Below are 72089 nucleotides of genomic sequence, written 5' to 3' on the forward strand. Positions count from 1 at the left end.
AGTTTTACAATTACTAGATCTGAACCGTTCTTTTTAACTTGGCATGAATCTCAAAGCTCAAAAATACTACCCCCTATTGTGGTCCAAATATCTAACCGGTTGAAATTTAATCTCAAACCATAAAGTGAGGGTGATCCTCTGCAATACCGGAGAGGATACGGATTCATGGTTTGGGGGGGGGGGGGAGGCAAGGACATAATTTCTATAAGAAAAATTGTAAGGACATGTTTTGTCCATGTATTCATTTTTATTATATTTGTCCTTATAAATACAAGATTAAATCTTTGACACAATTTTCTTTTAAAGAAATTATATTCATGAGAAAACAATTATTGCTATAACAAAAAAAAATTATTCAAAATTTCAAAAATGACAAATATGTACAAATATGTAGAAATTTAGAAATGTTGTATCAGTTTAAAAAACAATGGTGTTAATGTCACCGTCCCTTTTTATCCTGCAATAGAATGGTAAAAAAGCTTCATCTGCTTATTCAATTCAGAACTAAAAAAGCTTTAACACCAAAAGAGAAAGAAAAAAAAAATTCACAAAAAAGTAATAATAAATTTTTCATAAAAATAAAAGATAACATTTTAATAAAGAAGGAATTTCAGAAAAGAAGAAAACAAGTGGAGTGCCGATTTTTTTAAAAATACCCATTAAAAAAATTAATTTAATAAAAATAACCAGATCTGAACCGAAATTTTAAAACTACCCAAATCGCGGATTTTTTCCGCGACCAAGAATTTTTATTCCGGGCCGCGGAAAAAATTCGCGTCCCGAAATTATTAATTTTTTTTATTCCGAGCGCGGATTTTTTTTTTTTTTTTTTTTGTAGAGTTTGGAGAAAAAAAATATTGTTTTTTTGGCCCAACTTTGCACCTCTGGTTAACATACCAAAACACCTTCAAAAATTATGAAAATTTACCGACATGCATTCTTGACTTCATAGAATAAGACTGTGAAGTTTCATACAAAATCTCAAAACAGATCGTGAGATATCGACTCTCAAAAATTGCCCGAACTGCTGAAGGAGTGCTTCTGAGCCCAAATTTGCACCTCTGATTAACATAAGAAAATACCTTCAAAAATCATGAAAATTTACCGACATGCATTCTTGACTTCATAAAACAAGACTGTGAAGTTTCATACAAAATCTTAAAACAGATCGTGAGATATCGGCTCTCAAAAATTGCTCGAAAAAAAAAAATCCGTGCTCAGAATAAAAAAAAAATTAAAAAAAAAAAATTCGAGGCGTGAATTTTTTTCGCGGCCCGGAATAAAAATTCTGGGTCGCGAAAAAAATCCGCGATTTGAGTAATTTTAAAATTTTAGTTCAGATCTGGTTATTTTATTAAATTAATTTTTTTAGTGGGTATTTTTAAAAAAATCGGAGTGGAGTGGGTGAGAAAGGGGAATAGAGACGTGTCAATAATGCCACTTATGTCAAATCAAAAAAAGAAAAAGAAACCAGTACAGGGACCCTTTTCATAGGGACCAATTTGCAAAGGGTTTTGGAATCTTGTGCTGGAGCCATAGAGCGCGTGAGTCTGCCACGCGCATCAGACAGTGACCAATACCAGATCTGCACGTGTCAATTGGTACATACCTTATCTCCTTGACCTGTTCATCTACAGTGGTTGCTTCGTGCCGAAATTTTTATTAATATGAAATTATTTAAATAAATATTGATAGAACTAATTTGAGTTTTTTCGTGATATAGAAAAAACGTGATAGCGTATAACGTTCTCTGAACGTTATAGACCATTACGGCTAGAAACAGTCTATTTCGGTCTCTGTTTTTGTCATAAACAGACTCTGTTTTGACAAGAACTGTGACTGTTTTGGTCAGGAATTGGCACTGTTTTGGTAGGAATTGATACTGTTCTAGGCCGTAATAGTGTATAATGTCTAGAGGATGTTATAAATTATTACGTTTTCCCTATATCTAAAAAAAAACTCAGATTCGTTCTCTATTATCGATATTTAATTAATTAATTTTTTATTAATAAAAAATTTCGGATTATTTTGAATTAAACCCAGCTGATAAATTTGTACTATTAAACTTAAAATTTGAGTTTTGATCAAATTTGGATTATTTTGAATCAATTTAGAACTTACGGACGAATTATAGAAGAACGACAATTTTGAAATTCATAATGGACGGCTAGAATTCTTCCCTAATAAATAAATTAAAAAATTATTACTTAAGAGATATGAATTATCTTTTTATGAGGGATTGTTAAATTGCGCCTAATTGCAGTCAACAATATAATTATTTGTTCTGAATACATTTTTTTTTAAAACAACATTTTCTTTGAAGCCTCAAAATAATATTTTTCTTCGTGGGAAATCTTAGATCCTTTCATCCTTGCTTTCCCCTTTATTCACCACTAAGTTTACTTTTAACTTTAAATATCATATCACACTAACTTTCCAAGTCATTCAAAAAAAAATTATTATATTACATTCCATGGTAACTCTAAAATTATAATTTTTACAATTAACTAAAGCAGCTGATAAATTAAAATAATTGTAAGATTTTAATAGAAAATTAAAATTTAATAAATACATAATAACCATTCTATTTTAGCAAGAGAAAAAGAGAGATATTGAGGAAATATACAGAAAATGATAATACAAGTGTCTGTGAGGCAAATTTTATTTAGGAGTAAAATTTAAATTTTTTCCATGAGAATAATAGACCTTAATTTGAACTTTGAATTTGTGTTTACGGGTAATTTATGTGCGTATTCCTCAGGTGTATTAGTAAAAAAAAAAAAAGTGTATTATCCAAATTCATAGCAGTTTTTTTTGTCAAATTAGTTGCAAAGAAAAAAAAATACACCCAATAAAATGTGTGTTAATTAAAGTTCTGATAAGGATAATTAGAAAAATGTTACCAGATTATAATTAGACCAAATAATAGGTCGGTTCAACCAATTTAACATCCACGTCAGCGGGAGAAATTATTGTCCTTGCTGCTCTACCTCACAACATGAAACAAATTGCTAGAAAACAACACAGTCCACAAAATATCCTTTAAAATTAAAAAATGCATAAAATCATAAATGTGAGCAGTGTAAAAGGAATCTGATCCACAAAAGAAGCGTTCCTGCCACACGCCAGCTCTGCAAATTGCTTCACACAATCACATGTTGTTATCATCTAATTAAAATTGTAATGAATTTGCTTTTTTAGAAAATTGTTAATAGCATCTTTTTTCTTCTGAAATTGGTATTGAAGATTCCCTAATATTTTGAAAACACCAAAATTCAGATGAGAGATCTGGTGGTGGTGGTGGTGAAAATTATGGAGCAATTTTTGTCAGAAGGATAAAATAAACGGTTATTAACATAAATGCAACAGTTGATTATTGAAAAAAAATAATTGTTATAAAATTTATTCACCAGAGTGGGCAATGGTACTGTCATACTAAGTGCACCTCTAATTGAACAAAAACTGAAATTAAATTGCAATTGAAAGTAAATAGATGATTTTAGAGAAATTTGACACGCGGGATGTTAACGGAGTTCGGCAAAACTCAAAGAGATGAGAACAAGGTCTCTTAGTTCAAGCTACTCAAGAGAAACACTCAATAGATTACTCTAACATAATCTAATTTGAGATTAGTGAAGTGTTTTTGAAGTTGTTTGAGGGATTTTGAAGTTTTAAGCTCTCACAACAATGGAATAGGCTAAGCTCTCAAAAAATCATTTTTTAGAAGATTAGGGTCGGCTCTGGTCAATTGGGAAGAAAGCCCAATCACCTATTTATAGAGTCAGGTCAAAAATGAGTTGTTTGACATAAAACATTACCAACGTTTTATAAAACATTACTAACGTTTTATAAAACATTACAACGTTTTAGTCTAAAGTGCGATTTTAGGGTTTAAATTTTCTGACAGCTCAGCAAAACGTTATGTAACGTTTTCGCCTGTAAAAACTTGATCAAAATAGATGCTCTTTGAAGCTCAAATTTAATTAAAACGTTACAACGTTTTGTATAAACGTTGCAACGTTTAAATTTGAATTTTAATCTTTGGTACAGCTGTACTTAACATTCTGACATACATAAAACGTTATAACGTTTGTAAACCGTTACAACGTTTCAAATTGATACTGTACAGCTGTGCTTCAGCAGTTCTGTAACTATTAAAACGTTACAACGCTTATATAACATTACGACGTTTTTAAATCGTCACAACGTTTATAAAACGTTATAACGTTGTAATTAACTTGTTTCTGATTTTGATCAGCTTGTTACTTCTGACAAGTATAAAACGTTATAACGTTTGTAAAACGTTACCAACGTTTTATCCCTGTTTAGACAGCCTCAAACATACTTTACCAAAAATCCTGATTTTACAATTTGTATTCTTGATAAGTGTCTTCATGTCTTCTTCAGTCCAAGTATTTCATAATGCAATTTCATTCGACTTGAACCTACATATCTTTCAAAAAATAGAACATATCGTAAAATTCAATAATTGTATGTTTTTGCAAATTAGTCAAATAGATGAAAAAAATTATTGCTCAACCAACAAGTACAACATTTTTTTTTTGAAACCTTGGCAGTGGCTGCCAATGGTACAACATTCTCAATTTCGCACAAGTAAAGCTTGTATAATTTAATTGGATTTCATACCAGGTTCAGATTAAAACTGACTTATGATAATATAGAGAAGAAAATTAGTCATGCCTTACTAATTTTGTCATGTCACGGCATGTTACGTCACGTGTGTCGATTACGTAACGTGACTGTCATCTATAATTTTAGTCACGTCACGTGACACGTTATGGTATAAATTTTTTCAACATTATTTCTTAATTATAATTTATTTTGTAATAGTTTCTTGTTAATATAATTTGTTGTTTTTTTTATGAACTAACTTAAAACTTGAAACAATCATTAAACGTAATCAGTTGTGTCATGTACGTAAAAATAAATTTTATTATTAATTACTTCACGTCAAGTTACAATTATTTTTCTTCACTATCACCAGTGTATAAGTTCATTATCTTTTGTGCAATGCTAATTTTTTTTTTTAATAAGTCTACAATTAAAAAAATATACAGATTTGGTCTCTCCAATAGTAGCTTTGCTATTGATTACATATTGACTTTGTAATCATGGCACCTCATTTAACTGCACGCGTTTTATTTTTTTTAGTTGAACGAATAGCTTGAAATGATAAAAGGTAGAGAACAATTTAAAAAAGAAAATTATGAAATGGTAGGATTTGATTTGATTAGGAGTAAAAAAAATTAAAAAAATTGAAATACTCTAGACTAGGAGAATAAAAGTTAATTTATAAGTGTCCTCTATTCTGGAGTGAGTTTATGTTGTTAATCTAATATTTTTAGGTTTACAGAGACAGAGCTAGGCAATCTGTCCGAAATTTTTATTACTATTCAAAATTAATAAATAATTTACAAATCTATAACTTGGTGTGCTGGATTTTGAAATTTGTCCAAATCAGAGATTAAATTTTCGGTTTTGTACAAACTTTCTGCAAACAAAGTTTTATGATTTTAGGCAGTCCGAAACCGGAGATTAAATTCCAAAAATTAAATCTCTCATTCTAATTTTTTTTTCTTAATTAAACAGAATAGAGGCATTTGAATCAAATAGAAGAATCCAAAACGGTTCTAAGTTTTTTAACTCAAAATTGTCGTAGTTTTTTTTTTGTATTTTCAAAAATAGAAGAATTCAAATATTTTTTGTATTTACTTATGAATGACTTTTGAACTGAGATCAATAATTCATATTCAAAACATTTTTATTTTTTTTAATAAAGCACAAAGAAATATTTTAATTTGTCTTACAGTCACAAAAAATCTGGCCTTAAGTTGATCCGGGTTATTTGTCGCGGTTTTTTAATAAATCAAATTATATAGTATTCAATCTATTTTCAAAGAAATATATAAAATATTTCTAATATTTCAATACAAAAAAACAAATAAATTATAAACATTTTTGTTTAACTAAAAAAAAACTTAGAATTGGTAATTCTCCGGTTCTTAAAACCGGGAATTTAATCTTCGGTTCGGACTGTCTAGAACCAGAATTTTTTTTGGCGGAAAGTTTGTATGAAACCGGAAATTTAATCTCCGGCTTGGACAGATTTTGAAATTCCTAAGCATGGGGTGTATATTTTGAAATTTAATATGTTTTTGGATATTAATAAAAATTTCGGCAATCTGTCAAGGGTGTACAAAAAAAAAATTTACAGTGAAATATTTATATATCATATTGGCTTTAAACGACGAACTCATATCGTAGAAACCGAACTACTTCACGAGTGTTGTGTACATGCAAAATTTGAAATTCATTTAGTACAAAGTTAAGTAATCAAAAAATGATGAAAAATGAATGCATTTTAATTAAAATAACGTATGAACCTTTATTTTTTAACCACTTAACTTTGTACTAAATAAATTCTAATTTTTTTTTTCAATACACAAGCATTACTCGTGGAGTGAAATAGTGGTCAGGTTTCAGCAGTTAGAATTTGTCATTTAAATCACTCAATCTGCCTTATTAAATAGTTTCATGGTATCTATCCAAATACATGTGCCCAATATGACATATGAAAATAAAATGTATAGTTCATAACATTTTGAATATGACATATGAAAATAAATATATAGTTCATAACATTTCAAAAGAGAGGGATTGGTGTCAAATATTAAAAAAATCAGGATAGGAAAAAAAAACTCTTTCAGACCTTGAGTAATTGGAGGATCTAATGGTTATTTCACAAAAAAAGAAGGTATTATCCTAATTTATAGCAGCTTTTGTCAACTTAATTGCAAAGTAAATTTGCATTCAAGTTCTGATAAGGATAATTAGGTTTTTTTTTTTTTTTACCAAATTAGACCAAATAAATGAGTCAGTAGGAAATCTTGACTTGTCTTACTCCTTACAAATTGTAATAAAACAACAGAGTCTACAAAATATTTTTCTGCATTAAATCCATAAAATCATAAATGTTTGCTAGATGTGATGTGAGCAGTGTAAAAGGAATCAAAGGACATGATCCACAAAAGAAGCGTTCCTTCCACACGCCAACTATTCAAGTTGTTTCACATGTTGCTATCATTTTTATTTGTGATGAAATTTCTATTTTAGAATATATAATAATATAAAGTTTTTCCAAAATTAGAAGTCAAAATCTTACAATTTCTCATACCCAAAATTCAGATGGGGGATATGGTGGTGTTGTAGGGATGAAAACGGATCGGATATTAAGACGGATTTAGATTAGACCGGATATTTATTAAAATTATATTAATATTATTAAAAAATAACAAAGTTCATAATTATAGTGATGAATAACATAATTTTTCATAATATATATTAAACTATATGGTATATATGTACTATTAGGATACATATAATTAAAATGTAAAATCGTATCAGTATCTGTATCCACATGAAAGTATTTTTTGTCGATTTCAGTTATTCTTACAAATATGGCGGTAATAAGTTATCTGAAAATATCATTAAAAAATTGCCCATCTAATGATCACAGTGTGCAATGGTAAATCATTTCCAATTTCTCACAAATAATGGTTAGAGAATTTTACAACCGTTGTTTTGAAAAGAAATCGGAGGAGCTGATCCACAAGAGAAGCGAGGCTAATTTGAGTGTTTTTCTTTAAATCTTTGGAGAGGTTGTAAAGTTATGAGCAGAGCTCAAATTCTCGATCTTTTGGTGGCACTGTCTTAGGGAAATTTTTCTAGTCAACTGTACTACCGCCAACCGATTCAAGTGTTGTTATCCTTATAAATTGTGATGAATTTTATATAAAAGAAAATTAATAATAGCAACTTTTTTTTTGTGGTCTAAAATTGGTATTGAAGATTCTACTGTTTCAAAACCCATAATTCAGAAGAGGGATCTGGTGATGTTGTTGAAAATTATGGAACGATTTTTATCAAAGGATCCTGGAAAAAACAGTTATTCTTACAAATGCAACAATAAATTACTGGGAAAAATAACGGTTATATAATTTTATTAACCACAGTGGGCAGTGGTACAACATTCCCAATTTCCCACAAATAAAGGTTATAGAATTTTATCCACCGTTGATTTGAAGTTTATACCATTTAAATTGGATTTTCGAAAAATATTCACATTAAAAATTGCCTCAGTATAACATTGTGATGTGAATCCAATTTATAAATCTTACATCGGCCAAACATGATTTGGATAACAAGGTTTTACGTTTTTCACTCAGTAATCATTACTAAGTTTCTAAAAAAAAAAAAAAAAAAGTTTTACGTTTTTCACTTAGTAGTCATTACTAAGTTTCTCAAAAAAAAAAAAAGTTTTACATTTTTCGCTCAGTAGTCATTACTAAGTTTCTCAAAAAAAAAAGTTTTACGTTTTTCACTTAGTAGTCATTAGTCATTACTAAGTTTCTAAAAAAAAAAAGATTTTACGTTTTCGAAAGTTAATATATTTTTGTTCAATATATATATTTTTCTAAATAAGTCCGCAATATTACGGAATCGTTGGTACATAATATTCTTCAAGTAAGGTCCACAAAATAATTATTTTATTACGAGAAGGTCTAATGAAAATTAGCTGCAATATAGTAAAAAATATAAAAAAAAATGTACAAATTTGGTCTTTACATTGATTGCATACAATTTCGTTTAATTTAGGACTGCACGCTTGTGATCTTTTAAGTTGAAGGAATGGCTTGAAATGATAAAAGGAAAACCACAATTAAAAAAAAAAATGGAAATGGTAGGATTTGTTGTGGTTAAGAGTAAAAAGTTGAAAATAATTCTAGACGAGGAGGATAAAAGTTAATTTTTTTATGTGGTCAATCGAAGATTTTTAGCTTTCATAGGAGAGAGAAGAAGAGAGAGAAAGAGAAGGATCTAAGTGTGATTTCACAAAAAAAAAAAAAAAATACTATTCAAATTTGTAGCAGCTTTTTTGTCAACTTATTTGCTAAGAAAATACACACAAAATAAAATTGTGTTCAAAGTTCTGATAAGGATAACTAGAAAAAAAAAACCGTCAAATACTAAAATTAGACCAAATAAGTCGGTCGGTTCACCCAATTATACATCCACGTCAGCGCCAGATCTTGATTTGTCCTTACTCTTTACTGTTCTACCTCACAATTAATATAAAACAAATTGCAATAAAACAACACAGTCTACAAAATATCTTTTTGAATTTATACCTATTTTGTGGGAAAGGAATAAGAGAGAAGTGAGGCTGCCACACGCCAGCTCTTCTCATTTTCCTTCACATGTTGTTATCATCTAATTAAATTTATGTTGAATTTTCTATTTTAGAATTTGAATAATATCAAGTTTTTTTTAAATTGGAATTCAAACTCCTACAATTTGGAAACCCCAAACTTTTAGATAAGGGATAGTCTAAACCGAATTAAAAATAATAATTTAATTTTGTTTGGTTTTAAAAAAATCTAATTGAACTGGACTGAACCGAACAAATTGAAGTAAATTTTAGTTTGTATGATTAAACCAAAATAAGATATTAATCATAAAAATAAATAATTTTTTTGAAAAAAATTTAGGAATAGATTTTTTTTCAATAACTGATTTTAAATCAAGCTGAGCAATACATATTATGTCATAATTTTTACATTTTTTAAATGTTTGGTTCAAATGGGGAATGGGTTTAAAATTTCAGTTGGTTCTGTCTAACCGATTTTAAATTTCTGAATCAATCTGACTCGAACCATTAAATCAGTTTTTAAAAAAATGAACTGAACCCATCTATTTAACCGAAAAAACCAATCCCTTTAAATCAAACTCTCTCGGTGATTTAAAACCGATTAAACCAGTCCGATGAACACCCCTAATGTGGTGATAAGTTCTCAGAAAAAAATCATTAAAAAAAAATCAATCACCACAGTTTGAAGTGGTAAAATATTCTCAATTTCTCACAAATAGTGGTTATAGAGATTTTATTGACCGTTGATTTGGAAAAATTCAGAGGAGCTGATCCCCCAAACACGCAAGTTCTTCAAGTTGCTTGAAATGTTGTTATCATCTTAAAATATGATGATTTTTTTTTATAGAAAATGAGTAATAGTGATATTTTCTGAAATTGGAATTGAACATTTTAATAATTTCAAAAACCATAAATTTATATGAGAGATCTGATGGTGGTGTTAAAAATTATGGACAAATTTTTTCAGAAGGATACCAGTAAAACAATTATTCTTCAAGTTCGGCGGTAAATTACCAAAAAAAAGCATAATTTTTCTTTTGGTTGGATGATTATCAGTGTGCGGTAGTAAAACAATTTCAATTTCCCACAAATGACAACTTAATTAAAATTTTATTGACCGTTAATTTTGTAAAACACTCAGATCAAATATCGCCATATTATTACATTGCAATTTGAATTCAATTTATAAGGTGTAAATCGGACGGACAAGATTTAGATAACAATGTTTTACTATGTGAAAACTTCATATTTTTTGTTTAATATTTATTTATTTTTATATAAGTCCATGATAATACATAATGGTTGGTACATAATATGTTTCAAGTAAGGTCCCAAAAATAATTATTTTATTACGAAGGTCTCATTAAAATTAGCTACAATACACCATAATTGGTGATAAAATTTACATAATGATGGAATCAGAATCTTGTCCAATATACAATAGACAATAGTTGTTGAATCAATTTTATGATCTCTCAATCCAATATTACATATTCAAAATTTGTAAAATTTTGGTCTCTCCATAAATTAGGATAACTATTGATTACATAATTGACTTTGAGAGCATGCTACCTAATTTTATTTAGGAACCGAATCGTCTGTCCCCTTGGCTGCAGGAAATTCCTGCTCCCAGAGTCACTGCAGAGTGGGTCCCCATATAACCCTAAATCCAAAACCACTTTAATCCAAAACCCTTTAACAGTAACCGGGCCCACCCCGCAGTGACTCTGGGAGCAGAAATTTCCTGCACCCCACGGGGTAGGAGATATGGTTCCTTTTATTTAGGATTGCATGCGTGTTTTCTTCAAATTGAAGGAATGGCTTGAAATGGTAAAAGGTAAAACACAATTTTTGAAAAAAATTATGAACGGTATGATTTGATTTTATTAAAGAGTTAAAAATTGAAAATAACTCTAGACTAGGAGAATAAAAGTTGTTTTAAAAGTTGAAATGATTGAATTTACGTTGTCTATTCCATATTTTTTTTAGCTTTGATGCGACTATCTAAATTTTCGAAAATTTGATAAAAATATATGTTTAATTTCTAAATACATTGTTGTAATAATTTTGACAAAAATATATGTTTCATAGTTTTTGTAGTATTTATCATTATATATACAGTTGATAAACATTTAAAAAAAAAAGAGGTACTGGTGTTAAATATTTAAAAAGCAGGACAATAAAGAAACATTCAAACCTTGAATAATCGAAAGATCTAAAATCTAATGATGTCTCATGTCTCACAAAATTTCTTCAAGTCAAATATCAACACTTTTTTTTTTGTCTATATTCCTTGGGAACTTGTTGTTCTTAATTTTGTAACGTAATTCACACCAGAGGCCGCCAGACAAGCTGTGAGCTGTGCACAGTGCATACACTGGATGCTCTAATCATCTCCAGTCTAAACACAAGCTGTACACGTCCATTATTCTTAAACTAACCCAGTCAAATACAAGAACAAAAAACAAAAAAACAAAAAACTCTGAATAAGAGGCCTCACTGCTAGGGGTGTAAACAAATACGGATAATCCGCTCCGTATTCGTTATGTATTCGGAGATTATCTGAATTCGGATTAAACAGATACAGATATGGATAATTTTTGCATATGGTGAAAAAATGACAGATACGGATACAAATAATTTCATGAAGGTGAATATCTGTGTTCGTATCCGCAATTATCCGGATCCAAAAATACTCCCAACCAGTTTTAACTTTACTGCTTCGGATATAAGTTATTATATATTATCCAATATTCATTTCGGTCTTAGTTGTGGTATAAATGATAATATGACATGATTTTCAATTTAATCTTTTTTTTTGCTGGTGATGGTGCTACAATAACGCAATTTCTTTTCCTTTTTACCTCCATTTCTTCATTCTTTTCCATTCAAGACTTTTGTTTGTTAATATAGTATGCTTTTAGTCTCTGCTAAATTGCTTTTAGTCATTGTTTCAAGAGAACAACAAATCACTTTTTTGTATCTTAAAATGAATAACTCAATTATCCAACAATTATTCGTTTCGTATTCGTATTCGAATCCGTATCCATTGATTATCTGCTCCGTATCCATATCGTTTAAGGCAGATATGGTTTTAAATTTTAATATCTGTTTATTATCCGTATCTGTATCCGTATCCGCTCATTGAAAAACGGATATAGATATGGTATTAGCATTATCCGCTCCGAATCCATCTGTTTACACCCGTACTCATTGCTCCATAAGTATTTGAATTCTTTTAAAAAATAAATTCTAGTTTTTTTTTTTTAATTCTGAAAATAATCTTTCCATTGTCCATTTTTTTTAAAAAAATATGAACAAAAATTAATATTTACTCTTTAGGAAATAATAGGCTACTTTGTTTGAGAAACCCAAAAGGAATTAATAAAAAGTCCGTTCCAACTATTTTCCTGTGATGCTAACGACAAAATAATTATCTAGTTAATTAGAACAATTTCCGTTTAGTACCAGTTAAATATCATATAAATTCCTTGTTAAATGGTTTAGAGCGAACTAATATTGTTTTCGACCTTTCCATTTTTCAAAATCTTCTTAATATATGAGGAGGGTTTAAACTATTTTTCAAAATCTTAATATATTTTTCTCATGATTTTCTTACCTTATCATGTCTCACATTTTATATCATCATTTTTAATGTTCAAACTATTGATCTGAATCATTTAACATGATATCTATACTAAAATATGTTTGGAGATCAATTTTAATAATTTTTGAAAACTTTTTATCATTTCTTAAATAGTTACAAATCATTGTTTTTGAACCATCTATAAACAATAATTTTGTAGTAAAATAGTTTCAAAAGTTATAAAATTTGAAGTTTATGAATATTATGTTGAACAGTTTGGATCAATATTTTAGATAAAAATAAAATATAAAATATGAGACATAAAGTATTAAAATTTAGAACTCTTCAATTAATATATTTAAATATAAATTTTAAAATATTAACTTTTTTGCAAAATCAGTTCCATCGTGTGGCGGCCACATCGAGGAAACTGGATACTTCCAGTTATGGCTCGATTAGGTCAAAAATATCTTGCTTCTTTACCTTATCGTGATTCGCGAATCGCGATCACCACACGCCCAAACCCACCAATTGTTGCTTCTCAAACTCCCGTTCTACCAGAACTCCATTCTTTGGCGTGCGGGACCGAAAAATATCTCCGCAGTCGCAAGACATACACCAAGTTCAGTCAAACATAAAACAAATTCCCAAATCCACTCCCATCTCTTCGGCACGAGCCTTCCACACGCACTTCCTGAACATCAAATCTCGACTCTACACGTGGCACCTATCAGCGCCCTCAAAAACACCTATATTATCTCCTTCCCTCACCCCTCAACCTTTCATCCTTCTCTCACAATTTTAAAAGCTTCTCTCTCTCTGTAAACCAAAGCAAACCAAATCAAGCTCAAAACATGCTTCTAAAGGCAGTTTCATCTCTCTCTCTCCTCCCCCTCTCCGACTCTGCTTCAGTCGGATCAACCAAGACCGGGCCGGTACAATCCGTGTGGGTGCCCCGTGGAAGGAAGGGATCGGTCGGAGGCGGATCTCTGGTGGCTCAGGCGACATCTGACAACGCCAAGGTGATAACAGGGGTGATATTCGAGCCGTTTGAGGAGGTGAAGAGTACTCTGGCGCTTGTGCCACAGGAGATCGACCAATCACTCGCGCGGCACAAGTATCTTGATGAGTGTGAGGCAGCTATTAATGAACAGATTAAGTATGGTTTTCTCAACTCCCTTTTGTTTATTTCTTGAAAATTTTCAAGTTTAGAGAGGTTTTGCGGCACTCCGTTTATTTTATTTGTCGTTAGTTCTCTGTAGTCAATGGAGTTTGGAAGATCTGGATGTATTTATTACGGTTTTGCACTGTTAATTAGGAGGATTAAATGTTAATTTCAAGGATTTAGGTTCATTAGTAGATTAAAAAATTCAGATAAAATTGTTCGTTGCTTACGAAAAGACTTGTCCTGTGGTGATTTTTCAATAGGTGTAACAAAGTTTCCTTGCTTTTTTTGAGAAAATTGCGTAAACACCCCTTTTTTCCGATAAATGATTAGAAATTATCTTTTTATTGCAGCAGACTAGTTACAGGCTAACAGCGTTATTGCAGAAAATTGCAAAGTTATTTTTTTAATGATAAAGTAGGCAGAGCATTAAAAAAAGCTTTCCAGAATTCCAGGAGAAAAAGAAAAAGAAATTGTCAAATATTCAAATTCACTTCTATGCTCTGTTCTGCAAAATTAAAGCACTATTGATTATTCACAAAAGTGATGTTCTTTACATTTTAACCCTTATATCTGGAGAAATTATTGTATGGTACCAATGTTTTCCACTATAATAAGTAATAACCTATAATTTGTTGTTGTGAAATGTTTTACAGTGTGGAATACAATGTGTCTTATGTGTATCATGCCATGTTTGCATACTTCGATCGGGACAATGTCGCTCTTAAGGGTTTTGCAAAGTAAGAAATTATAATACTTCATATTTCTTTCTTGTTTCTTGATATTGTAAGTTAATTTGTCTTGAAATATTAATCTAATATGAAATTATAGGTTCTTTAAGGATTCAAGTGACGAAGAAAGAGAGCATGCTGAGAAACTTATGAAGTACCAGGTAATATTTGGGTTTAAAATTAAAATTCTACTCAAACATTTTTTTTTTTGGGTAGTACAATATATGATATGATATATGTCATAATTCAGATAGTAAATTTATAATTTTTTTTATCAATTTCTTATTTGTAGAATACACGTGGAGGCCGTGTGAAGCTAAATTCCATTGTAATGCCGTTGACCGAGTTTGATCATCCTGAGAAAGGCGATGCTTTATATGGTAAGTATTTCTTTAATTTTTTTTTTTTAAAAGTAAGATATATGTCCTACATGCATTAATTTTGGAGAGCAAAGTTTCATAAGTTGGATCCGACCTTTATTACACTATTATTGGAAACTATCAAATTATGTGCATTGTCGAGGATATTTTTGAATGTTTACCTGGAAACTGGCATCTAAAGTATAATAATTGTGAAGTCCCAAAAAAGAGGCGTGACAGGTGTCTGGCAGTCTGCCTCTAATCGACACAAATGGCAATATTTTAAGTGTTACTTTTGTTGCATGCTTTTTATACAAATTTACATTTTTTTACATACAAAGAAGGCTTTGCTTTATAAACCTAGATGTAAAAAGTCGTACACTATCCTTGTTAAGTATTTCTTAATACTGGTTTAGGTAGTAACTAGTCACATCTTTAGTAGGTCTTTTATAAGCAAGCAAAAATTTTGTTGGTACTTGGTACCATTGGATGAGGGCACAATCTTGTAATGGGTCAATAATGATTGGGCCCACATTCAATGGTTACGATTGAATTACATTTTATAATGAGTCGTTGGCATGAGACTGACACCAAATGTATGCATCACAGTAGACAACTATATATTATATATATTAAATACACTGATTGGAGCTAACTAAACTTTTCCTCCATGATTAGTGGGACAAGTGTTGTTGGGTGGTGGATGGATCACACAAATTTTAATTGCATGTTAACATCAATTAATGCTAATCAACTAGTAATTTTTCTATTTTTCCATTACTTAATTCTCATGGGTTAATTTAGTCAAATAAATAAGAATGTAGTCCGATGTTTGGAGCCACTTTAAAAATGAGTCTGTATGAGATATCTTACATTTTCAGTTTTTATCTAAAACTAGGATAATTTTTTTTTGGTCACTATTCAAATTGCCGAGGCTCGGGGCCCGTATTATTATGCTTTGTGCAAAAATGATTTGAACGGTACAGATTTTTTACATATCAAAAAGTGTGAGATATCTGAGGGGACGCGAATTCCTTTATAATACAACGATATTAATAGTGCACTGTATTTATTTTAATTTAGCATACTGTTGCACAAAATGTTTGGGCGTATATTGGTTAATTAATTAATTATTTTTTTCTTTTACAGCAATGGAGTTGGCTTTAGCACTTGAGAAACTTGTCAACGAAAAACTTCTAGCTTTACACAGTGTAAGTGATACTAATTTTTTTTTTTTAACTTTTTGTAATAAAAAAGGGAAATATTTATTAATATATGTTTCCTCTTATTTTAATTATTTTCTACAAATACCGTCTTCTATTCATTTAATAGTTGATCTCAAAGCATCCTACAGATAATTTATGTTGAACATAAAAAATATATTATTGTTATTTCTCTTGCTCTGCTAAGCATGGATTTGAGGTACAATTAAATGCAACACTAATTTCTCATTAAATTGCTAATTTATAAATATGCATGATTGAACAGATTGCAGACAAAGCCAATGATCCACAGCTGACTGATTTCATCGAGGGTGAATATCTCCAAGAGCAGGTACAAATTTATTGTCCTATATAATATCTTTTCATATCATAAACATAAACATAAACAAATTATAGTCTAACAAACTTGCAATCATCTATTAGGTGGAAGCTATTAAGAAAATCTCAGAATTTGTTGCTCAACTGAGGAGAATTGGGAAAGGACATGGTTAGTCTTTTAAAACCCAAAAACAATTCTCAATTATCTTTCTAATTTCATTAATTATTCTAGATTTCTAACGCTGAATATATCTATTTGGTGCAGGGGTATGGCATTTTGATCAGGCACTTCTCAACGGAGGTGCTTGAAAAAGGAGAGAACATGTCTAGGGAAAGAGAAGTTGGTTTGAAGCTAAGTGGTGTTAGCTGTTAATTGGAGATTTTATTATGCGGTAGAGAGAGAGAGAATTTGTAGGTTTATGTTTGTTGTGTCAAGTATGAGAATCTAGCTGTATACTTGTTCTTTTAATGCGCTATGGAGTTTTTAGAGTTGGAAATATATTGGGGGATGTTGAGCATAATAGTTTCACTATATGAATAATTAAAGAAATTAAAAAATTCTTTGAGGGTACATGAGAAATTAAACCTATAATAAAAAGATTGTAGTTTTCTCTTAAAATAATAACAAGCCTAACGGGTTTTTATTTAAAAAGAAAAAAAAAATTGACCATCTAAATTTATCTATCCAAATCTATCTATATATCTGTCCCTCTCTCCCAGGCGATGCACTCCACTACCTTTTCCGTTAACACAGTACTTTTGGCGCGATCTTCACCCCGCGACTTTCGACTGCTACAACTACAGGGTAAGATTTCTTGCCGATTGTCTTCTCCTTCACTCTGTATATTATTTTGCCATTGTTCCTGAAAAATTGTTCATTTTTAGCCAAATATTAGGTGCTTCTGAGTAATTTCTTCAGAGTTTTACTGGCATGCAGCCATGCAATTCACAGCCAAAGATTGGCAAACTACTATTGTCTCCTATGGATCATTACAAAACAAAAAAAATGAAAGTTTGATTACTAGATTTGAGCAATTAATCTTTAATAAAGCAATAATATTGTTTTCATTAATATAGGAAATCTCCAATGAGGCTACTAAAAATCTCCAAAAACAATTAGAAGATTATGTTTTAAAGCAATAGATATAAGAAGAACTAACAAGGACAAGAAGCGCATGCTCGAGTTTTCTTTCGAGATACCTCAGCTTGGACGTACCTAGGCAAGTCGTATGATAAACCGTTACATTGGGAATTGGACTGTTTTGAAAATTAAACCAGTCGGCAAGTGCCCCCTGATTTTTTCGTCAAGACGATGAGATGAGGGGTGACTCAGGTTAGGATCCATCACTGGATTCGTTTAGTCTTTTGAATAAATTTGTGACCCAAATTCTAAAATATTAAAAAATTGAATCCAGATTGTTTCATTTTTGGGTACTTGCTACTGATTTTCTTAATCTGGAACGACCCCTTTTCTTTCAGGTTTTGTGAAACTGTACCACATTCTTCAATGATAATCTTACTCAGAATGATACCCGTCAATGGAAAATTTTATATACACCAAGTGTATTGTTTGAAAAGAACCTATATTTAACAGGGTATCAAGCACATGCATAATCCCAAATTAAGCCCTTATTCCTACATGATACTGTAAATTTAACACAGAATATACATGTTCTATTCCCCAAATGAAGTACTTATTCTTATAATGGGTCATTTTGTTCAACCCAGGAAGAGCTAATAGCAAAATAAATACATAACATGGTAAGTTATACTGATATAATTTGATAGCACCATATTGAACGCAAAACATTTTGAAACTTGGTATGATAACGCCCGAAGCAAAAAAGTAAATTCTTACCATGTCCATCAAAGCAGAGGCTCAAAGAAGAAGAACAAAAAGAAGAATCATCAACAACAACAGCCAACAGCAATGAATTAACATTCCTAATGAAGAAGAGTTTGATGCTAGAGATAAAATAATAACCGATGAGAGGTTTGCTGCTATGCATCAGGATCCATTGTTTAGGAAGATGAGAAAAAAATATAAACAAAGAAATGATTGACTCTTGGTTCGGTAAAAAATGTAAAGATAACAATTTTGCTAGGTCAGCCGCACCAGTGGATGTAAGGATGATTTGAACTTAGGTACCCTCTACCTACGGTAAAATTGCCAAGTTCAAATTCATAATAGATTATAACTTATGGTTTTTTTTTTAATCGACAAATGCTCCTTTGCTGAGCTAGTTAAAGCTTTCATTTTCTTGCATAAGCTATGCATATCATTGTGCAAGACTATTACACCCAAAGTACACATAATCAAATCAAGATGCATGCACCTATACAACTTTACAGTTGTATCACCAATTGACTTGTCAGTTTTCAATAATATCAACTTCCTCCCACATCGCATTAATGAGAAGACATCATGTTAAAGACCTTTAGAAATTATATAATGTTAAAAATCAAATGCATTATCAATTTCAATAACTACTTCAGAAACAATGCTAGGCACACATCTAAAATACTTGGTTTTATTTTTTCTGAGTTCAATATCAAAATAATCATATCCACCTAAGAGAAGATTGAATTGTGTTACTTTTTAGGGTTATAAAAGAGAACTGTGACAAGGACATAATGTGAGAAATACAGGCAATAAATTGTCAGATTGCTTCATGCATCACTTACCTGCCTTTCCTAGACGAATCATGTAAGCTGTCACTTGCTAAATGATTAGTATATTCAAAATTTTCAGTTTTTGTTATTATGTGTCATTTCAGTTATATTGGCAAAACAGTTAATCAATGCATTTTTTACAGGACCCGTTTGCTATATGGATTTGCAAGTAACAATATTCGATGCCAATTCTTGGAGATGTAAAGGAACATAAACTTTTATACATTTCAATTAGGTTAATTCTAATCTCATGTAGGCTAACTATTTCATATAACCAATTACTAAAGGCCCAATTGAAATATTAAGGCCTCAGCACACTTTTGCATCCTCTGCCTATTCCAAAGCCCACAACATATCTTCTCACATAACCAATGTTATCAGAACCGGACTAGACATCGAACCGCTAAAGCTTCGGTTCAATGGTTCACTGGTTGGATCGGTGGTTCAACTGGCTCAATTGTTGGTTTTTTTAAATTACATATAACTTATTATCTAAAATCCAAACTGGTTATATACAATGAGAGTATATATCTGGTTCAATAGAAAATGCAATTCTAACAAACTATAGTAAAGAGTGCATGTCAAAAATCATAGAGAAAAATGAAAAGCAACAACATAATAGAAGTTCAACATCTAATTATCTGATATACTTAACAGTTGACACATAATATATCGCAAGTAGCCTCATAACACAAGATAAAATGTTTAATGCTTTTACTAGCTACGACAATTAACTAGCAACAAAATTAAAATGCTAAAACTTAAAAATTTAAAACAAAGTAAATTGCCACTCAGTAACTGAAATATTATGATATATATCATGGTTAGGACCTGCATGTTCTATGTCATCTCCTGCGGTTTCTCTAGCATCGACACTTTCATTTCCTTGCTCTTGGACTCTTTCTATGTTGTTTGTGCATGAGTCTTCCATCTCATCACCGGAATCAAATTCATCCAAATTCAAAAATTCATCTACAAAATGAAACTCATAAGTGCATAACAGTCTAAATAAAAATCCTAATTAAAAGTTTTAACATGATCTAAATGGCTAATTTTTTTTATATATATACAAGATAACAAGAATAACAAAAATGCAACATGTATCCAAATTACAAAACCAACCCAAACTTTACATTCTGGTAAATCTGACAGAAACCCAATCCATTTAATTTTCAAATAAAAATTCTGACCTGAAATAAATCTAATAAGAACCACTGCAAAGTTATCACAGCAAGAAGACCTTGAATTCAGCATCAAACGATACATCAAACAATTTTAACTGATTGCGCTCCTTTTGAACTAGAATACCATACTGATAGATATATTTTTGAAAGGGTTTAGAATTTTAAATTTAAGGTAGATCTGAAGCACCATGGGCATATGAAGTTACCTGGCAAAGGTTACTGACTTACTGTCTTAAAGCAATTTTAAACAATGGACAACATTTATGCACCTTCTTTTGTTCCTCACGAATCAGTCAGAGACAATATTTAAGGATTGCAATTGGTAAAGCAAGACATTAAATTGCTTAGTCTTGCATAATTTAATTGCCAATCAATTTCCAACTGAGCCCCAATCAGTGTTTAAGTTCCAACTACTCTCATCTAAATCTTATTTTGACTTAAGCATTTCATCGAACACCTTCAATGCAGTCATTTATTCAATCATCTAAAAAATTCAAGCTTTTCAAATGCATGGACTACAAATTCGAATTAAATGATTAGATGAGAATACTTACAGTATCTAATTCAAGTTCTTTGGTGATTTCGTTTCAAGCTTATGCCTTCAGAAATCAGAACATCCTTGAGCCTATGTGCAATATACCACAATATATGCAAGAAGATTGAAGGAGAAAGGAGAGCAATTTTCTCATTTCTTTCATCTCAGTCGTGTGGAGAAAAGGCAGGAAATGAAAAAATTTAGTGAAATTGGAAGATACACTAAGTTCTCGTTTCTGAAAGAGGAAGATATGGATATCTCAAATGTTGATTTGAACCGTGGTTTAACCCGGTTTTCTCCAGCGTCTTTTTTACATGAACCAACCGATAAAACTGTTTTTACCCGAATCAACTACATAAGTGGTAATTGAAAGGGATCGAACCGGACAGGTGACCGGTTCCGGTTTTTTCCGACCGAACCGGCCGGTCCAATCCGGTTTGATAACACTGCACATAACAATTTGTTCACGTACCGTAGCCTCACCCTTTCCGTTGACTCAACAATAGTTGGTGTTGGGTCAACACACGGCATAAACTCTATTTAAGGAACTCTATAGTATTGTGTAGGGAAAGAAAGCTCAAATAAGGAAATGAGTCTGACAATGGATACGCTCTTTACAAAATTAGAAGAGGCCTCGCAAACTGGAGATGTCAATTCATTAAAAGAGCTACTCAAGAAAGATAAGGACCTGCTTGACAAGGTAATTGGGGTTACATTAGTTGAAGTGAGAGATAACCCCCTACATATTGCAGCAATGCTTGGTCATGCTGATTTTGTTCGCGAGGTTATCCATCACAAACCTGAGCTTGCCAAGGAGCTCAACGGCCAGGGTTTATCACCTCTGCATTTGGCTGCTGTCCACGATCATGTCACTGTAGTTAAGGAGTTGTTGAAGGTAATATGATCAGTTGTTTTTGACTTCTATTTTATATATATATATATATATATATATAGTAAGGCTACCATGCTTTTCAAATTAAAGTGGGTGTTTTAATTTGCGCTCATATTTCTAGTTTCAAACTTCAAAATGTCGATCCGAACTGTTCAGGTTGATATCCATATTAAATTGTGCTTGGAGACCGAATTTTATATTTTTTGAAATTTTTTTTACTATTTTTTTAGAATTTTTGAAAATCACTGTTTTTGATGGTTCAGAATTTTCTGAAAAACACTGCCTTTAATCTGACACCGGTCATTAAAAATGAATATATAAAACAACTTATAAAATAAGTTATAAACGATTGATTTCTTTGACAGCTTGACCTTGTAGCAAATGAATTCGAAACTTTTAAAATTTTGCATTTACATGCATTTTCATAGATGGATTTCAACGGTTTAGATTCGTCTTTGAAGCCGATTCAATATACTTTTAGAGTTGTGCCCATCAACCTCTCTTGGTGAGCACATCACACCCTAGCTTTGCTCGTATATATATACCATTTTGTTGTCAGCAAATTAATTAAAAATTCAAGATCGATTTTACGGTTTCCAAAATATATATACGCTTGTAATTTAATGTTTATTTTTCTCTGCAGGCTGACTTGGACCTTTGTTTAATAAGGGAGAAACAGGAAGGCTTATTACCACTTGATATTGCTGTTAAAAACGGAAGGACAGTAATTATCAAAGAGTTAGTGGAAGCCTGTGAGATGATACGAGCAGCTGGGGGAAAGACTGCAGCTGAAGTGTTGTCTGAATCAGAACCAGTTGTCAGGGACTCTAATTCACGTGACAGTTCTAACCCAAGAGTGCGACAACATAGCACCACAAATGACATAGAAAAAGCATTGCCAGAGGTGGAAAAGGAAACAGAGTACGATCCGCAAATTCTATTGTTGGTGTCAACGTTGGTGGCGACTGTCACCTTCACAGCAGCAATATTAAATCCTCCAGGAGCTTTTAATTCTAAGGGTCAACCAACCCTTGGCGATTCTTTAAAAAGATTCAAAATATGTAACGTGTTGGCGTTTATTTCATCTGTTAGTGTTATGATGCTTTTCTTATGTGTGGTCCCTCGGAAGAAAAAAATTGTGATGAAATTCTTGGAGATGGTGATCTGGGTTGCTACCTTCTTTATGGTTATGGCATTTTATTATGGCATGCTTGCACTCTATGATGATAAATCTGATGATCAACACGTCCTACTGCTAAGCTTGATCAGGGCATGCGTCATTCTCTTCATGCTTGGTATCTCCTGGGTTGTAGTTCGGTTTCTGATTTTCTTGCTGAAGAAAAGTGGGTTATGGGAGCCATTTCAACGGCTTTTTGGTTCGTTAAAGAGGCGATTATTCTTCTTGAAGTGGCAACAACTTAGTAAAGGATCAAATTGTTGGAAGTGGTTCAAGAGGGTAATTTGCGTTGTATTGATCCTTGTTGTACTGGTGTTCTATTGCTTTCTATTATTGCTTGTAATATTGCTATTGTATGATTTGAAAAAATTTGTATGATTTGAAAAGTTAGTGACTTCAAATGTCTACTAACGATTTTATTGATATAAAATGTATTTACAATGAGTCAAATGACCCTCATTTATAAATCTAAACTTCTTTATTCTCATGAAATAATCTAAACTACTCTAATTATACTTATCTACATTACCCTTAAACACTCTATTATCTCCTTCTCTATCTCTCTCCATGACCGGTAACGCTTTCGTCCAATAGTCATCGCACTCCAACGGCTAGATCTACTCACCGCCATGCATTATATCTGATCTTCATAAAAATGAAAAAATAATTTCATTGTTGATTCCAATTGTCACACTTCATGTTTTGTGATCGTTATCAACATTCTCTATATATATGATATTTGATTCCATTAAATTTTTTTCTGATTCCGCTCATGAGATATCGGTTTTGGTGTCATGAGATGGTGTTGTACTATTGTGAGAAGGGAGTTACAAGAACGAGACAGTATCCGCAAGAGAAAAAAGTGACTATCCGCGAGGGTATACCGACATAAAGGTGTTTTTTTTCTATCCGCGAGGGTATACTGATAATATTGTGACTATTGTGAATTGTCATAGATCCTATGAGATACTCCGTATGAGGTTAAATTTGAACCATCCGCTATAAATTAGCATAAATCTTAAAAGAGCCCCTAAATTCCGATTAAACATGAATTCTTTACCCAGTAAAAGTAACCTCACCCGTGAGATAACTTGGGAGGATACTCATGAAGAGAAACGCAGTGTAGCCATAATTTTTACAAATGGTTGGTAACAAATTTTACTAGTACAACAAGCAAGTTGTGAATTATCGTGAATTTATCAATTCAGACATTGTGACAGTGTGAGCTATTTTAGAATAGACAAAATTTTCTCAGAGAATTTACAACAACACAATTATACTTTTTTTTAAAAAATTAGGATTCTTCTACCTAATAACCATAACATATACTTTTTTTTTTTAATTTTTTGAAAAACAATAATAAGATATTTAGCGAGTCACAAATTATGTTTATGAAACAATCATGACATAATTTTTATTGACTTTTATATTCCCCCCTTTAAGAAAATAAAATAATATTTTATTTCTATTTTTGAAAACCTCATAACTCGCACCTCGCTCAATATTTGATTCGAATATAACTTAAGTTTGACTAGTTCAATAAAATGAGCTTTAATATGTTTATATTTAGATACAAGTGTAGTTTAATTTTTTAATTTCTTTATAAAATAAACTAAATATTGATAAGCAAATATAGATCAAGTACTAATAATTTAATTTGTGTAGAACTCGAACTCAATTCATGTTATTAAGCTTCACTCGACTAAACTTAACTTATTATTAAATTAATCTAGAGTTAGAGTTAACATTCCTAATTATCAAAAATTGACAACATTATGACGTCTAGAATCAAACACATGCCTTCGTCATTCACGATTGAATGTAAACATTCAACGGTGAAAAAAGTTTTTCCAACTACTATTCCAAGTATGAGATGAATGAAACCAAATAATAATAAAAAAAAACAAGTCTTTTGGACACATTCGCTCAAGTCCACCCTCTCATCTGTTTTTTTGTAAGATTTCTTTTTTCCGGCATGTGCTCAGTTAAAACTATTGAACAAAATTGCGTTTGACAGAAAACAGAGGAATTAAAAAGAAATTTCTTAATGAATATTGTTATCACACAACAATAATACCGTGAAAATATATATATATATATATATATATATAGAACCCGGCTAATTTGCTGCCAGCATTTCTGTCCAAGGTGCTGCCGGACTTTTTTTTATTTTGTAATGTCCAAACAACAAATCCAAACCATTAGATGTGATCTCCATATTGAAATGTGCTTGGAGACCAAATTTTACATTTTTTGGAATTGTTTTACTATTTATTAAGCTGGTTTGAAAATTGTTGTTTTCAGTAAATTTCTGCAGCATTGAAAACAACGGTTTTTAAACCAGCTTAATAAATAGTAAACGAAATTCCAAAAAATGTAAAATTTAGTTTCCAAGTAGATTTTAATATAGATTAAATATCTAACGGTTTTGATTTGTTGTTTGGACATCACAAAATAAAAAACAACCCGGAAGCACCTTGGGCAGAAATGCTGCTGGCAGCAAATTAGCCAGACTATATATATATATATATATATATAGAGAGAGAGAGAGAGAGAGAGAGAGATGGGCTATGGTGCATTGCAATGCATGAACCCCCTTATGCATTGCACTATAATCACGGATTTAAAGTCCAAACGACCGATCCGAACCGTTAGATGTTTAATCCATATTGAAATGTGCTTGGAGACCAAATTTTACATTTTTTGGAATTTTTTTTACTATTTATTAAGCATTTTTGAAAATTGCTGTTTTGCTGTGAACAGTAAAAAACAGTAAAATTTTCTGGACCATCAGATCAGCGACTTTCAAAATTGCTTAATAAATAGTAAAAAAATTCCATAAAATGTAAAATTTGGTCCCCAAGCACATATTAATATGAAGAACAAGATGAACGGTTCGGATTGGTCGTTTGGACTTTAAATCCATGATTTATAGTGCAATGCATAAGAGGGTTCATGCATTGCAATGCACCATAGCCCATCTCTCTCTCTCTCTCTCTCTATATATATATATATATAAGAGAATGGCTAATATACAAACATTTGTTCCTAGACTTAGGAACAAACGGTTCGGTTCTCCGATTTTCAAAGTTCAAACAGTTGATCCAAACCATTAGATATTCAATTGATATTAAAATGTACTTGGTGACCAAATTTTACATTTTTTAGAATTTTTTTACTATTTATTAAGATGGTTTTAAAATCGCTGTTTTTCAATGGTGCAAAATTTAATAAAGCAAATAAGGACTTTGATCCTTATTTTTACTAAAAAAAAAATGGTGCAGAATTTTAATAAAAACAACGATTTTCAAACCATCTTAATAAATAGTACAAAAATTTCAAAAAAATATAAAATTTGGTCTCCAAGTGCAGTTTAATATACATTGAATATCTAATTGTTTGGATCGATTGTTTGAACTTTGAAAATCGGAGAACCAAACCTTTTGTTCCTGAGTCCAGGAACAAACGTTTGTATATTAGCCAGTCTCTCTCTCTCTATATATATATTCTTATAAAAGAATGTCTATTACCGTAATACAATTTCTATATTATGTTTAATATAAATTTTCAAAAATAGATGAGCCGGAGAGAAAATATAAAAGTTCCAGCTAGAGAAAGATATTTCTGACAAAAGTATTTCAATCTGAGATGCATATCATAATCTAAAAAATATTACAAATTCTAATTCACATCTTGACATCTCTCTCAAATGGAAATAAATCTGCTGTTATTCCAATGGAATCCGATTCCAACCATTCAATTTTGTTGAGGTTTGTGCATAAAAAAGTTTCTACATTGAGATTTGCACATAAAAAGCTTTGAATAATTGAGATCGGAATAACAGGGTCCTGATTATTTCCCTCTCAAATTGATAGTGGTGATGATACCAGCATCAATTTGTTCGGAAATCATGTTAACTGTACTAACCTGATAGGCATTGTCTCGTTCTTACAAAAAAAAAAAAAAAAATTATGTTAGCTGGTATGACATAAAAATCATTGGTGTTTGATCGTTGTTGATCAGATGTTCTGTAGCGAAATCATGTTAACTGTACTAACCTGATAGGCATTGTCTCGTTCTTACAAAAAAATAAAAATCATGTTAGCTGGTATGACATAAAAATCATTGGTGTTTGATCGTTGTTGATCAGATGTTCTGTAGCAGTGAAAATAAATATCTTATTCGCATGATGTCTATTGGATACAAAATCCTTTAATCATAATAAATTTCATTTGACCTGATCAAACATGCCTTTCAATTGACAGCAGCAGTTAATGCAGCATTGACTAGCTGTCTAGTTAGTGGTGTAACATCTATTCATGTTCTGTGGCATTGACAGCAGCAGTTAATGCGTGTATCTTTGATTGTTCGTGGAAGCCTCCTTAATTGTTAGCACGGAATATTAAAGAAGAGACCGAAATGTGGTTGAAGTGTTACAGAGGTTCAGATGTAGTGGGTTGAGAGAAATATTTGTTGTTTTATTATATTTTATCTCTTTTAAATTTTTTAGATTTCTGAGGTTGTAAACGAGGCTATTTTTATATTCCCGGTAGTCACTTACTTGGATATCAAAAAAAAAAATAATAAAGAAGAAGAAGAAGAAGAATAGCCTACATTCATAGAGAGTTAAGTTTTAATCTTTTATGAAAAATATCTGATGTAAATTTTAATAGCTTAACAATTTAATCTCTAATTCCAATACAATTCGGTTATAAGCGCATGACCTTATCGCTTAGTAATTTGGGTATCGAACCACAGAGAGGTATTGTAAGTACTGGTTTACCGGTTTTCAATAATCTAGACAAGCAAATATTGAGTAATTTTTAATAAACTGGATTCTAAAAATGTTGGATAAATTAACTAAATGCAGGATGAATTATAAACTAATGCAGACTAAATTTCAGAACCTCAACCTGAATTTCAGACATAATGCATGACGAATTATCTGAATGCAACTTAAATTAACATAATGCAGATTGAATTCCAGAAACAGTAAATGATGAGAAAAATCAAAGAAAATGAATATCTAGGGTTATGGTTTCACTATGATACTTTTAATTATGTATTTCTAATTATTTTTCTAATATTTTGGTTACAATTGTTGAGGGGGTGTTGTCCTAAAGTAAATGTTTATCCACTTTTGCGGCTTCGCACCGTATGTAGATTAAATAGGTCTCCTACGTTCGTGGCTTACCAGTTTTAATCTAAATCTATTAAGCTATTTGATAACTCATGTTTTTCCCCAAAAGCCTTTTGAATTACTTTCGTAGTTCTGAGTACTTAAGTTTGTTTATGTTGTTCAAGTAATTCGATTTCTCATTTCGGTCCATCACCAAATTTATCTAGTATTGTTTGCATAACTATCACTATTTTAAAAAGAAAAAATTTCTAGTGTGCCCATTCAAATCTTCAAAATAGCCAATTTTCCCATAAATATATCATAATATTCAATTTTCCTATATAAATTTACCTTTTTTTCTTCTATCCCCTTTTATTTATTTTATCTTTTATTTAATTATTTTACAAATTATATTGACTAATATATCCTTTCTTTCTATTCACTCCACCTCTGTCTTCCTTCCTCACTGTTAATTAAGCAACGCCTTTCATTGACTTCAAACTTCAAGTATACTGTAATAGGCGGAGCTACCCAGTATTGTCTGAAGCAAAGTCAGAGTGTCGTACTAATCAATTCGTGACACCGTCAGCTTATTATTTTCTCAGTCAATTGAATTATATTTTCCTGATGGCCAATACCGACATCAGTACCAGTACCGGTTTCCTGCTTTCCATTTCTTTCTTTTATTTGTATCTTTTTCAGTTTCAGTTAGAATTATTTAGGGATTATCAGCGTATACGTTTTTAAGTTAGCTATTTAATTTGATTGAGTCAGTATATATGGTGTATTCTCCATGACATAAGGTACTAAGTACCAGTTCATAATTTTTGGGATGGGTAACGTACCCTTGTTCAAGGCCAACAATTGAGGAGTTTTAAGTATTTGTCAATCATGCCACTGTGGTTTCAATTTTTAATGATTTTAACTATGAATGTTCTCATCTCACTGATCACTCTTATACTCTTATTCACTGATTTCAGAAAAAAGGATTATTATGTCTTAATCATGAAATTTAAGTTTCTGACAATGAGTATAAAAGAAATTCAAATAATAGATCAAAAAGTTCTTATATTATTGTGCATCAATAAAAACTGGATGAAATATGCGGATTAAACTAGTGTAAGTTTTGAATGTTATCAAAAAATTTATATCAAAATTTAATAAAATAATGAAAAAAGAGGGATGCATTGATCTGACATTCACTTTTTGGAGTTGTGTAAGTTCTGCTCATCAGCAAGCTTTGCTCTAGTGAGGAGCGAATATCAAAAATGTGAAAATGAAATTCAAGAAAAGAGGGATATAGTTATACATGAAATATATCAAACAATGCAACTTGCAACATAATCTGCCTTATTTACCTGACATTCTTTTGCCCTTCTCGCAATTTAATTCAAAGTTGGATTGCTCCAGTTTCTTTCCTTTTGTCTGATCCAATAGTCTACTCAATTTCTTAGCAGTAAACTCGTCCCTGCTTTAAGAAAGGCCCTGGACCTAGATAAGAAGACCTAGAATCTTTTTTTTATTGAGCAATCTTATTGACAGTAAGAAGAGCCTCTCTGATTGATTGAAATTTGCTTTGGTCATTTTATGGATTAATTCCAACCATGTTTTGATTAACCATCGATGATCAGATTTCAACCATCACAATGTTCGGAACTATCCAAAATCTCCATCTAAGATGTTTCATTTCGATAAACTCTTTTGGTATTCAAAATAAAATAGGATCCAATAACCAAATTCGGACCCGTTAGCCATGGCTAGAGTCCAAGCTCCGTCTTCTTCTGTTATTTCTTATTCAATTTAGTTAATGGAGGGGTATATTTGTCAATTCATTTATTAAAATAATTAAATAAAAAGTTAAATAACTAGAAGGGTATAGAAGAAAGAAATATAAGTTTATATGGAGAAATTGGCTATTATGGTGTTTCAATGGGGAAATTGGCTATTTTGAAAGTTTGAATGGGCACACCGGAAATTTTTCCTTTTAAAAAGTACTTCTAATATAATTTTTTCATTTCGGTCTCAATTTATTATTAGTGGATGTCACACCCCGCAGCCACGGGTCGTAACAGTCCCCCGTCGTAAGCATACAATGCCGTGTATGCTTACAAGGCAATTAACAATTCAGACCAAACAACAAGTAATATAAAACAAGTTTATAAATATATAATCAGAGTACACAGTCTGGACATAAAATAGTACAACAAAAGTATCACATCCGGATACCAACCATGAGGCCTACCCTAAATCTACACAACAAAACATATCTAGGGTCATGAAGTGGTAAGCTACTAAGGCCTACTACTCTCGTACCTCTCCGGAATCAGTCGCACCAGTACCTGTAAAGTAACCTGAAGGGTGGGGGTGAGAATAAAATTCTCAGTGCGAATTTACCACAGTTTAGACTATTGGACTTGCAATCAGACTCTATATTCAAAAATGAAACCCAAACCATAACAGTTCAAACAGATATATATTCATAAATAACAGAATGCCAATGCTCGACAACAATTAATCAAACTGAATCACAGTTTACGGAATTTCCAAGATGAATTTCAAACACAATATATATTTTGGCTTAACTCGACTCATTAGGGCTTGTAGCAATTACAGATGTTCTTCCGAGCTGGACCCTTTATCAAACCCTCGTCTGTCGGGTTACTGACACCTACAAACGCTCCACCGAGCTGGACCCTTTATCAGACACCCATCTGTAATCGCTTGACTTAACAGTTATTAAGGTCTGGTTCAAGTCACATGAAAAAAATTCTCTTTAGAATCGTTTCCAATATTCGCAATATTCAATTGACCGTCCAAATGCATTAACACGTAGGAGAATGCCACCGAGCCACAAACGTTACACACTAGTCACCCACGATTCCAATTCACACTTCGTAACATAATCACCCTCCCTCGTCCCAACCGGTACTGGGAAACATTGAGGGCCGTTCACCTAAGGCCATTAGGATCCTAGGAATCAAAGTCAGCATACAGCCCGACTTGGCAAATTCATTGGATCCAAGTGCTTAACTTCGTAAATCCATTCGCATACATATCAAATCAAATCGTGGTGACTTTCAATCAAATCATATCATAATAGATCGACACAACCTACAACCATACTAGCATGCAAATCACTCAAGTCACATCAATTCGAGTTTAATTTGATTGGGCTATGCAAATGCTTTACACAATTCAATGATGCAATCAATGATATTCAACATGACAAACGAATACACAGTTTAATTCCTGAAAATAAAGTATCAAACAAGTCCAAGAATCCCGCACCTGGTTACGACGAGCGTGTTGGGGTTTCGAGGTGCTGTAACCAAAAACCCGTTTAGGCTTAAGGTGCGGAATGACCATAGAACAAAAATTTCTATGGCCAACTTAAGCTCAGGATTAAACTGGGTATGTCAGGAAACTTTCCAAGGCGGTCCACCTTCAGTATTCCTTTGGCATCAAAACCCAATTTAATCCTTTTACAGATCTACTCCATGATTGATTTCTAAAACTTTAATCTACTTACAAATTAAATAGATTAATATAACATATTTATACCTTGTTTCCAAATCACAGTTGGAATGCAGACCGAGCGAGTAGAGCCTCACCAGGGAAGGAATCGACTCGGAACGGAGCATCAGACGTCTGATGCCTCTATCGGTTATCCACCAGGACTAACCGGAGAGCGGTTTATTTCTTCTGCCAGAAATACCGTAAACTGCGGAATTCTGCAAAAATACTATTCACGGGGAAAAGATGAAAACCCGTAAACACGAATTTTCGGTTGCTCAGTTTCATCAATATGCAAAACTGACATACCGCGAAATTCGGTAAAACACTATTCATCGATCCCGTAAATATACTCCACAACAACCCGCAAGATTATACGTCAACTACGTATAACTTTCTTTTCTCAACCGAAACACTATTTGGGAGAGAAACCGAGAAAGAGAGAAAATACCGATTCGATTCTGCACGAAACGATACAAGTGAATTAGCAAATTTTCTCTCTACCCCTCCACCCCTATTTATAGTGTTTAGGGTCGGTTGCAAAAGACCAAAATGCCCTCCAAGTTCGGCCTATTTACAAGGTATACCATTGACACCTCATCTTTTATATGTGAAATGACCAAAATACCCCTTCCACACCTTTCCACACTCTTCTCCATGTTTCTACACATGCAAGGTGGCATAGGTGTGAAATGACCATTTTTCCCTTGTGGATAGGATTGATGACATGTCATCTGGATAGGATCAATGACATGTCATGCGGATAAGGATGAATCTGAAAAGACCCGAATGCCCTCGGCCCGAACACAAATAATATTCGTATAATTATTCTGAACAATTATATATATATATTTTTCTTGCGGTTTGTTGTTTCGGTAATTTATACAACGTGTCGTGCACATTTATAAATTAACCGGTTAACTTTTATACAACGTGTCACACACGTTTATAAATTAACCAATGTTTTTGCTTGTTATTTTTACATAACATTTATAATTTAATTATAACACGTATAATTAATTATAACCATCTTACTATTGATCATAACCAATTTATAATCAATCACAATAAGATTCTCCAATTAACTCCTATATGGTGTGACCCAATAGGATCTGTGTTATGTTGGTAAATAGAGTTTAAAACTGTTTTAACTTCTATAATCATGGGTGGCATATGGCAACACATCATGACCATCCAATTACACAGATGATGTTGTACTGTACAATATCACGATCCAGTAAACAATTTACTTGTGTCTGTTCTTCTGTCTCATAGCTATCAGATTAGTTTCAAGGTAGATGTGTGTCATCCTTGCTAACTGAATCTTTTCTTGATCTTGAGCAGATTATCAAATATAATTACTCTTGTAATTATACCGCTAGCAGATAATCTTACTCTATCAAGGGGCCCAGTGATGCTATAGCTCGTATAGAGATACGAGGGACAAATAGTATTTTCGGTAAACTATCACTTCCTCAGCTAAGCTATACATATGGAAATGCCACCGTTATGACTGCTTTTTACGGACAGCGGTAGATAACAATCACACATACATATTTCTCAGTGGGAACGATAAATACCTCATACTGTAGAACCTGACACTGAATGAAAACATAAATGACACGAACACAATTCTATTTAATGTTTCATTCGGGGTCTGTCAAATACCATGTTCCTAGAACATGTATCTATGTGATTAAAATGACATCTCGTGTCAGGTGGTTTGTAAAACTTAACCATATTTTAATCCACATACTAACCTTATAGCGGTAATTAGTGTTCCTGCTAATTACCTTGGTCAGTGACCTTTTAAGAGTATATATCATCTATATTATGGAGTTTCACAATTTCAGTCATGAACTCGAAATGATCCATAAATTCAATAATACTCAAGGCAACAAAATGATATATAAATAAACATTCAATTCATGAACAAAGCTTTATGATAAATTATCGTATTATTGACTTCTAGATTATTATAAACTAACAGAGCGTATCGCTTAGTTAAGGATCGGGTGTCTCGAATTGCCTCGCAACGTCTTGCTCGACCGAGCCTACACCTATATTACACGTATACTAGGTTTAACCGTGGTTCATGATCGAGGCATTCACTCGAGTTATATTAGGGCTCATATATTCCTTAACCAATTCCTTTATTCCTTACTTCTTACTTAAAACCTTTAAAATTCACACACTTTACTTCGGGGTCCTTTAAACCCTACACAATTCCAATTAAGTAACCATTCATTCACCGTTGCACTACTTTGGTTCTTGGGACGATTCGATTTACCGATTGGTTAAACCCTAATTTGGTCAGATCTCAAATCAGCAGTTAAATGTTCTAGAAATTCAAGATCAAGGGGTAACCCTACAGATTACAAGTCTAATCGGTTGGATTAAACAAATCAATTCACGATTATGCCCAGTTTCAATTTTGGCACGAAACCCTAGAAATCAAAATCCACAAATCGGAAGAAATCGGGAAAAAGATTGACAAATAAATAAGCAAGGAGTGTAGAGGAACTAATCCTCGAGCAATTCAAACACAAATCTCGAGTTTAAAACGAAAATATGAGAAATCGAGAAAATTCGAGGTTTCGAAAGAGAGAATAAGAGAAAAGAATACCGAATCAGAGAGTTAGGAGAGATTCACGGGCGCTTACTCGGTTCCAGTTCCAATTCCTCACAACAATTGGGGGTTTGAGAGGGACGAGAAACTCTCTCGCTCTTTTTCTTCTCTCTTGGCAAAATTTCACTCAAATATGTGAAAGGAATGAGGTGGAAGAGAGAGAGAATAAAGGATTTATGCAATTAAACCCTCAGATCATCCAGTGCGGGTCACCCATCCGCATTGGATCTGAGTGCGGACGCACTCAACACTCGGCTGAGCCTTCCAGCGCCTTCCAGAGGAAAAGAACAGGTGTCGGTGCGGGTCCTCCACCCGCACTCACCATCAGTGCGGACGCACTCCATACTTAGTCAAATTTTCACGAAAACGGTACTGAACAAGGGAAATGTCTGAGCGTAATGCGGACGCACTCAATTTCAGTGCGGGTCAGTCACCCGCACTCAGTACTTAGACGGATTTTGGAAAGAAATTCAATCAACACAGAAGAATACTCCAATGCGGACGCACTCAGTAGTTAGTCCCATTCTGGAAAATTCAGTCAATACAGAATTTCTCAGTGCGGACGCACTGAGAAGAAATGCAGAAAACAACTCAAGGAAAACAGAATCCAGTGCGGGTCAGTCACCCGCACTCACCACCAGTGCAGAAGCACTGGACCTATAAAGGTTTAGAACTTCGAAATTCGAACGCGGTTTCGATTCATACTTAATTTACTCATTTAGAGGAACCTTAATTAAGGTTTAAACTTCCATTTTATTAGTAAATTTTCGATTCTTGCTTTTAAATCATGAAATATTAATTGTTAAAGTTTCGTAACGTAACAGCGGATCCCTTAATAAAATAAGAAATAACTAAACAAATCATTCAAACATTCATAAACAATTCAACATCACAACCACAAATAAATTCAAACAACTAAATTAACATAATAAAAGTATCAAGTTACTCCCATATCCCTAGATAAAATGTTTAGCCAAGAATACTTTCAATACAAGCATAAGTCATATTTGATTTCATTAAAATCAGAAAAATAAAAGAAAAAGAGAAGAATAAAAAAGATTGCTAAAACTGAATTCGAAGAGTCGGATTGTAGCTTTCTTCTTTTCCTTCAGTTTACTGATACCTCGCATATTTAGCCTATATTTTACTTGATTTCGTACCAAATTCACGTTCTAAATTGTCAAAATCATGTGCATTTCATTGATATATCCTTAGAATTTGGTACTGCTGAGAGTTTGTTTGTTTTCTGCAGGATTGGAGCAAAATACACGAAGAAACGGTGTTTTTGGACTCCCTGGTATGACCCTTACCAGGCTTGGTACGGGTCGTACCAGACTTAGCCGATCCAGCTCTTTCCCATCTTGTACGGCCTAGCCGTACCACCTTGGTACGGGCCGTACATAGATGCCGCCTGACAGAATTCAAATCTTGGCAGAGGCTATTTAAAGCGAGGGATCTCTCCATTTTGGAGGATTCCATTCCATTCCAGATTGAGAGCTCAGAGAAAGAGAGAAAGAGAGCAAAGGAGCAAGGAGAGAAGAAGAAGGAAGAGGAAGAGGCGAAAATCGACGGATCAACTCCTTCTCCACTCCCGATCTTCGATCTAGTTCTATCATGCCTCTCTTTATCTCTTTATTTGTATTTCTGGACAGATCTATGACTTGTGAGTAGTTGATCATTGTTTCTAGGGTTTGTAGATGGATTTTCTTGATTTGTGTTGCTTTTCTTGATTTGGATCTTGTATGAACTCTTTTGATTGTATTGATTGTGTATTTGCTTGTCTTGATTGCTTTGTCTTGCTGTGATTGCATGTGGTGTGCCTATAGTGGTAGATCAACCCTAACAAGGTCATGTGACCATTGCCTTCTCTCAACCAAACCAATCCCTTTAGGTAGACTTGTTCGAATTGAAGCCGAAAGGTTGAATTCTCCCCTAATTGACAGATTAGAGGATACCTTAGATCTCCAACCAATCAACTAGAGGATCTGGACCAAAACACGAGAGTTCAGGTTTAGAAACCCTAGAAGGTGAAGAATTGACTCCCAAACCTAGATCTTGAACCAACAAACGAGAGTTGAGGTTTAGGAAGCTTAGGTATGGTCAATTGAACATTTCTCAAGAGTTTAATACGAGGTACCAGCAAGAAATGCATCAACTCGAACTTGTAAGCTATGTTCTGGTAAATCAGTACGGGTCTTACAAGAGTGGTGCGGCCTACCCGTACCAAGCCCCACACGGCTTGGTCGGACCAGGTTGGTGCGGCCTAGCCGTACCAACTTGGTAAGACCCGTACCACTAGAGGCAAATCAGAGATGAAGTCTGAAACCCTTGAAACATCTTTTATCCTAAATCAAAACACAGTTTATACATTTCCTTGCACAGTCACTATTCTATTGCATTGTTTGATTGCTTGAATTGATTCTTTAAGAAAATTAAATACCAAAACTCCTTCTTTCTCACTTCTAGTCTTTAGTCAAGATAAGTAGATTCTAGACAAGGAAACCGTCCCTGTGGATCGATACCCGATTATACTCCTCGATAAGGTTGTGCACTTGCAACCCTAATCGGAAGGTGTAACCGCGGTTTTAAAAGGTACGCTCCCAAGCGTACCGAAACTTGTGTTGCGCTTTCACGCGAACATTTACCTTTGGCCGAATTCAATATTCAAAGTGTCCAAAATAAAATATGAAATGCTAAAGTTAAGATGCCCAAGTTTTTGTCCAGAGTCGAAATATATTCCCTCGCTAAAATCCAAAATTTTGGTAATAAATTAAAGGGAAAATTATTTTTATGCCACTCCAAAACTTGAAAATTATGAAATTACCACCTCAAAACTTAAAATTAGTTATTTGTCACTCTAAAATCACTAAAATTATAAAATTGCAACAATTATACATTTAATACACATATTAGATTAAAATTATTCTGAAAATTATTATATAAAAGATGTATTTTGATATTTCCAAAATTACCCTTCATTTGAAGGGATAAAATTAGAAAATTGAGAACTCCAGTCCAACAGCCCCTTCATGGCTTCATCCCCTTCGCCTCTCTCTCTCATTCCTCCGCCAGATTGGAGAACCTCCACTCTCTCCCGGCCGTCCCATCTCCGACGAAGGTGCAGGTTCTCTCTCTCCTTTCTCTTCCTTTTCTTTCCTTTTTCCCTCTCTCTCTCTCTCTTTGTGCGTTGCTCACCAGTGCAACAAAGCACCTTGAAAGGCTTTTAAAGCATCTTAGCCGTATGAATTTTTTCTCCCAAAAGTTAGTACTTTTCTTGAACTACACCATTTCCATCAGCAGTGGTACTGGTACAGTACCTGTCTGTTGTAGTCGGTACTGGTACAGTACCTGTTTTGTAGTGGGTACTGGTACAAATACTAAAACCTAATATAATAGCATAGGGTGTCTTGTAATTTTCAGTTGGTGCAAATACAAAATTGGGTCAAATAATGGAAAATTCAAATAATTTCTGTCACTATGGGTAATCATATAATTGTGCAATTTCAAAATCAGTTGTTTGAGACAGTAAGGCAGTAGTTATTTTGTGATAGGTATCTTCTCCAATTTGATATTTATTTACATAAACACATATAGGCCTCTGAACTATCGAATCTTACCAATTATGCTATAAAAATAGCCCAAAGGTAGAACCTTTGGAATCTATGTCGATAATAATCAAAGAAATGCATCAATCAAAACCGTAGTAAAAAAATAAAGGGAAAATTAGAAAAAGGCAGACTCAATTTGACTCCAATTAGAGATCTCCATCAAAAAAAGGCAAAATAGGAAATAATATTCAAATTCAAAGGGTTTCAAAAACCAGACTCAATTTGTACAAATTTGTAAGAGAGTCTGACTTAATGCCATTGAGAACTGCATGTTTCGGAGATCAATAGTCTTTTATTTTGGAACTCATCAGACTTTCTTTGTATTTCTGAGAAAATTTGTTTTTGTGATATGGTTTAGGTTTTTTAGCTTTTTTAATGAGAATTGATGAATTTTGTAAAGAGAATATGGTGTCTTGTAGCTTAATATCTAACCCTTCTTAATTTTGTTTGCGTAGGCAAAATGATTAGCCAAAATGAATTGTTTTGAAATGGCAATAGAAGAAGAAGAAGAAGATATTTTAGGGTGTAAATTGTAAAGGTCGTTGTTTTGGTGATATTTTGAAAGCTGAAATTAGATTGATTGTATCATCTAAACTAATTATGAAATCTTTGATAAGAATCAAAGTAATTTGTTGAGGGTATCTTGAGAATTGGTACTTGTAATTTGTAAAAACTTTTGATGTCATAGAAGAATTTTTTTATTTGCAGAATTAATAATTGTTTTGAAATGTATTCTTTTGATGTTGATTAAAGAAATTAACATTCTAATCATGTATAAACTATAAACTAATCAATCCTTTACTAATTACAATTACATATGCATCAATCATTACTGTACCAAGCATTGCTGTAGTTTTACAATTATTTATGTCGCAATCAAATCTAACATTGTGCCAATGAAAAGACTAAAAACTTTAAACCACAAACTAAAGAAAATGGAAAATTACAACAAACTAACTACACAAGGATCTTCACTTCTCTCTAACTAACAAAATTTTCAACCACAGAAGTGCATCCTGCACCACTACCTCCCCAAAACCCATACTGGTATCTCCTTTTCTTAAAAAATTGTCCGGTTTCTTTGTTTCCATAAATTCCAGCATGTTGTCGCAAAAATACTGCTCCATTGATTCTTCCTCATACCCTTGTTACTCGCATTTTTGAGGGATATCATCTATGTTTGTTGAATCGTATCCCCTCTCTGCATCAACTGCACTCCTAACATCGCAGACATTTTGTTCCACACTCTGAGCTTAGACAAATCAAAAAAAGAAATCTAATAACAATCCTCATATCTAAAGCTTGGAGTGGTTAAACTCTTCCATGTTTGTACCAGTACCGACTACAAAACAGGTACTGTACCAGTACCGACTATAACAGACAGGTACTGTACCAGTACCACTGCTGATGGAAATGGTGTAGTTCAAGAAAAGTACTAACTTTTGGGAGAAAAAAATTCATACGGCCAAGATGCTTTAAAAGCCTTTCAAGGTGCTTTGTTGCACTGGTGAGCAACGCACAAAAAGAGAGAGAGAGAGAGGGAAAAAGGAAAGAAAAAGGGAGAGAAAGGAGAGAGAAAACCTGCACCTTCGTCGGAGATGGGGCGGGCGGGAGAGAGTGGAGGTTCTCCAATCTGGCGGAGGAATGAGAGAAAGAGAGGCGAAGGGGATGAAGGGGCTGTTGGACTGGAGTTCTCAATTTTCTAATTTTATCCCTTCATTTGAAGGATAATTTTGAAAATATCAAAATACATCTTTTATACAATAATTTTCAGAATAATTTTTATCTAATATGTGTATTAAATGTATAATTGTGGCAATTTCATAATTTTAGTGATTTTAGAGTGGCAAATAACTAAGTTTTCAAGTTTTGGAGTGGCATAAAAATAATTTTCCCTAAATTAAATGGGCCGAATCAACTAGCAATGCAATTCAATCAAAATGCAGTTTCAATTGGAAACAAATATGCGCCAGGTGAATGCCTTAGTTGACTAGCCCAATAAAATGTCTTACTTGAATTTGGTAAGAATTGATGCGGCCATAAATTACGAAATCTCTTAATTAGTTGAATTCAAAGATTTATCTCCTCTTATTTCTCTATTCGGCTTGATATTTTTGATCTTCTGTGCACATGAAAATCGTACGGTTTCGTGCTCCAATTCTGCAATAATTAACAGCTTGCACAGTATCTTGTGTCTCAACTAACATTAATTAAAATTAAATAAAATGATAAATAAAATGTAACAAAATATGACAATTAAAATAAATTTTGAGATCAACTATGTATCAAATAATGTATCAAATTATGGTTCATCAATATCTCAATATAGTTGAAAATTGGATCCTTATGATTCGCTCTGAATTGTCCTAAACATCACGATGGTTGCTTTCAAATATCAAGTTATTATCAATATGGAACTTAACTGACAAATTACTTCTCACATTTTTAAGAATGCACGACCCATGTAGTTTGATATCCTTAAACCCTTTATTCAAACTTGGACAGTAAGTCAGTAAGTCTAACAAAACCATGACATTATCTTTATTGTGCACTATAAAACCAAATCACAAACTAACAAACATCAAAATCATGGCATTATCTATATTGTGAACCTTAAAATCAAATCACAAACTCTCAACCATTAAAAATGCCAAAATATATATCCGATCACTAAATCACCAAATTTGAATTATAAGCCGCCGAAAGGTGAAATCGTCACAATTGTCCAAAACACCGCTTTGATAACAATTCCCAATTCTATTAACCTAGACACCAAATAAACAAATCTCCAACTCACCAAATTATCGCAAATTGGAACTACCTGAAGATAAAATATCCTTGCCAAAATGCATATAGACCGGATCTTCGATCAAAATTGGACGATAGGAATAAAGAATTTAGATCTTTTTTTTGGTCAGAAAGGCAATGCTTATAAATAGAGAACTATTGTATTAGATCAACTTGATGAATCTGTTGTAAAATTTGCGAAATTTGTTTCTCTAAACTCAGGCTTTGCCGTTACTATATCTTTCAGCTTTCAATAAAATTTGTTTGATTTGTGTTTTACTGCTTGATTGATCTAATGAAGGGTAAGAGCACGACAAGATCATCTATTACTTGTTCAAAATGCAGTATACGCCACGGTCTGAGTTCAAGCTCAGGGAATGTTTCTTGTAGAGCCTCTCTTTAAATATAAAATCCACAAAAGACACCACCAATTCATATGCTATAATTTTAGTGATATAGCAACAACAACAACCAAGCCTTTAGTACGAAACAGTGATACATATATAAAAGGGAGAAATTTGCCTTCAACCCTTTTTGTTTACATTGTTTGCAAAAGAACCATACTTCATTTGGATATAAAAATTAAGCTACCTTTGAAAATTAAAAATTTGCAAGAAGCACCATACTCTATCTTAGGTACACTTTAGTAACTTCAACAAAACTTTCAATTATTTTAGTATGTAACAAGTTTTACAAACAATCTATGAATCTGTACCACAGTATCAGTGTATGTCATAAGTTTGACAGTGGCAAATTGCCATGGGCCAGAAACTCATGCACCATCCCATTCACCTCTATCATACTTCCTCCTCTTTCTTTCCTCACACCTTTCTCTCTCATCTTTAATCTAGTGTTAATAGAATCACCAAATTCTTGACCATTGGCAAAAATATTTGATAAGATAGCATGCCCACCACTATCTCGTGCATCCAATTCCATGATCTTTTTTGCTGCGCGATTTGCCAACTCTATGTTCTCATGCATCTTACAAGCAGAGAGCAATGCACCCCCTATTGCCACGTCAGGCTTCATGGGCATTTTGGTAATTAACTCCTCGGCCTCTGTTAAAAACCCTGCTCGACCTAATGCATCAACCATGCAACCGTAGTGTTGGATCTCTGGTTCAATGCCGTAGTGCTGAGACATCAGATAGAAGTAATTTTTTGCTTCATTAACCCTACCAGAATGACCACATGCCATTAAGATACCAACAAATGTGACATTCTCTGGTTTTAATCCTGAATTTTGTAGCATGGAAAACAAATCAGTTGCTTCATGGTAACGGCCGTGAATAGCCAATCCCAAAATCATACCATGTTGACAAAGCTTTCTTAGGAATTTCATCAAACACCTCAAGAGCATTCTTCAATTCTCAACATTTACAATACATGTTGATTTTTCCTCAAAAAAAAACAATACATGTCGATAATTGCTGTGGCCATGAGGGGGTTAATTTTAATGCGCTATGGAATTTTCAGAGTTGGAAATATATTGGGGGATCTTGAGCCTAATAGTTTCACTATATTAATAATTATAGAAATTAAATAATTCTTTGAGGGTACATGAGAAATTAAACCTATAACAAGCCTGACGGGTTTTTATAAAAGATTGTACTATTGTAGTTCTCTACTTCTCTCTTGAAATAATAACGAGCCTAACGGGTTTTTATTTAAAAAGAAAAAAAAAAATTGACCATCTAAATCAATCTTTCCAAATATATCTTAAATCTGAATTGCTTGCCATTGATTGTACGAACTATTGGCACTTAGCAGTTATTATAGAAACTTGAGTTGAATTTGAAGAATTTTTTTTGTTTGTTTGTTTAGGTTTTTGGAAAACGACAGTGTACTGTCTATTTCATTTGAAACCCAAAAAACTATAACAAGCCTTACATTAAAAGAAACCAATTACTAAAGGCCCAATTGAAATATTAAGGCCTCAGGCTCTCAGCACACTTTTGCATCCTCGGCCTATTCCAAAGGGGAGAGGGGGGTGTCCGATGGGCATCGGACCAAATCCTGTTCGATGGGTTTTTGGAACCGTCGGATCTACTTTAGGATTCGTGTATACGGATTTTAAAACAGACGTGAAATTGCGGGCACGAATCTAAAGCAAATCCGACGGTTCTAACAGCCCATCGAACAGGATTTGGTCCGATGCCCATCGGAAACCCCCCTCTCCCATTCCAAAGACCACAACATATCTTCTCACATAATAATTTGTTCATGTACCGTAGCCTCACCCTTTCCGTTGACTCCACAATAGTTGGTGTTGGGTCAACACACGGCATAAACTCTATAGTATTGTGTAGGGAAAGAAACTCAACTAAGGAAATGAGTCTGACAATGGATACGCTCTTTACAAAACTAGAAGAGGCCTCGCAAGCTGGAGATGTCAATTCATTAAAAGAGCTACTCAAGAAAGATAAGCACCTGCTTGACAAGGTAATTGGGGTTACATTAGTTGAAGTGAGAGATAACCCCCTACATATTGCAGCAATGCTTGGTCATGCTGATTTTGTTCGCGAGGTTATCCATCACAAACCCGAGCTTGCCAAGGAGCTCAACGGCCAGGGTTTATCACCTCTGCATTTGGCTGCTGCCCACGGTCATGTCACTGTAGTTAAGGAGTTGTTGAAGGTAATATGATCAGTTGTTTTTGTTGTTTCTCACTTCTATTATATATATATATATTTGCCTTTTGGGTAAACATATTGACAGAGCTAGCTTGAATTCATTCAATTATTTTCTCTATTAATGGACGCCGCATGAACCCAAAATAGCATTGTTGATATCTTTACCCCAACTTTTTGATGGGAAATTAATGTTTTAGGAATGACCGGTGCCAGATTAATATATATATATATAATTATATATATGTACACACACATACACACATATACATATATACACATATACATAATACATACATACATATATGCCTACACTACATATATGTATACATACATACATATACGTTATTTTAAAATGCCCTACAATAGCTTTGCTCGTAAATATATACCATTTTGTTGTCAGCAAATTAATTAAAAATTCAAGATCGATTTTACGGTTTCCAAAATATATATACGCTTGTAATTTAATGTTTATTTTTCTCTGCAGGCTGACTTGGACCTTTGTTTAATAAGGGAGAAACAGGAAGGCTTATTACCACTTGATATTGCTGTTAAAAACGGAAGGACAGTAATTATCAAAGAGTTAGTGGAAGCCTGTGAGATGATACGAGCAGCTGGGGGAAAGACTGCAGCTGAAGTGTTGTCTGAATCAGAACCAGTTGTCAGGGACTCTAATTCACGTGACAGTTCTAACCCAAGAGTGCGACAACATAGCACCACAAATGACATAGAAAAAGCATTGCCAGAGGTGGAAAAGGAAACAGAGTACGATCCGCAAATTCTATTGTTGGTGTCAACGTTGGTGGCGACTGTCACCTTCACAGCAGCAATATTAAATCCTCCAGGAGCTTTTAATTCTAAGGGTCAACCAACCCTTGGCGATTCTTTAAAAAGATTCAAAATATGTAACGTGTTGGCGTTTATTTCATCTGTTAGTGTTATGATGCTTTTCTTATGTGTGGTCCCTCGGAAGAAAAAAATTGTGATGAAATTCTTGGAGATGGTGATCTGGGTTGCTACCTTCTTTATGGTTATGGCATTTTATTATGGCATGCTTGCACTCTATGATGATAAATCTGATGATCAACACGTCCTACTGCTAAGCTTGATCAGGGCATGCGTCATTCTCTTCATGCTTGGTATCTCCTGGGTTGTAGTTCGGTTTCTGATTTTCTTGCTGAAGAAAAGTGGGTTATGGGAGCCATTTCAACGGCTTTTTGGTTCGTTAAAGAGACGATTCTTGAAGTGGCAACAACTTATTGAAGAATCAAATTGTTGGAAGTGGTTCAAGAGGGTAATTTGCATTGTATTGATCCTTGTTGTACTGGTGTTCTATTGCTTTCTATTATGGGTTATAATAGTGGTATTGTATGATTTGAAAAAAGATCTTGATTTGAAAAGTTAGTGATTTTAAATGTCTACTAACAATTTTATTGATATAAAATGTATTTACAATAAGTCAAATGACCCTCATTTATAGATCTAAACTTCTTTATTCTCATGAAACAATCTAAACTACTCTAATTCCCCATGTTTGGTTGTGGCCTAAAGCTAAGGAGGCCTAAATTGATTATTCCAACTTAGGTTGATCTAAATTATTCATGTTTGGTTGAGGCCTAAAGTTAAATCATAACTTAAACTATTCTTTGTTTGGTTAGAATTGGTGGAGGATGAAAGCCTAAATTGGTTAATTATTTATAATAAGATATTAATTATATAATATTAATATATTAATAATAACTGTAATATATTATATATTATTATAAAATTTATTTAATATATTAATAATATAAAATATTAATAATATAAAATATTAATTTTAAATTAATAATAATTATTAATAAAAAGATACTAATTATATAATCTTATTAAAATAATTATCAAATATATTAACAATATAAAATATTAATTATATAATTATATATTAATAATAAGATACTAATTATATAATATTAATATATCAATAACAACTATAATATATCATAATATTATTATAATGATTTACTATATTAACAATATTAATTATTAATTATATAATTATAAATTAATAATGATTAATAATAAGATACTAATTATATAATATTAATATATTAATAACAACTTTAATATATTGTAATATTATTATAATAATTATTGAATATATTAACAATATAACATATTAATAATAATTATGGATACGAAAATATTAATTATATAATATTATTATAATAATTATTTAATATATTAACAATATAGGATATTAATTATGTAATTATATATTAATAATAAGATACTAATTATATAATATTAATATATTAATAATAACTATAAAATATTATAATATTATTATAATAATAATTTAATATATTAACAATATAACACATTAATTATATAGTTATATATCATTAATAAGATACTAATTACACAATATTAATATATTAATAATAACTATAATATATTACAATATTATATAATAATTATTTAATATATTAACAATATAACATAATAATTATATAATTATTTATTAATAATAATTAATAATAAAATGATATTAATTATATAATATTATTATAATTATTATTTAATATATTAACAATATAAGATATTAATTATATAATTATATACTAATAATAATAATTAATAATAATATACTAATTATATACAAATAAAATATTATTATAATCATTCAAGTTAGGCCACGAGGTGGAATAAAAATTAAATCACCATGTGAGGTGGTTTAATTTAGGTTGGCCTAAAGATTGGTTTATGCCATCTTATTCTGGCTCGATTAAGGCACGTTTGGTGGAATAACGAGGCCTAAACTCCTTATTCCACCCTTTAGGCCACAACCAAACATGGTGATTATACTTATCTACATTACCCTTAAACACTCTATTATCTCCTTCTCTATCTCTCTCCATGACCGGTAACGCTTTCGTCCAATAGCCGTCGCACTCCAACGGCTAGATCTGCTCATCGCCATGCATTATATCTGATCTTCATAAAAATGAAAAAAAAAATTCATTGTTGATTCCAATTGTCACACTTCATGTTTTGTGATCGTTATCAACATTCTCTATATATATGATATTTGATTCCATTAAAAATTTTTCTGATTCCGCTCATGAGATATCGGTTTTGGTGTCGTGAGATGGTGTTGTACTATTGTGAGAAGGGAGTTACAAGAATGGGACAGTATCCACAAGAGTAAAAAGTGACTATCCACGAGGGTATACCGACATAAAGGTATTTTTTCTATCCGCGAGGGTATACTGATAATATTGTGACTATTGTGAATTGTCATAGATCCTATGAGATACTCCGTGTGAGGTTAAATTTGAACTGTCCGCTATAAATTAGCATAAATCTTAAAAGAGCCCCTAAATTCCGATTAAACATGAATTCTTTACCCGGTAAAAGTAACCTCACCCGCAAGATAACTTGGGAGGATACTCGTGAAGAGAAACACAGTGTAGCCATAATTTTTACAAATGGTTGGTAACAAATTTTACTAGTACAACTAGCAGGTTGTGAATTATCGTGAATTTATCAATTCAGGCATTGTGACAGTGTGAGCTATTTTAGAATAGACAAAATTTTCTCAAAGAATTTACAACAACACAATTATACTTTTTAAAAAAAAATTAGGGTTCTTCTCCCTAATAACCATAACATATACTTTTTAAATTTTTTTGAAAAACAATAATAAAATATTTAGCGAGTCACAAATTATGTTTATGAAACAATCATGACATAATTTTTATTGACTTTTATATTCCCCCCTTTAAGAAAATAAAATAATATTTTATTTCTATTTTTTGAAAACCTCATAACTCGCACCTCGCTCAATATTTGATTCGAATATAACTTAAGTTTGACTAGTTCAATAAAATGAGCTCTAATATAATATGTTTATATTTAGATACAAGTGTAGTTTATTTTTTCAATTTCTTTATAAAATAAACTAAATATTGATAAGCAAATATACATCAAGTACTAATAATTAATTTAATTTGTGTAGAACTCGAACTCAATTCATGTTATTAAGCTTCACTCGACTCAACTTAATTTATTATTAAATTAAGCTAGAGTTAGAGTTAACATTCCTAATTATCAAAATTTGACAACATTATGACGTCTAGAATCAAACACATGCCTTAGTCATTCACGATTGAATGTAAACATTCAACGGTGAAAAAAGTTTTTCCAACTACTATTCCAAGTATGAGATGAATGAAACCAAATAATAAAAAGAAAAACAAACAAGTCTTTTGGACGCATTTGCTCAAGTCCACCCTCTCATCTGTTTTTTTTGTAAGATATTTTTTTTTTTGCACATGCGGTATGTGTTCAGTCAAAACTATTGAACAAAATTGTGTTTGACAGAAGACAGGGGAATTACAAAGAAATTTCTTAATGAATATTGTTACCACACAACAATAATACCGTGAATATATATATATATATATATATATATATATATATATATATATATATATATGGAATATGCTAGCATGCTATGCATAGCATAGAGCTCCTCCATGCAACGGCTTGGATTTCGACTTTTCAAAATCCTAACGGTCGATCCGAACCGTTCATCTTGTTCTCCATATTAATATGTGTTTGGAGACCAAATTTTACATTTTTTAGAATTTTTTTACTACTTCTTTAGATTTATTGAAAATCGCTGTTTTTTTATGGTCCAGATTTGCTGAAAACAGCGATTTTTTATATGTATATGTATATGTATATGTATATGTATATGTATATGTATATGTATATGTATATGTATATGTATATGTATATGTATATGTATATGTATATGTATATGTATATGTATATGTATATGTATATGTATATGTATAGATATAATATAATATATGTATATATAATATAATGTAATATAATATATGTGAGTATGGCTAAATTGCTACCGATAGCACTTTGACTTAAGTGCTTACGGAGTCATATCTTCGTATTTGATGTTCAAACAACTAATCCAAACCGTTAGATGTTCAATCTATATTAAAATGTTCTTGGAGACCAAATTTTACATTTTTTGGAATTTTTTACTATTTATTAAAATGGTTTGAAATCGTTACATATATTGAGAGCTACAGTGAGTTGCGAAGTAAAACATGTTTCTACTTCACGCCGTATTTTCATTTTGAAAGTCCAAACGACAGATCTGAACCGTTAGATGTGATCTCCATATTTAAATGTTCTTGGAGACCAAATTTTATATTTTTTGGAATTTTTTTACTATTTATTAAACAATTTTGAAAACTGCTGTTTTGCTGTGAACAGTAAAACAGTAAAAATTTATGGACCATCGGATCAGCGATTTTCAAAATTGCTTAATAAATAGTAAAAAAATTTCAAAAAATGTAAAATTTGGTCTCCAAGCACATTTCAATATGGAGATCATGTTGAGCGGTTCGGATCAGTTGTTTGAATTTTCAAATCGCAAAATATGAGTGTGAAGTAAAATAGTCGCTTTACTTCGCAACTCACCGTAGCCCATCTCTACATATATTATACATATATTATAAAAACAATGAGTTTATAAAAAAAAAAACACTAGGCCATTGATTTTTTCCGCTGTTCCGAATTAAATTCGGGACCGCGGATTTTTTCCACGTTTTGGGCATTTTTAAAATTTTGATTAGACCCTGGTTATTTTTATTAAATATTTTAAAAATTGAGTAAAAATAAAAATATCGGTCATAACTCGCGCCTCGCTCAATATTTGATTCGAATATAACTTACGTTTGACTAGTTCAATAAAATGAGCTCTAATATGTTTGTATTTAGATACAAGTGTAGTTTAATTTTTCAATTTCTTTATAAAATAAACTAAATATTGATAAGCAAATATACATCAAGTACTAATAATTTAATTTGTGTAGAACTCGAACTCAATTCATGTTATTAAGCTTCACTCGACTCAATTTTGCGGCATGTGTTCAGTCAAAACTATTGAACAAAATTGTGTTTGACAGAAAGACAGAGGAATTACAAAGAAATTTCTTAATGAATATTGTTACCACACAACAATAATACCGTGAATATATACATAGAGAGAGAGAATGGCTAATATACAAACGTTTGTTTATGGACTTAGAAATAAACGGTTGGGTTCTCTGATTTTCAAAGTCCAAACAGTCAATCCAAACGTTAGATATTCAATCTATATTAAAATGTGCTTGGAGATCAAATTTTATATTTTTTGAAATTTTTTTACTATTTATTAAGATGATTTGAAAATCGATGTTATTATTAAAATTCTGCACCATTGAAAAACAACTATTTTCAAATCATCTTAATGAATAGTAATTTTTTTTCAAAAAACATAAAATTTAGTCTCCAAGCACATTTTAATATAGATTGAATATCTAACAGTTTGGAACGACTGTTTGGACTTTGAAAATCGGAGAACCGAACCGTTTGTTCATGAATCCAGGAACAAATGTTTGTATATTAGCCTCTCTCTCTCTCTCTCTCTAGATATATATATATATAGGACTTGGCTACGGTGCTATGGGTAGCTAAGAGGCCTCCCGTGCTACGGCTCAATATTCGACTTTTCAAAATTCTAACGGTCGATCCGAACCGTTCATCTTGTTCTCCATATTAATATGTGCTTGGAGACCAAATTTTACATTTTTTGGAAATTTTTTACTATTTTTTTAGATTTATTGAAAATCGCTGTTTTTCAGACAAATCTGGACCATAAAAAACAGCGATATTCAATAAATCTAAAAAAATAGTAAAAAATTTTCAAAAAATGTAAAATTTGGTCTCCAAACACATATTAATATGGAGAACAAGATGAACAGTTCGGATCGACCGTTAGAATTTTGAAAAGTCGAATATTGAGCCGTAGCACGGGAGGCCTCTTAGCTACCCATAGCATATTAGCCAAATCCTATATATATATATATATATATATATATTCTTATACAAGAATATCTACTATCGTAATACAATTTCTATATTATGTTTAATATAAATTTTCAAAAATAGATGAGCCGGAAAGAAAATATAAAAGTTCCAGCTAGAGAAAGATATTTCTGACAAAAGTATTTCAATCTGAGATGCATATCATAATCTAAAAAATATTACAAATTCTAATTCACATCTTGACATCTCTCTCAACTGGAAATAAATCTGCTGTTATTCCAATGGAATCCGATTCCAACCATTCAATTTTGTTGAGATTTGTGCATGAAAAAGTTCTACATTGAGATTCGCACATGAAAAACTTTGAATGATTGAGATCGGAATAACAGGTCCTGATATTCCATTGAAATAACAACATATTTATTTCCTTCTCAAATTGATAGCGGTGATGATACCAGCATCAATTCGTTCAGAAATCATGTTAACTGTATTAACCTGAAAGGCACTGTCTGGTTCTCAAAAAAAAAAAAGAAGAAAGAAAAAAGAAAGAAAGAAATCATGTTACCTAAGGTATGACATAGAAATCGTTGGTGTTCGATCGTTGTTGATCAGATGTTCTGTAGCAGTGAAAATAAATATCTTATTCGCATGATGTCTATTGGATACAAAATCCTTTAATCATAATAAATTTCATTTGACCTGATCAAACATGCCTTTCAATTGACAGCAGCAGTTAATGCAGCATTGACTAGCTAGTGGTGTAATATCTATTCATGTTGTTTTCATGTTAGAGAAGAATAATCTACATTCTTTGAGGAGTGTGGAAACAATGGAATGCGTGTATCTTTGGTTGTTCGTGGAAGCCTCCTTAGTTGTTAGCACGGGATATTAAAGAAGAGACCGAAATGTGGTTGAAGTGTTGTAGAGGTTCAGCTGTAGTGGGTTGAGAGAAGGGTTTATTGTTTTATTGTATTTTATCTTTTTTAAGTTTTTTAGATTTTTGAGGTTGTAAACACAGTTATTTTTGTAGTTGCTACTTGGATATAGAAAAAAAAAAAAGAAGAATAATCTACATTCATAGAGAGTTAAGTTTTAAGCTTTTGTGAAAAATATCTCAATATGCTTGAAAATTCGATCCTTATGACTCGCTCTGAATTGTCCTAAACATCACGATAGTTGTTTTCAAATATCAAGTTATTGTCAATATGGAACTTAACTGACAAATTACTTCTCACATTTTAAATCCTTAAACCCTTTATTCAATTTGGACAGTAAGGGTCTGTTCGGCGAAACCTTTGAGAAAAGGAAAGGAAATGGGTTGCCAAAAATTTTGAATGACTTTTACTGTTCATATGGAAAAAAATAAATCAATCTAACTGAATTTTTTTTTCCCCACGTAAACAATAAAAATTAATTTACCACCGAACAGACATAAGTCAGTAAGTCGAACAAAATCATGACATTATCTTTATTATGCACCGTAAAACCAAATCACAAACTCACAAGCATCAAAATCATGACATTATCTTTATTGTGGACCTTAAAATCAAATCACAAACTCTTAACCATTAAAAATACCAAAATATCCAATCACTTAATAAATCACCAAATTTGAATTATAAACCGCCAAAAGGTGATATCGTCACAATTGTCCAAAACACCGCTTTGATAAGATTGCCCTATTCTATTAACCTAGACACCAAATAAACAAATCTCCAACTCACCAAATTATCGAAAATTGGAACTACCTGAAAATAAAATATCCTGGCCAAAATGCATATAGACCGGAACTTCGATCAAATTTGGACGATAGGAATAACGAATTTATTTATTTATTTTTTTTTTTTGGGTCAGAAAGGCGTTGCTTATAAATAGAGAACTATTGTATTAGATCAATTTGATGAATCTGTTGTAAAATTTGTGAAATTTGTTTATCTAAACTCAGGCTTCGCCGTTACTGCATCTTTTCAGCTTTCAATAAAATTTGTTTGATTTGTGTTTTACTGCTTGATTGATCTAATTAAGGGTAAGAGCATGACAAGATCATCCATTGATTGTTCAAAATGCAGTATATGCCACGGCCTGAGTTCAAGCTCAGCGAATGTTTCTTGTAGAGCCTCTCTTTAAATATAAAATCCACAGAAGACACCACCAATTCATATGCTATAATTTTAGTGATATAACAAGAACAAGAACAACCAAGCCTTTAGTGCCAAACAGTGATACATATATAAAAGGGAGAAATTTGCCTTGAACCCTTTTTGTTTACATTGTTTGCAAAAGAACCATACTTCATTTGGATATAAAAATTAAGCTACCTTTGAAATTAAAAATTTGCATGAAGCACCATACTCTATCTTAGGTACACTTTAGTAACTTGAACAAAACTTTCAATTATTTTAGTATGTAACAAGTTTTACAAACAATCTATGATTCTGTACCACAGTATCAGTGTATCACATTACAGTCATGACTGTCATGCAAACGATCAGATAGTACATGCCCACTGTACCAACACATGTAACTAAGTTGGTGAGACTGCCACAGTGGGTCTGCGACTGGTTCACAAATAAATTGGTACTGGTACCAATCAGATCAGTATACCAGTCTTGAATACACAATTTTGTTTCAAAACATTAAAATAAACAGGAGAGTACCGCCCCAAATTATCCAGTTCATTTCTCATATTTTTAATCCTTACAGTTTAAGATACAAAAACCCTTACAGAATACCTAAATGTCCGATTATTCTCTCAATTCCCTCCTATTCCATTCATCATATATCTCTTCAAATCAAAAGAAAAAGAAAACTAAGAGAGAGAGAGAGAGAGAGAGAGAGAGCATGTAGAAAACGATGATAATATTTTGAGAATTTTTATATTGGATAGTTCCTATGTAATGAGTTAATGGTTTCTATTGCTAGTTCAGACTACAATACATGTAGCTAGCAATAAAATATACTTGCATATCTATGATTCTATCTTGATATAAATATTTATTATAGACCTAGATTATGATAATATTAATGAGTAATAACTATTATTCCTTTGATGGAGTAAATGCAGAAAGCACTGACAGAACTAATATGACTTGTCAGTTTCTTTCCTTCTGGTGTAGATGCAAATGAAATGACCCATCTATAGATCAATCATATATTTTTTCTGAAGTAATTGCTTTCTTCTACTACACGTCTATTGATTAAAAAAAATAATGCACAACCCCAATACGAAGATACTATACACAAACCTTAATCCTAAGAAGAGAATACTTTCAATATATAGAATATAATTCAGTATTAACTTGATATGTAATTTTGTACAAGATTTTTACAAACCTTTTTCTATAGATGTTTGTATGTCATAAGTTTGACAGTGGCAAATTGCCATGGGCCAGAAACTCATGCACCATCCCATTCACCTCTATCATACTTCCTCCTCTTTCTTTCCTCACACCTTTCTCTCTCATCTTTAATCTAGTGTTAATAGAATCACCAAATTCTTGACCATTGGCAAAAATATTCGATAAGATAGCATGCCCACCACCATCTCGTGCATCCAATTCCATGACCTCTTTTGCTGCGTGATTTGCCAACTCTCTGTTACCATGCATCTTACAAGCAGAGAGCAATGCACCCCATATTGCCACATCAGGCTTCATGGGCATTTTGGTAATTAACTCCTCGGCCTCTGTTAAAAACCCTGCTCGACCTAATGCGTCAACCATGCAACCGTAGTGTTGGATCTCTGGTTCAATGCCGTAGTGCTGAGACATCAGATAGAAGTAATTTTTTGCTTCATTAACCCTACCAGAATGACCACATGCCATTAAGATACCAACAAATGTGACATTGTCCGGTTTTAATCCTGAATTTTGTAGCATGGAAAACAAATCAGTTGCTTCATGGTAACGGCCGTGAATAGCCAATCCCAAAATCATAGCATTCCATGTTGACAAAGCTTTCTTAGGAATTTCAGCAAACACCTCAAGAGCATTCTCCAATTCCCCACATTTACAATACATGTCGATAATTGCTGTGGCCATGAGGGGATTAATTTCAATGTTGTTCTCCTCTAAGTATGAATGGACACAGATCCCTTGATCAATTGCTCCCAGGTTAGCACAAGCCCCTAATAGGCTAACCAATATATTGACATTAGGCTCCATTCCTTTACTTTGCATCAATGAAAACAGAGCCAATGCTTCTTGGTCTCTGCCATTCCTCGCGTACCCACTAATCATAGTGCTCCAAGTTGCCACACTCCTCTCAGGCATTTCATTGAACAGAGCTCTTGCCTCATCGACCTGACCCCCTCTCGCCAAACCTGTAATCATCGAATTGTATGAAACAACATCAAACTCCACACATTCATCAAACAGAACAGATGCTTCAATTACATAACCACCTGTAGCATACATAGCCATCATGGCATTGCGCACATAGATATCACCAGCCAACCCAAGCTTCACCACCATGCCATGAAGCTCTCTGCCATTGCACACCCAGCCCAACCGAGAGTAACCCGAGAAAACAGAAGGGAAGGTGAGCCTATCAGGCATCGTCCCACCGCAAAGCAGTTCAACAAATAGTTCAAGTGCAAGGTCCGGAGTAGAGGATTTAGAGAATGCCCTTATTAAGATATTGTACATGAAGGTGTTGGGGTTGGGAAAATGGGACAAGAGGCGGAGAGCGTAGGAGAGGTCGCCGGAGGGGGAGGTGGCGGTAAAGGAGAGGAGGCGGCTGGTGGCAATGAGGTCTCGGGCAAGGCCGGTGCGAATGAGGTGGGAGTGGAGTTGACGGAGGTGCACCATGGAGGTGCATTTGGTTTCTAGAAGGATGAGAGATGGATGGTCGGAGATGAATTTGGATATGGATGGAGAATTCGTGCAAATTTGGAGCATTTTCTCTCGTGTTCTCTCAGTCTGTGGCAATGCCACATCTTCGCTAAGAAAAAATGTATTTGAGGATGTGCATGTAAATTTACTGGGCTTGATTTGGGCCTTTGAATGGGCCATCCAGTTTTTTCATACAGGCAAAATAGCCGGTTGTAAGTTGTAACTTGTAAATTGTAATCAGTTTTTTTATACAGGATTAAGAATAAAAAAACAGATGCTCAGACTTCTACTGGATTAAGAATAAAAAAAAAAATGTCCAAATAGCACATAATTCATACCAGAAACAAAATAGTAAAAGGAAGTAAATTTGTTTTAAAGAAATATTGCAACATTTGGGTGCAACAACAATGAGTTTTCAAAACAACAAGGGTGTTAAACTTAATTTTAGCAAAAACTTAGCATTTCCAGCAGCATTCAACAAGGTGTAGAGTAGTAGAAAACCATGAGTACTAAACTACGAATTGTTCAAACATGTATCTAGATTCAAAATTGATGTGTTTATCATTGATTTTTTTATGTATTTTACAGTAAAATGCTACGAGTGTTGTAAAATTGACCTCTATGCACAGTATGCAAATTTATATGATTAACTTCTAATATTTTTTTTATTGCTATAGTTTAAAAGTTTGACTTCACTTCTAATCTCATGTTGGATGTGTATTGCAAACACACCAACTCGTATCAAAATTTAAAGCCTCATTGAAAATCAGAATTTAAACCTAAAATCTAATAGAAGTAGGAGTCATAAACAAAGTGCTACCACTCATATTAATTAGATTATCATTAATAAAATGAAGGGCACGTCTGATTCATTTAAACATAATTAGCGCAAGAACTGTACCACTGGATTTTCTTTAAACCCCCTACCAAAATTCTCTATTCTGTTATACCTCCTATTTTGTCGGATTTTCCTTCCCCTAAAGAATCGGATCATCTATTTCTCATCCACTTTCCGAAATTAACGGAAATCGGGTCGGGTCTCCGTTTTCCAAATAAACTATTCATAATTTTTAGATCAAGTAATTTTCTACCTATCTAAAAAAGTAAAAAAAAAAAATTAAAAAGAATTTTAACTTCGGTCTCCAAGTATATTTTCTGATTTTCATATAGAGATCCAACTTAGATATTTAGATCCACTGTTTGAATTTTAAAAAGAAAGAAATTGATCCATAGCATGAGTTAATCAGTAATATACTAATATACATATTACATAGTTTCTCTCTAATGGGTTTCAAAATAAACTAAAAAAGTGTTAGTCTTTTATTTTGATTCAAGATACCAAAATTATTCTATTTGGAAATTCTTTTTTATTTAAAGATTATAAAAACTTAAAAATAATTATTCAGTACATGTATTTTTCTTCTTTCCATTGGTTGAGCTACAATGAGGGTTTTACTTTTCACGTTTTGAATTACTTTTAATTCGTAGATTTTACTCTAGAAAAAAAAATGTTGTTGGCTATTTAGTATCCATAGCTGATTTTGAGAAAAAAAATATTTGCCATGCCAGCTTAGTGATTTTATAGTAAAAAAATGCTGTACATTTTAAAAATAGAAAATCATGCCGCCAAAAACAATTGTATATAGCGTCAACTTTGAGGCCGGATTTACATATATCGATTTTCTTTTTTAATTAATAAAATTTCCGATCCAATTTGTGGCCGGTTATCAGATCACGAGTTCTAATAACAAAATATTTTTCAAAAAAAGTTTGCGGCCTTCTTTCATAAGTTTACCTTTGTTTTCATAAAAAAATAGTAATGATATTTTACTTAAATAAAATTAATCGGCTCTTTTGGGCGTCTCGTACACAAAATAAAACAAATTAAAACCCAAAAGTGGACACTTTAAGGCCCAACAGGCCCACAATATAACCCTCCAATACATTAACATACTACACGAATGACCACACATGCATAGATACAATGAATCAGGGATTCTCTCCGTCAAAAGAAATGTACAGGTGTAAAGATACCATTATATTTATTCTCACAAAACCTCCTTTTGTTTCTGTTTTCCTCGAAATCTCTGGATTCGCACTTTCGCAGTCGTTCAACGATGTTTCCAACTGATCTGAACCCCCTTTTCGTTCGCCATTACTGGCCGTACCTGATTGCCGGAGCAGTAGGTCTCGCCGGAGTTCTGTGCGTGTTATCACAGTACAAGCGACCGAGAAAGAGTCCAGAAGGTCAATCGGCGGAGGAGCCGAGAGAGGTCGTGGAGAAAGAGAAATCGGACATAGATGAAGATTTGCATAGTAGACAACTCGCGGTGTACGGGAGAGAGACTATGCGCCGTCTCTTTGCATCTAATGTGCTAGTTTCGGGGTTACAAGGACTTGGAGCAGAGATTGGTATGGATACTTCTGTTGATTTTTGTTTATTGCTGATATTGTTTTCTTCCTCAGTAAGAGATAAGGGCCTTGAAAAAATGAACTTGATTTTCTATTTTGTTTTTTGATTGGTGGGATAACTAATGATATGAAGTTCTTTTCTGATCAATTTGGTACTTGTGTTTGTATAGCTATCAAGCTGAATCTCCCTACTGAAATTGGATTTAAATGATGCGAATATAGAAAAAATTCTGTGTTGTTCTTATATCATATATTCATTCGAACTGTGTTTATACACTAGACCTTGAATTCTCGATAGACTGGTAAGAACTGGCTTGTACATAGACTGGTAAGAACACATTAACAGTGGAGCAGTATTAATAGATATCACATGTCATTTTTTATAATTTTATTACTTTTAAATTTTGAATTACTGTAACAGCAAAGAACCTAGTGCTCGCTGGGGTAAAATCAGTGACACTACATGATGAAGGGGAGGTGGAGATGTGGGACCTATCTGCAAATTTCTCATTATCAGAGGGTGATATTGGCAAAAATCGTGCTGAGGCTTGTGTGTCAAAGCTACAAGAGTTAAACAATGCTGTCAAAGTCTCTTCTCTAACTGCTCCTTTGGTGAAAGAACAACTCTCTGATTTTCAGGTATTTGCTAAATTGGTTCTTTCTTCACTGTATCAGTTGATTTTTGGCAGTCTCTAGCATTGCATAGTTAAATTTGCAGTGTCACTTGTAAACAAGTAAAACTTGCTGTATGATATGTACTTGTACTGTACTGGTTGATACCAAATGGTTCATGAGTTGGTGCTCAGTTTAGCTTTCACTTCTGTGTTTGTTTTGTAACCAGCATAGGATCAATTACGCAATTAATTGCCATTTGTGCACCAGTTAAATTACCATAACAAAGACTAATTGCTGTAGCATGTTTTCTATACAGATATTACTTGAACAGTTTATAACATTTTTGTTGCCTTTATCTTTTTTCAGACTGTGGTGTTTACTGACATAAGTCTGGAGAAAGCAATAGAATTCAATGACTACTGCCATAGCCACACACCACCGATCCCTTTTATTAAATGCGAAATTCGGGGACTATTTGGGGGCGTCTTTAGTGATTTCGGCCCAGAATTTACTGTATTGGATGTAGACGGAGAGGAGCCGCGTACCGGCATTATTGCCTCTATAAGCAATGATAATCCTGCACTTGTGACATGTGTTGATGATGAGAGGCTTGAATTTCAGGATGGTGATCTCGTGATTTTCTCTGAAATCCAGGTATAATTCTTTATTTAATTATTTTTTTTTCTGAACTCTCACATATATTCGTGAAAAGATGAAGAAGTGATAATTTTCATGTTACTTTAAAACATGATCATGACCTACACCATCGTATTCTAATTTCATTGTCTATAGTCTCGTCCCAAATACTCAAATAACTACTATTCTTCCTAATTTATGTAGAAAATTGTTAGAGGCTATGGTCCTATGCATAGCCGCATATTGGTCCATACTACGGATCAATATTTTCATTTTTGAAATCCAACAATCAATCCGAACCGTTCAACATGATCTCCATATGAAAATGTACTTGTAAATCAAATTTTACATTTTTTACAATTTTTTTCATATTTTATTAGATAGGTAGAAACTCCTCTTGATTTAAAGATTCTAGATCACTCAAAAGTAGTGATTTTCTACCTATCTAAAAAATAGATAAAAAATTCTAAAAAATGTAAAATTTAGTCTGGACATACATTTTCATATGGAAATCATGTTGAATGGTTCAGATTGACTCTTTGGACTATGAAAATGAAAATGTTGATCCGTAGTACATACCAATCTGCTTTATGCATAGTACCATAGCCTCACTCAAATTGATATGTTGCATATGCATGGTATAGTCTTCCAATATCTTCCATCAATTTACATTAATGTGATGGACATGTGCATTCTGTTATCTGTTGACATATTTTGTCAACCTATAGCGATATATCTGTTATCTTAGTCTAAACACAGTCAATGTTTGACCAATTTGATTTTCAGGTTTGCTTGTCTGTTTTATGAAGCAATTTCTTGTTTACATGAAAAATGTCAAGGACGCTTTCATTTTCTTTTTTGGGGTTAACTCTGTTTAAGTGACTCGGGGGGAGTGTTACGTGAACATGATTAACTAATTTTGGTCTCATTGTGAAGTAGCAAATAAAGATATCATGTGCTATTTGCACTATGATTTGAAAAGGAAACTGATACAAGATAATCATTTAAAGAAAAAATCCATTGTTTATTTATTTTTTCTCTTCAAACCAGGGAATGCCAGAGCTAAATGATGGAAAACCGAGAAGAATAAATAGCACAAGGCCATATTCATTTTTCTTAGAAGAAGACACGACCAACTTCGGTACATACAAAAGCGGAGGCATAGTCACCCAGGTAAAAGTACCTAAAGTGCTTCAATTCAAGCCATTGAGGGAAGCCAATAAAGACCCAGGTGAGTTCCTCCTAAGTGATTTTTCCAAGATGGACCGTCCTGCCCTTTTGCACTCAGCATTTCAGGCGTTGGATCAGTTTAGATCTGAGCTTGGTCGGTTTCCCGTGGCTGGAGCCATGGAGGACATGGAGAGGATTATTGAATTTGCGAGAGGCGTCAATGGAGAGGTTGGGGAAGCTGATGGAAAGGTGCTTGGCATTTTCTCGAATGGGTCACGGGCGGTATTAAACCCCATGGCGGCTTTGTTTGGGGGTGTGGTGGGACAGGAGGTGGTCAAAGCGTGCTCTGGGAAATTTCATCCCATTTTTCAGGTACTTTATTTGGAAAAGCTTTGTAAGGCTCTTTTTTGTTTTGGGCAAAGATGCCTAGATTTATTATTTTGATATTCAATACCATTACATTCTTAAATTGCACCCTGGTCTACATTCTTTGTGATTCTTTGTGGATGATGGCAAACACTCTAAAGGAAGTCTACTGAAACAAAACCAAATTGCGCTATATTCTTTATATCAAATTGCTGGAATCAATGAAGAAGATTTGTTTGCTTTGTCCTAGTTGATTTTAACAAAAAAGAAAAGAAATAATTAACTTGTTTTTTATGTGAACCAATTTGCAATTTCTTGTTTTTTACGAGGGTTGAACTTATACAATTTAAATGGAAATCACCTTTTCTGTCCAAGTAAAATAGTAGTTGCATATTATTTATACCAAAGTATAAATATATACTAGAATGAAGAAAAAAACAAATTATATCTATACTGGTGCATGGTGACCACCATCAAATTTGTAGTGGTTTCATACTGATATTGTTCATGAGCAAAATTTCTGGTCTTTCTCTTTCTACATACACATAAAGCACACATCTCTCTCCTTTAGAGAGAGAGAGGTGTGTTGTGGTCTATCTGCTGTTTATATCTCAGCCATATATATGTCCATCTGACATGTTGTAATTTTTTTTTTCTGACAGTTTTTCTACTTTGACTCCATCGAGTCTCTCCCGCCTGAACCCCTGGGCCCCACTGATATAAAACCACTTAACACACGGTACGATGCTCAAATCTCAGTCCTTGGTGCTGATCTACAGACAAAGCTAGAAAACGCCAAAATCTTCATGGTGGGTTCAGGTGCCCTAGGTTGTGAGTTCCTGAAGAACCTTGCCCTAATGGGGGTTTCTTGTGGGCCCACAGGATCCCTGACCTTAACTGACGATGACATCATTGAGAAGAGCAATCTCAGCCGTCAGTTCCTCTTTCGTGAGTCCCACATTGGCCAATCGAAATCCACTGTCGCAGCTTCGGCTGCCAGGTTAATAAACGCTAATCTCAATATAGTAGCATTGCAAAATCGGGTGGGCCCAGAGACGGAGAATGTGTTCAATGATGAGTTTTGGGAGAACTTGGATGCTGTTATCAATGCACTGGATAATGTAAATGCCAGATTGTATGTGGACTCGCGGTGTGTGTACTTTCAAAAACCCCTCTTGGAGTCGGGTACACTAGGTGCAAAATGCAACACACAGGTGGTCATACCACATCTGACAGAGAACTATGGGGCCTCAAGGGACCCACCTGAGAGGGAGGCGCCTATGTGTACAGTACACTCTTTCCCTCATAACATAAACCATTGCCTAGCATGGGCTCGCTCAGAATTTGAAGGGTTGTTTGAGAAGACACCCACTGAAGTGAATGCATTTTTGGAAGATCCAAAAGGGTACACATCAGCTATGCAAAATGCTGGTGATGCTCAGGCAAGGGATAAACTGGAGAGCATACTGGAATGTTTGGAAAAGGAGAGGTGTGAGACATTCAAGGATTGCATCACGTGGGCCCGGCTCAAGTATGTGAACTCTATCTTTGTTTCTATGTCAATTGCATGGCTGTGTATTTATTATGATTTTTTTTTCTATTTTGTTACATTCTAGAATTTCTTTGTCGTAGATTACAAAACTTTCAGTTTTTAGTTACTTTGCTAAAATCCTTTTTTAGATGTTTGTAAATAATCCAAGTGTCCCATAATAAGACCCATGTAGTAGTTAAAAGAAAGTTTGGGTCTTATGGGCAAAAGGAGTTTGTCATTTTGTCCCAAAAATAAACAAGAGAAGAAAATTTAGGTGTAATTGGCAAATGCTAATTACTTCACAGTATAATTACAAAAATAATAAATTGCCACCCAACTCAAAACGACATTGCACTGTACTCAGATTTGAAGATAACTTCTCAAGCCGCATAAAACAACTCACCTTCACCTTTCCGGAAGACTCCATCACCAGCTCAGGCACGCCTTTCTGGTCCCCACCTAAGCGCTTTCCTCGGCCAGTGAAATTTGATCCAGCTGATCCAAGTCACATAAACCTCCTCATGGCTGCCTCGATCTTACGGGCCGAGTCGTTCAATTTACTGGTCCCCAATTGGGCCACAAACCCTAAAAAGTTGGCAGAGGCCGTTGGTGAAGTGTCAATATCAGAGTTTGCACCGAAAGAGGGAGTTAAGATCGTCACTGATGAGACGGCAACTAGTGTGGCTAGTTCTTCTATTGATGATGCTGATGTCATTGATGGCCTCATTGCCAGGCTGGAGCAGTTGTCGAAGAAACTTCCAGCTGGGTTCCGCATGAAGCCAGTACACTTTGAAAAGGTTTGTATGTATATGCCCCATATATAAATAGCTGATGGGCTATGGTTCTTTGGGAAGTGAAACAAATACCCATTTTGAAAGTCCAAATAGTCTATCCTAAGTGTTCAACATGATCTCTATATTAAAATGTCCTTGGAGACCAAATTTACATTTTTGGAAATCTTTACTATTTTTATAGATATGTATGGAGAAAATCACTGTTTTTCAGAAAATTCTGGACCATAAAAAGGTGATTTTGTACCTACAAAAAAAATAATAGTGGAAAATTCCCAAAAAATGTAAAATTGGTCTCCAAGCACATTTAATATGGAGATCTTGTTGAACGGTTCAACTGTTTGGGGATAAAAATCTGCTGTGATTCTTTGGAATCACAGGAACCTGTCCATCCATTTATATGTTTGGAGATTCGTGCAAAAAAATATGAGTGCTTTTGAGATTTGTGCATTCCAAAAAATGAAGGGGTGGATTTGGGATCACAGGGTCCTGTGATTCTTTCAGAATCACAGCAGATTTATTTCCACTGTGGGGACCTTGAAATCACAAAATATGGGTGGGAAGTAAAACACGTGCTTAACTTCCCAAAGCACTGTAGACCAACTCTTTCTAGATATGAATTTTCATACTTAGCATTGGACTATAGTAATAGTTAAGGATATCTATATTTCATTATTTCGAGATTATATAACTGGAGAAGTGAACTTAAGTAGAAGATCCAAGTTTGGTTTGGTACAGTACAGCACTTGACCTTGTTGGAGTTGCATAATATAATATATCAACCTAATGCTACTTGAACTTATTTGGTAGACTTGTACTAGATACCAAGTCCATAACATAAACCGTTCATATCTTTAATATTCATTTTAATGTTTTTTTAGGATGATGACACCAACTACCACATGGATCTAATTTCGGGCCTGGCCAACATGCGGGCCCGCAACTACTCAATTCAAGAGGTTGACCGTTTTAAGGCCAAGCTCATTGCGGGCCGCATCATCCCAGCGATTGCCACTGCCACTGCTGCAGCAACTGGTCTTGTTTGCCTTGAGCTCTACAAAATCCTAGCTCGAAACGTTGATTTGTCTGCATACCGCAATACTTTTGCCAACCTGGCAATTCCTCTCTTCTCCATGGCTGAACCAGTTCCACCCAAGAAAGTACGCCACCGGGGTGCCAGCTGGACTGTTTGGGACAGGTGGATTATAGAAGGGAATGTAACCCTAAGAGAGGTTTTGGATTGGTTGAGTGAGAAGGGGCTGAGTGCTTATAGCATTTCATGCGGCACAAGTCTGTTGTATAATAGCATGTTTCCAAGGCATGGAGAGAGATTGGACAGAAAGGTGGTTGAGCTGGCACGTGAAGTGGCAAAGGTAGAGGTACCTCCGTACCGGCGCCACCTGGATGTGGTGGCTGGGTGTGAGGATGAAGAGGGAAATGATGTGGATGTGCCATTGATTTCCATTGATTTTAGGGGAAAATAATGATTTCCATTGATTTCCCCTTAGGAATGTGCTGTGTTGGTGCTTTTTTTATTTTTTTTAAGGAGCATAGAAGTGCATTGTGTTTGTAAATTACAGAGAATAATTTGTCGCTCTCCCTTGAACTTAGGAGTGGGAGAAACTGAACATTGTGTGTAATTTATACGCAGTTTCATAATTGCAAAATAATAGTTTTTCAAGAATTTGCAATTTCTTTATAAAAAGGTTCTAGAAAAGATGTCAGCCATAGTTAAGATTCAGTGCTAATGAATGAATTTGATAATTTTGCTAATTGTTATTATAAAGCTCTAAAAATTAAGATTTAACATATTAACTGATTTACATCATTACGTAAAGTGATGAGATTTGATATGCAATTTACCGATTTATTAGACGATTTCAATTTTGTAACTGAATTTTTTTAATGCCTTCAATTGAATATGGGTTGTTTCTCAAGGTGCACGCGTATATTAGTCGTAGAAAATGATTTAAAAGTGACTTGTAAAATTAGGAGTATGTAAAGCTTTGTCAAATAGCTTAAGTATATGTAGCAGGCAGAAAAATAGCTTTTTTTTTTGTTATATCTTTAGTGACGAAGATCTTGCGTGTTTGAAATTTGAATGAAAGTTTCTTATAAATATTAAATAATTAGATAACCTGACATTCAGTTTTTACTAAAAAAAAAAAAATAGAAAATACGTGTGGCAACTAGCAAGTAGCTATAACTTTATTGTTTTAAGGTGCTCTAATGTATCAAACAAAAGTGTTTTAAGGTATTTTAAGATAAACGTTAAAATATCTTTTATAATTGGAGTAAAATTAAATCAGCAAAATTTTATACTCTTCGACTCTTTTCATTCTCACTAATAATTTTTAATTTATTATATATTTCGCTTTATTTCAACAACTTTTTTTTTGAAAAAAAAAAAAAGAAAAAAAAAAAAAAAAAGAAAAAAAAAGGTAAGATTCAAAAGCTTTATTTCAACAACTGAAATAAAAGGTAAGATTCAACAGCTTTATTTCAACAACTGAAATACAAGGTAAGATTCAAAATTCTACGGACGGAGCCGAAATTGCTACAACTGAAATACAAGGTAAGATTAGAAAATATGGCGACCAATTTTAAAATGAGGAGGAATCAAGTTACAATAATTTTTAAGTTACAACAACTATTTTTATATTTTCAAAGTTCAAATTGTCGATTCAAACCGTTAGATGTGATCTCTACAATAAAATGTGTTTGGAGACCAAATTTTATATTTTTTGAAATCTTTTTACTATTTATTAAGATGGGTACAAAATTCAATGATATGAATTTGACTAGTTTTTGTACCCATCTTAATAAATAGTAAAAAAATTTCAAAAAATGTAAAATTTGGTCTCCAAGCACATTTTATTGTAGAGATTAGATCGACGATTTAGACTTTAAAAATATAAAAAATAGTTATGACAATTTATTATAACTTAAAAATTGTTGGAACTTGATCCTCCTCTTTCAAAATATCTCTCCTCCTTATTAAGGAGCTTAATGTCTAGATCCTGCAAGGGTCTTGATTTACTGTTTTTTTTTTTCGGAATGATGCTCAACCGTTGAATTTCCAGATCACACATAGATGAATTTTCCAAATTATGAGCTTTAACACTTAAGTATGCACTGGTCGCGCTGCATATGATCCCAGTGCCCGTAGACCGTGCGCCGCACCCGTGGAACGTGCCTCTGAACCACGCACGGCACCTGCAGACCGAGCCTGTGCACCACGCACCCCTTTTCTTTTTTTCTGCTGAAGGCAAGATTCGAACCCAACTTGGTGCCAAAATTCTTACCACTACACTAGAGTTCACATGTGTTATCTTGTAGATAAATATAGTATTTAACTATTTTTCTCTACAAATTTGATTTAAATTATCTCTCCTTCTTATTAAGGAACTTAATGATTTCTATTACATAATTTGTTCCGTTACTGTGCACGGACACGATTACTAGTATGAATTATATACTCTCAAGTTAATTTTTTTTTAAACAAATTTCGGATCCGTCCGTAGCAATTTACTCTCTGTCCGTAGTCTCCCTACTTCACTTTCAGTCTCCTCTCCCCACAAATCGAACGAAAAGAAAACCCTACTAACCCGTCACCCGTGCCCCCAAATCAAAACCCTAAACCCAACCCCATCCATCTCTCCCTCCCTCCTCTCCTCTCCTCTCCACTCCAAATCCAGAGGAAGAGGCAAAAGGAGCTAGCAAAGATGACGAGCTCTAAGGGGTCGAAGATGCTACAGTACATAAACTACCGGATGCGCGTAACAATCCAAGACGGTCGGCAGCTAGTAGGTAAGTTCATGGCCTTCGACCGCCACATGAACCTTGTCCTCGGGGATTGCGAGGAGTTCCGCCGCCTTCCGCCGTCCAAATCCAAACCCTCATCTGACCGTGAAGACCGCCGTACTCTCGGCCTTGTTCTTCTCCGTGGAGAGGAGGTGGTTTCGATGACTGTTGAGGGACCTCCGCCTCCTGACGAGTCACGTGCGAAAGCTGCTTCTGCTGCGGCTGCTGCTGGACCCGGGATTGGCCGGGCTGCTGGTCGTGGTGTTCCAGCTGCTCCTATGATCCAGGCCCAACCTGGGCTTGCTGGGCCTGTTAGAGGAGTTGGTGGGCCTGCTCCTGGGATGATGCAGCCGCAAATGTCCCGGCCTCCTATGCCCCAGATGTCGGCGCCTCCTGTTGCTTATCCTCAGGTGAGATTGATGTTAATTGTTTATGATGATGTAGGGTTTTAAGGTTTAAAAAAAATGCTAATAAAAGAAGGGTTTAAACAAAATGTAATCTCGTAATAACGCATTTCAGCAATTTTGCTTTGAGTTCTCTCAATTGTGCTACTGACTCCATGTAGGAAATATGATGTGTGCCTAAAAAAAGAAATATCTCTTTACCTCCCGTGAAAATATGAAGAACATCTCCTATTTTCTTGTGTGCAGGTGGATCACATTAGATTGAATTGTGTATGGTGATGTAGGATTTTAAGGTTTAAACAAAATGTAAACTTGTATTAGTGCATTTTTGCAATATTGTAATTTTGCTTGAGTTTCTCTCAATTATGCAACTGATTGTTAATAAGATGTGGTTAAGGTTCATTTCCATGTAGGAAATATGATGCATACCATAAATTGTAAATAAATAAAAAATCTCTTACCTCCCTTGAAATTTTGACAATATCAGCTATGTTCTTTCAAAAATGATTTAGAATTGCTCCTCTTGTGTGGAGATAGATTACATTAGACATCTTTTGGTATAGATGGCAAACAAGAAAAATTGATAATATGCAGCACATTTCATCATTATTGTTTCGTATGCATAATAAATCTGATAACCGGCACTGGATGTATCATAATTCCTTGTTTTCCTTGGGTAAATAATGGCATTTTATAGGGTATTGCATGAAACTACCTGTCAATAGGAGTCTTAATGGTGTGTATTTTGCCGTGCATTGCATGAAATTACCTGAGAAGTCAAGTGTTTTTTTTTTAAACTTAAATATTTATGCTTATGCCTCGATTACGATTTTATTAGGCCACAATTTTACTTGATTTTTGCTTATTAGCCGTTATCAATTCATTGAATTTCAAAACAAGCTGTTAAGATACAAAATTTGAAACCTCATGGCTTCTCTCTTTCCAGGTTGTGCGACCGCCACCTCCAGGTGGTGTACCAGGCTACCGGGGCCCACCGCCACCTGGCCCCATGCAGTATGCTCCTAGGCCAGGGGGCCCACCAGGGCCGTACTCTGTGCCACCGCCGCCATTTGGTCAGAGGCCTATGGTCCCACCGCAATATGCGCCTCCTAGGCCTGGCATGCCGGCCCCACCTAGGCCCGGCATGCCTCCTCCGCCAGGTGGCGTGCCGGTATATGCACCTCCTCGCCCCGGGATGCCACCGCCACCAAACCCTCAGCAGCCTGGGCAGAACCAACAGCAGTAATTGCCAGGTCAGCATTTTACTTTATTGCAAATGGACAAATTTTGTTTTTCATAGTTGAAGTCCCTTGTAAGAAATATGAAACAGTAAATTAATTTTCAGTTCAATAAAGTGATTAGTGAACTATATGCAACTTAGAAGATTGTTAACATTTAAAAATGATTAGGTTATATTGACGACTAATTAATTTGACAATCATGACAACTGACAAAACGGTTATGAAAATAATACAAGTAGAATTATAGATATGTTCTTAAATAATATCTGGTGTAATTTGATATCTAACTATAGCCATCGCTCGAGAGATTTGAATACTTTAACAATTTAGTTTTATCTGCACTTGATTGGTGACCAACTGATTCCCAAATTGCACCGAGTGAGATACACAATTTATCTAAATTATAGAGAACATACCCACAATTTGACTATTTTCTAAATTTTGATGACAAATATACTGGTGGTTCCCACAGTTGTCAAATAAGTGAGATTGTCAATATATCTGTTCCCATTTTTTTTTAGCTAATTGTATGTTCAGATGCTATTCTGCGTGGTTGTTGTTATTCAAAATGGTGCAAAAGAATTTGCACAATTTTTCAGCACACAACCAAAATCAACTATAGTTTAATTACTTTGCTGGACTTTATTTGTTATAGCTCAAGTTTTGCTTTTGACAATTGTTCTAGCAGACATAATTAGTATAGATTATGAGCGAGGCTAAATTACTATGCATGGCACATATTGGTCCGTACTATGGATCCATATCTCCATTTTTAAAGACTAAACAATCAATCTGAACCGTTCAACATGATCTCCAATTGTACTTGTAGATCAAATTTTACATTTTTTATTATTTTATGCTATTTTTTAGATAGGTAGAAAATCACTTGATCTCCAATTGTACTTGTAAAGGCCATTCGAAAGTACTGATTTTCTACCTATCTGAAAAAATAGTAAAAAATTCTAAAAGAATGTAAAATTGAGTCTGCTAGTATTAGATAGTTAGAAAATCACTTGACATAAAGATTCTAGGCCATTCAAAAGTACTGATTTCTACCTATCTGAAACAAATAGTAAAAAATTCTAAAAAAGATGTAAAATGAGTTTGTAAGTGTATTTTCATATGGGAATCATGTTGAACGGTTGAAATAGACTATTTGGACTTTGAAAAGAAAAATATTGATCCATAGTACGGACCAATTCGTGCTATGCATGGCACAGTAGCCTCACTCGTATATATATATATATATTTTTGTTGTTGTCATATGGTAACACTTGTATTCTTCTTCTTCTTTTTTCAATTTTGGAGAAGTTATTTTTAAAATTTCTCATCCTCTCGGTTGATTCTTAATTTTTTATTCCTGGTAATTGCTCTTACTGTTTGTTTTGCTTTGTAGGTGTTGGCGAAGCTTATGACTGCTACTTAAATTCGGAAAAGAGAAAAACCTTCTTTGGTGCGGCATGTTTAGGTAGAAGTAATATGGGAATTTAATGTGTTAAATCTTGACTAAATCTTTCATATGTTTCAGTTGTTTATCTATTTTAGTTTGGTTCCTTTTTATTTTGGGGCAGGAAAGAGGATCGTTGTTACTTGCGGTTTCTAGAACTTTAGCTGTTTTTATCTGACTTTATGTTTGATTACTGATTTTTGCAGAGCTAATTGTGTCATTTTCCTAAGCTTCTCCTGGTTCATACAAAAAATAAATAAATAGAAGAGGTTCAAATTTAATAGCGAAATTTTTAAAATTTATATGTCAAAATAAAATCTTAAAATGTGATCTATACTTTTTTCTCTAAATGTACATAAAAAAAATATTATTTTTTGGTTTTGTTTTTATACGGATTAACAAGATGAAAACTTAATTAATGTTAAAAAATTATTTACATTAGTGTATTTTTATGAACTTTGGATATTAATTAAAATAAGAGTTGAAATATTGTAATATTTAGAGAAAATGAAAGCATTTGAACCCCGAAGAAGTGTACATTTTTATCTGGTGTTTGGACGACATTTTGTTTTCTACTTTTATTTGGAAGATTTTGAGAAGAGAACATCCAACGGTAGATATTTCGTCCTTCATTAGAGAAATTTTATAAAATATCCCTTTTTCAAAAACCATCAAATTGTTATAAAATAAAGTAAAAGAATAATAAACAAGATATTGAGAATGTATAAAGATGGCTATGCTTTATTCATATGCTTTTGTTGTGTCAAATACATTCATACAAAGCCTCTATTTATAGGCTAGAAAATGTAAATTACAAATCATCTAATATTAACTCTATTGATAAATGTTGGAGAGAAACATACTTCTTTAAAGAGAAGTTTTCAAGTAATTGCTCAAGAGAGTTGTAATATGGACATCCATAAATACTTAATTCATAACACTCCCCCTTGGATGTCCATTACATAAGAATATGCCTCATTAAAATCTTACTAGGAAAAACCCTATGGGATAAAAACCTAGTGAAGGAAAAAGAGTACAATATTCTTCTAAATACGCAACTACAGCCTTACCAAAAAAACCCAGTGGGAAAAACCATGGTTAAGGAAAATATAGTGCATATTAACTCCCCCTCATGACAGCATCAGTCAAGATCTTTAATTTGGCGAACTTCAATATTACGAACTAGTTTTTCGAATATTGCAGTAGGGAGTGCCTTAGTGAATAAATCTGCTGGATTTTTCACTTGAGCGGATTTGCTGAACATTAATAACATTATTATTTTGGAGATCATGTGTGAAAAAGAATTTTGATAAAATATGTTTTGTTCTATCTTATTTAATATATCATTCTATTCATTTAGCAATACATACAATATTATATTCATATATGATCGCCAGGATCATTTCTCTAAAAGACAAGCTGCATGTCTGACAAATGTGTTGAATCACAGATCTTAACCAAATACATACTCGGCTTGTTTTTGTGTATTGCTAAATTTTCTCATAGGTTGCGAAGTATATGTTTAATTATATCCCAATATCTTCGCGTGGGAGAAGAACTATATCTTGCTAAATTTACATCAAATAATATATCATGTATTGTATGTCCATTAAGATAAGTGCTCATATTGTATTAAGATATGGTACTTCAGGACCAAATAGTTATTCATCATTTTCTCGAGGTCTAAATGATCTTTATTCATATCTAATGATCTTACAACCATTAGAGTACTTAATGAATGTTATTTATCCATATAAAATTATTTCAGCACTCTTGCAATATAATTTTCTTGATGCATAAAAATATCATTTTTTAAATGTTCAATTTGCAATCCAATGCAAAATTTTGTTCTTCCAAGATCTTTCATCTCAAATTCTTCCTTTAAATAATTTATTCTTTTGGAAGCTCTTCAAGAGTTCCAATGATACTTAGATCATCAACATAAACTGCAATTATAACAAAATCATTTCTATATCTTTTTAAGAAAATACATGGACAGGTCGTATCATTCTTATATCCATATTTCAATAAATATTCACTTAAATGATTATAGCATATGCGTCCATATTGCTTTAATCGATATAAATATTTATTCAATTTAACTGAATAATGTTCTCGATAACCTAAATTACATGCTTCAAGCATCTTAATTCTTTCAGAGATTTTCATATAAATATCATTATCAAGCAAGCCATTTAAATAGGCTGTAACAATATCCATTAGGTGCAAATTAAGTCCTTCAAGGACTGCCAGACTAATTATATATCAAAAAGTTGTTGCATCCACCACAGGTGAGTATATCTCAAAATTTCACATTTCTCATTTTATTTTCTCATAAATATTCATTTATATCCTACTGGTTTTATACCTTGAGGTACAAGGACTACAGGTCCAAAAACTTTTTATTTTTCAAGAGAGTTTAACTCTACCCCAATTGCACCTTTCTATTTTGGCCAATCATTTCTTTGTCGACATTCTTTAATAGACTTCTAGTCATGATCCTCAATATTTATGATGTTTAGCGCTATATTATATACAAAAATATTATTGATATCAATTTCATCTCGGTTCCATCTTATTCCATTCATGATATAATTT

General features: G+C 33.1%; 6 protein-coding genes, 2 long non-coding RNA genes and 1 pseudogene across 9 annotated transcripts; 6 read left to right on the forward strand and 3 right to left on the reverse strand.

Moving 5' to 3' along the window:
* Positions 1–13515: 13515 nt before the first annotated feature.
* Positions 13516–17074, forward strand: LOC144574521 (ferritin-1, chloroplastic-like). The gene is made up of 8 exons (XM_078324481.1): positions 13516–13974; positions 14637–14720; positions 14812–14872; positions 15004–15091; positions 16220–16281; positions 16559–16624; positions 16717–16780; positions 16877–17074. The coding sequence occupies exons 1-8, from the start codon at positions 13670–13672 to the stop codon at positions 16918–16920; spliced, it is 774 nt and encodes a 257-aa protein (XP_078180607.1). The 5' UTR covers positions 13516–13669; the 3' UTR covers positions 16921–17074.
* Positions 17075–21529: 4455 nt separating this feature from the next.
* Positions 21530–23465, forward strand: LOC144574483 (uncharacterized). The gene is made up of 2 exons (XM_078324438.1): positions 21530–21898; positions 22539–23465. The coding sequence occupies exons 1-2, from the start codon at positions 21593–21595 to the stop codon at positions 23448–23450; spliced, it is 1218 nt and encodes a 405-aa protein (XP_078180564.1). The 5' UTR covers positions 21530–21592; the 3' UTR covers positions 23451–23465.
* A 13865-nt stretch (positions 23466–37330) lies between these two features.
* Positions 37331–38651, forward strand: LOC144574522 (uncharacterized). The gene is made up of 2 exons (XR_013518247.1): positions 37331–37457; positions 38397–38651. It is a non-coding gene; the product is annotated as an uncharacterized LOC144574522 (long non-coding RNA).
* A 63-nt stretch (positions 38652–38714) lies between these two features.
* On the reverse strand, positions 38715–39621 carry LOC144575101 (uncharacterized). 2 transcript variants are annotated; one of them, XR_013518356.1, is made up of 2 exons: positions 39529–39621; positions 38715–39188 (listed from the first exon to the last, which is right to left on the reverse strand). It is a non-coding gene; the product is annotated as an uncharacterized LOC144575101 (long non-coding RNA). The 2 variants fall into 2 exon arrangements; XR_013518355.1 differs by having other exon boundaries at positions 39523–39610.
* Positions 39622–41460: 1839 nt separating this feature from the next.
* Positions 41461–42039, reverse strand: LOC144575185 (pentatricopeptide repeat-containing protein At5g48910 pseudogene; annotated as a pseudogene).
* Positions 42040–43040: 1001 nt separating this feature from the next.
* Positions 43041–44780, forward strand: LOC144574524 (uncharacterized). The gene is made up of 2 exons (XM_078324483.1): positions 43041–43367; positions 43848–44780. Exons 1-2 carry the CDS (start codon positions 43062–43064, stop codon positions 44763–44765), a joined length of 1224 nt encoding a protein of 407 aa, XP_078180609.1. The 5' UTR covers positions 43041–43061; the 3' UTR covers positions 44766–44780.
* Positions 44781–53361: 8581 nt separating this feature from the next.
* On the reverse strand, positions 53362–55202 carry LOC144574523 (pentatricopeptide repeat-containing protein At2g42920, chloroplastic-like). Its single transcript, XM_078324482.1, has one exon. The coding sequence runs from the start codon at positions 55138–55140 to the stop codon at positions 53599–53601; it is 1542 nt and encodes a 513-aa protein (XP_078180608.1). The 5' UTR covers positions 55141–55202; the 3' UTR covers positions 53362–53598.
* Positions 55203–57116: 1914 nt separating this feature from the next.
* Positions 57117–64300, forward strand: LOC144574596 (ubiquitin-activating enzyme E1 2-like). Its single transcript, XM_078324590.1, has 7 exons — positions 57117–57486; positions 57908–58125; positions 58468–58755; positions 59788–60279; positions 60936–61804; positions 62169–62601; positions 63477–64300. Exons 1-7 carry the CDS (start codon positions 57192–57194, stop codon positions 64077–64079), a joined length of 3198 nt encoding a protein of 1065 aa, XP_078180716.1. The 5' UTR covers positions 57117–57191; the 3' UTR covers positions 64080–64300.
* Positions 64301–66099: 1799 nt separating this feature from the next.
* SMB (small nuclear ribonucleoprotein associated protein B) lies at positions 66100–69703 on the forward strand. The gene is made up of 3 exons (XM_078324866.1): positions 66100–66809; positions 67750–68056; positions 69441–69703. Exons 1-2 carry the CDS (start codon positions 66321–66323, stop codon positions 68047–68049), a joined length of 789 nt encoding a protein of 262 aa, XP_078180992.1. The 5' UTR covers positions 66100–66320; the 3' UTR covers positions 68050–68056; positions 69441–69703.
* Positions 69704–72089: the final 2386 nt, after the last annotated feature.

This window comes from Carex rostrata, chromosome 23 (genome assembly GCF_964058835.1).
Source record: "Carex rostrata chromosome 23, lpCarRost1.2, whole genome shotgun sequence".
In the NCBI taxonomy this organism is placed as follows: domain Eukaryota; kingdom Viridiplantae; phylum Streptophyta; class Magnoliopsida; order Poales; family Cyperaceae; genus Carex; species Carex rostrata.

What these genes read in the sequence shown, in the direction of transcription:
- LOC144574521 (XM_078324481.1), top strand. Translation starts at nt 13,670, where the DNA reads ATGCTTCTAAAGGCAGTTTCATCTCTCTCTCTCCTCCCCCTCTCCGAC. An exon ending in GCTATTAATGAACAGATTAA is followed by an intron (nt 13,975 to 14,636) that starts GTATGGTTTTCT and finishes AATGTTTTACAG; the next exon opens with TGTGGAATACAATGTGTCTT. An exon ending in AGAAACTTATGAAGTACCAG is followed by an intron (nt 14,873 to 15,003) that starts GTAATATTTGGG and finishes TCTTATTTGTAG; the next exon opens with AATACACGTGGAGGCCGTGT.
- LOC144574483 (XM_078324438.1), top strand. Translation starts at nt 21,593, where the DNA reads ATGAGTCTGACAATGGATACGCTCTTTACAAAATTAGAAGAGGCCTCG. An exon ending in TAGTTAAGGAGTTGTTGAAG is followed by an intron (nt 21,899 to 22,538) that starts GTAATATGATCA and finishes TTTTCTCTGCAG; the next exon opens with GCTGACTTGGACCTTTGTTT.
- LOC144574524 (XM_078324483.1), top strand. Translation starts at nt 43,062, where the DNA reads ATGAGTCTGACAATGGATACGCTCTTTACAAAACTAGAAGAGGCCTCG. An exon ending in TAGTTAAGGAGTTGTTGAAG is followed by an intron (nt 43,368 to 43,847) that starts GTAATATGATCA and finishes TTTTCTCTGCAG; the next exon opens with GCTGACTTGGACCTTTGTTT.
- LOC144574523 (XM_078324482.1), bottom strand. Translation starts at nt 55,140, where the DNA reads ATGCTCCAAATTTGCACGAATTCTCCATCCATATCCAAATTCATCTCC.
- LOC144574596 (XM_078324590.1), top strand. Translation starts at nt 57,192, where the DNA reads ATGTTTCCAACTGATCTGAACCCCCTTTTCGTTCGCCATTACTGGCCG. An exon ending in TGATTTTCTCTGAAATCCAG is followed by an intron (nt 58,756 to 59,787) that starts GTATAATTCTTT and finishes TCTTCAAACCAG; the next exon opens with GGAATGCCAGAGCTAAATGA. An exon ending in AATTTCATCCCATTTTTCAG is followed by an intron (nt 60,280 to 60,935) that starts GTACTTTATTTG and finishes TTTTTCTGACAG; the next exon opens with TTTTTCTACTTTGACTCCAT.
- SMB (XM_078324866.1), top strand. Translation starts at nt 66,321, where the DNA reads ATGACGAGCTCTAAGGGGTCGAAGATGCTACAGTACATAAACTACCGG. An exon ending in CTCCTGTTGCTTATCCTCAG is followed by an intron (nt 66,810 to 67,749) that starts GTGAGATTGATG and finishes CTCTCTTTCCAG; the next exon opens with GTTGTGCGACCGCCACCTCC.